General features: G+C 41.0%; 1 protein-coding gene and 1 pseudogene across 1 annotated transcript; one reads left to right on the top strand and one right to left on the bottom strand.

The window, feature by feature from the left end:
• The first annotated feature begins 10703 nt into the window (after window positions 1–10703).
• LOC100759009 (solute carrier family 22 member 19-like) lies at window positions 10704–41761 on the top strand. The gene is given in 12 exon segments (XM_027408382.2): window positions 10704–10766; window positions 10768–11106; window positions 13459–13562; window positions 13879–13964; window positions 13967–14032; window positions 14135–14312; window positions 17638–17764; window positions 20664–20779; window positions 26764–26975; window positions 29911–30019; window positions 40683–40886; window positions 41701–41761. Coding segments are annotated over 12 exon segments (1665 nt in total).
• On the bottom strand, window positions 36850–40241 carry LOC118238629 (annotated as a pseudogene).
• Window positions 41762–70351: the final 28590 nt, after the last annotated feature.

Genomic DNA, 70351 nt, shown 5'->3' on the forward strand with positions numbered 1-70351 from the left:
GCTCTGGATGATAGAAGAGCTATAGAAGAGAGAGCAAAAATTCAGAAAAAAACCATAAAGTTAGTATTTTGGCAAACTTCTATAAATGAGCAAGAACAAAATTAAAAGTACAAATAAATGACATTGTCATTGATAGTTTGGTAGACACAGGTGTGAATGTAACAATAATTTCACCAGAAATTTGGCATCCAAATTGGTCTCTTCAGGAGGTAAATGTTCAGCTTTTGTGGATTGGAATTTTATCTAAGGTAAAATAGAGAATGAGATAGGTCAAATGTATAGGACCAGAAGGACAGAGAGTAAAAGTCAAACCATGTGTTGCTAACATACCAATGAATCTGTGGGTATGTTATAGTGGTATATTATTTATGATCTAATAAAGCCATTGGAGATCAGTTTGCAAAGCCAGCCACACTAGTTAGCTATAGAAACAATGCAATGGTGGCACAACCTTTATTCCCAGGACTCAGGATTAAGAGGTAGATGGATCTCTGTTAGTTCAATGTCACCAAATGCTGCACAAGACTGAATTGAATCAGTCTAAAAGAGTAACAGAGCTCACACCTTTAATCCTAGGACTCATGAGAGGTATTTAAGACAAAAACAGGCTCTCAGAACTGGCATTCATTCGCCAGCCACACTGAAGATAGGAAGGCATAGAGTCTAGCCACATCGAGGAGAGCATAACAACCTGAGTGAATATGAGTTGGGAGCAGTTTGAGGAGTGCCACTTTGGTCTGAGCTGAGGCATAGGTAAGAGCTAGTGGCTGGCTGCTTTGCTTTTCTGATCTTCAGCTTGAAGCTTGAACCCAAATGTCTGTCTCTGGGCCATTTACAGGACATGATTTGTTACAGCAATGAAATACCCAGATTAACATTCATCCCCAATCTTAGAAAAAGAACATAAATTAACGTATGTTTCTGAGAAAAATATTAGAAGGTATTTTAAAGAACAGACCATTCAGATTGAACAAGAACAGGGACCAACAGCTGTTCATCTTTGAAAGGCACCAACGTTTAAAGTGATTGACAGATAAACCTGTATAGGTTGCGCAATGGCCTTTAATAATAGAGCAACTGCAGGCTTTAGAACAGCTGGTACAGGAGCAACTAAATGCTCAGCATGTTGAAGAATTAACCAGCCCTGGAATTCTTCTGTATTTGTTGTTAAACAGAAATTTGGAAAATGGAGAATGGTAACAGATCTAAGAACTGTTAATAAGGTGGTTCCGCCAATGAGCTCTCTATAGTGTAGTACAACTAATGAAAACCTAGAGAAAGATATTGGGGTTAAAGTTGAAGATCAGAGAAGCAAAGCAGCCAGGCACTAGTTCTTACTCTACCAAGGATGAAATAGAGATCCTGTCTTCCCTGTGACTGAAAACTGCATCTCACATGAGACCCTTTGCTTCTTCCTTATGTACCTTTCTAGTACTGGGATTAAAGGCATGAGCTCTGTTTCTCTTTTAGACTGATTCACTTTTTTAAAAAATACTTTATTTATTATGTATACAACATTCTGCTTCCATGTATATCTGCACACCAGAAGAGGGTACCAGATCTCATAATGGATGGTTGTGAGCCACCATGTGGTTGCTGGGAATTAAACTCAGGACTTCTGGAAGAGCAGTCAGTGCTCTTAAGCTCTGAGCCATCTCTCCAGCCCCCTGATTCACTTTTATGTAACTGCCTGGGTGGCCTTGAACTCACAGAGATCCACCTGCCTTTGTCTCCAAGTTCTAGGATTAAAGTTGTGTGCCACCACTGCTCAGCTTCTATGGCTAACTAAGTATGGCTAGCTTTGCATTATGATCTCCAGGAATGCTTTAATAAATCATAAACAATATGTTACCATACTACAGTCTGGAATTCCTTTTCTTTCGCTATTGCCTAAAGGATAGCCTCTTATAGTTATTGATTTAAAATATTGTTCCTTCACTATAACTTTACAAGAGAAAGAAAGAGACAAATTTGCATTCACAGTGCCTACTGATAATAATTCTAAGCCTTCTAAAAGAGATCAATGAATGGCTCTCCAATAGGGAATGTTAAATAGCCCCACCTTGTGCCAATATTTTGTATGGCAGTCATTGGACATAGTGATATATTGCTTATGTTTTATTAAAGCTTACCTGAGGATTCAGAAAGCAAAGTCAGCCACAAGCCATAGAAGCAGGTACACACCTTTAATCCCAGCAGCCAGAGATTAGGAGGTGGTGGTACATACCTTTAATCCTAGGACTCAGGATTAAGAGATAGGTGGATCTCTGTGAGTCCAAGGCCACCCAGATCTACACAAGATTGAATCAGTCTAAATAGAATTACAATTCACACCTTTAATCCCAGGACTCATGGAAGATATATAAGTCAGTATCAGAATTTGTAGATACTTTAGGAAGAATGTTTTAAGAAGTAAAGAAAATTTTACCTTGCTCTCATTTATTATATATAGTGTTCTTCCTGCATATATGCCTATACACCAGAAGAGGGCAACAGATCTCATTATAGATGGTTGTGAGTTACCATGTGGTTGCTAGGAATTGAACTCAGGACCTCTGTAAGAGCAATCAGTGCTCTTAACCTCTGATCCATCTCTTCAGCCCCCCCCCCACTAACTCTTTGTATTGTTTTCTTTGTTTCTACTTTATTGATTTCAGCCCTGAATTTTATTATTTCCAGCTGTCTGCGCCTCCTGGATGAGTTTGCTTCTTTTTGTTCTAGAGTTTTCAGTTGTTCTGTTAATTCACTAGTGTAGGATCTCTCCAGCTTTTTTTATGTAGGGATTTAGTGCTATGAACTTGTAGAATTTTTTTAATGGCATGTGTTCCACTAAATATAATATTAAGTATTAAGTATGACAACTAAATAAACTGTGCACAGATTCTACTCCGAGAATTCATGTGAGAGCTTGTACAGTGATATTCAGGATCTCATAAATGCTTAAAGGGCTTCAAATTATTTCAGTATATATCCAAATTAGAAACTTCCTCATCATTAGAGTGGGAACAACAGAACACATCTCATATGGCAGTAAAAGGTGGAGATGGGCATGGGGAGTTAAGGAAGAGGAGAAGTTAGGTGAAGGTGTTATCAACACTCAGAATATATTTTAAAAGCCCTGTGTTTTAAGTCTATTAAAAACATAAGTTTTAAACAGTGCTATTGAAGGGACCAGCTTCCCTTTCGGCAGCCATAACAGCCGAACACGTGCTTGCCATAAACTTGCCTTGGTCACTTAGAGGTCAGATGCCTGCCTCGTGACAAGGAACCAATCAGAAGTTAGCTGGTGGCGCTATGCTTTACGACCCTGGGTGTGCTTTACGGACAAGCGCACAGCAATGACGCACAAAGTATAGCAACCACCCTGGGAGGGCCTGTGGGCCATAACAACCAGTTGACCAATCAACACAGGGCAAACCCTCCAAGCCTGGAGGCACACCAATCCTGAACCTGTGCATACCCCTAGACACTCCCCTTATGCTGCCCTATAAAGATCTGTGCACAGTGGCTTCCAACTGTCTTTGCTAGCCATCCGCCATGGTGGGTGGGTCAAAGACCCGAGCTAACATGGGGTTAGCTCGTTAAACTACAATATAGCCTCATGCAATTTGCATCAAGCTTTCGCCTCCATTCTGTGACTGGGGTGGCCGCGGTCCTGGGCTAAGATTCTGAAAGCCTGGGCTTTCCGAGGGTCTTACACTATCACAGATACTGTCAAATTGGTTCTGAATGCTCTTTTGCCTTCCTTATCATAAACCATGAGCACATAAGGCCCTAGGAGACAAACTTTACTAATTTTCCACATATTGGATGGAATCAGGCAGAAATTGACTGTGAGAAGAGCTCCATAAATGATTTAGGAAAAGGAGGCAGAAGATGCCATGAGAACCATAAAAAGAGGAGCCCTCTCTGATTTAGAACTACCAGCAAATCCTATGGTCACTAAGGATGTTACCCTTGAGCATAAATTATAATACAGAAAAGTCTACACATGGAGTTTGTACATTATTAGCATCTTCCATCAATTATGGGACATAATAAATAGAACATTTGTAAATACACTGATGGTTTACTCTGCTTTTAAAATTTTGATTTAATTTAATAGTGTTATTTTCTAACAGTTTTGAAATTTTAATACATGAGTACTCTATTATACTACATTTGTACCCCGTCTTCTCCCTCATCCAATTCATGGCTTCTCCCTGTCGCCGGGTCCTGGGCAACCTGGCCCTTTTCCTGCTCCTGACTGCTTTCCTTCTCCCACCCCAGTGGTTTCTCCTCAGCACCCGCCTCTCACTGCTTGCCAGCCCTCTCCTGGGCCTGGACCTTCTCCTTAGGGAACCTTTCCTGGTCTCGGGGCCTCTCTAATCTTCGGGTTTTCTCCCTGCCCGGGGATCGCTTTTCTCCTGGCCCCTGGATCTGTCTTTGATAGGTGGTCACTCCTCACTGACAGCTCAAAGTCTGTCAGAGTTTGCATGGCTACATTGTGCATGCGTGTATGCGTTAAGTGGCTACATAAGGACTCTGCATGCAGAGGCCACTTGTAGCTGGGCCAAGGGCAGCTCCATGACTGCAGTTTCAAGGGCCTCAACTGTTAAGCCTAGTTCTAAACCACTCCCTTTCCCTTTTTTAAACAAGCGCCTCACCCTCCTGTTCTTTTTCTTTCCATTTCTGCTCCTGATTGATCGGTTAACACTTACCTCTGCCTTCTCTCCCTTTCCCAATAAACTCCATGTGGGTTTGTTGAGTTTGGTGGTTTGGGTTTCATCGCCCGAAGCTGCAGCAACGAACAAGTCATCCCTTTCCTTCTCACATTCGTGATGTCTTTTTTAAAAGTTAATTTTTATTTAAATTAAAAACAATCTTATTTTACATACCAATCCCAGTTCCCTCTCCCTACCACCCTCCCCCACCAGCCCCCCCCATTCACTCCTCAGAGAGGGTGAGACCTCCCATGGGGGATTATCAAAGGCTGTTACATCATTTGGGGCAGGACCTGCCCCCCCCCCATGTATCTAGGCTGAGAGAGTATCCCTCCTTAGGGGAGTGGGCTCCCATTCTTGCCCTAGGGATAAATACTGGTTCCACTGCCAGAGGCTCCATATACTACCCAGGCCCCCCCAACTGACACACACATTCAGGGGGCCTTGTTTGGTCCCATGCTGGTTTCCCAGCTGTCAGACTGGGGTCCATGAGCTCCTGCTTGTTCAGGTCAGCTGTTCTTGTGGGTTTCTCCAGCATGGTCTTGACCCCTTTGCTCATCACTCCTCCCTCTCTACATCTGGATTCTAGGAGTTCAGCTTAGTGTTTAGCTGTGGGTATCTGCTTCTGCTTCCAACAGCTACTGGATGAAGGCTCTATGGTGGCATTTAAGGTAGTCATCAATCTCATTATCGGAGAAGGGCATTTAAGGTAGCATCTCGAGTATTGCTTAGATTCTTAGTTGGGGTCATCCTTGTGGATTCCTGGACATTTCCCTAGTGCCAGATTTCTCGTTAAAACCGTAATGGCGCTCTCTATTAAGGTGTCTCTTTCCTTGCTCCTCCTTGTCTATTCTTTCCTTGACTCAATTTTCCTGATCCCTCGTGTTCTACTTCCTGATCCCCTCTCTCCCTTTCTCTTTCTCTGACCTCCCCCCTCCACCTGTGCTCCCAATTTGCTCAGGAGATCTTGTCCCTTTCCCCTTCTCTGGGGGTCATGATGCCTTATTATTATTTTTTTTTTTTTAGTTTTTTTCGAGACAGATAGACAAATAGATAGTCAGACAAATGATTTAGACAGATGACCATGTATACACATATACACACATACTATCAGAACATGATCAGAAGAACAGTGCATGGTGAAAAATGACTTGTGGAACTGTGAGAGTAACTTCAGAAAAAAAAAAAAGGTGCATTTTGTTCTCTGAATTGTTCTTGGATATGATTTTATGCCTCCTGTGTTAAACATTTACATTTCAGTTTATAAGACATGTTTATTCTTGTTGGATATCAGAACACAGCTATAGAACACAATCTGGTTAGAGTATCCTGAATATGGACATGGCTTCTGCCTTGCTTTCTTGCTTTCACAGATATAATCTATTGCACATGCCAGGCATTTGTGTTTAAATTGATCTGTCCTGAGAAAATTCTTGGAAAGAGCTTGGTTAAAATTTAGTATGTGCCTTCTGTTGTTTATTTACATGTTTTTCTGAACTCAAAAAACCTTCCTTGGATCATTGCATTCTTTGTTACATTCATGTGTAAAGCACCCTGGAACTGAAGTGAGGTTGTTTTCAGTGTTAGACTGTAGCCCACCACATTGTTTCAGGCCCTCAGATCCCAGGCTCAGCAGACATCTGAATACTGAAAGGCCAGCACACACAGAAGTTACCAGGTCTACTCAGGGCTGAAGATATGTGTATCTTCAGGGGTGACCTCCCAAAGATTCATCCTTGGAGAAGCCTGATTCTCCCTCTCTCATCAGCCATTGACTGCTACCACTCTGCATCTAGAGCTCAGCTCTGGGATGGCTTACTACATTCATGCTAAAGTGTGAAGTGGTGTTCTCATTACATAGGTGTTGAGTATGCAGCTATATTGTTGAGATATCATGGGCACAGCCTCCCTATCATATGTAGAAGTCACTATCCCACAGCAGATACCCTCATCCTCTGGCTATTATAATTTTCCTTCCCTCTTCCATGATGTTCCCTGAGCTTTCTGTTTAGGGGCTGTGTTGTACATGTATCTATTGTCAAGGTAAGAATATTAAGAAACTTATTTATCAATTCCAGCAATAGAATCAGAGATATCAACACTACATGCTTTCTATCATGTGCAGGCCTTACATTTAACTGGCATGTATGTGTGTACTTTTGTGGCTGTTGGTAAAGGCTCTGAGAATAAAAAGGAGATCATTATAGGAGGAAGAAATGTCTCAGGGTGGAGAGGGTAGCCATATATATTGACATGAGGAAGGAGACCAGCTGAAGGGGCAATGGGACGATGGCAAAGGGAAACCAAACAAAAACATCTTTCAAAATGGTATTATGAAGTCCTGGATTTTGTATGCTAATTTAAAGACCAACATACACAAAAAAAGGTAAGAAAATGCCCTTTATTCATTCTTCAGTTGTGGGGCATCTCGTTTGTTTCTAGTTTCTGGCTATTATGAATAAAGCTGCTATGAACACAGTTGAGTAAGTGTCCTTGTGGTAGGATGGAGCATCCTCTGGGTGTAAGTTCAAGAAAAAACAAACAAACAATGAAATGATTCCTAGTGATTTCTTCTATATTAATAAACTGGTGCCTTGTTCAGTCATCATGAGAGGGGCTACCTCCTGCAGCAGATGGGAGCAGGAGCAGATACCCACAGCCAGACATTATGCAGAGAGAGAGAGGAGAGAGTCAAAATTGGAGGTCTCCACAGGGTCCCTCCCCTAGGAGATAGGGGAACCCCATGGAGGGGGAAGAAAGATTGTGGGAGTAAAAGGGGATGGAGGACACTAGGAGAACATGCCCCACCAAACTAAGCAGGACTCACATGGCTCACAGAGTCTGAAGCAGCAAGCATGGGGCCTGCAGGGATCTTCACCAGGTGCTCTGCATGTAATGTATGGTTGCTAGCTTGGTGTTTTTGTGGGACTCCTAACAATGGGAGCACGTGCACCTCTGAATCTTTTGTCTGATCTTGGAATTTCTCCCTCCTATTTGGTTGCCTTGCCCTGCCTCAATATGAGGTTTTTGCCTTGTCTTATTGTATCTTGTCATGGGCTCTTAGAGGACTGCTCTTTTCTGAGGAGGAATCTGGAACAAAGGAGAGGTGGGTGAGGGGAACTAGAAGGAGTGGAAGGAGGGGAATCTGTGGTCAGGGTGTATTGTATGAGAAAAGAATCTCTTTTCAATAAAAATGTCCTGTTGATAAAAGAAAAAACAATAGAGACAAAGAACAGAGTCAGAACTGTAAAAAGGAATAGGAATGACCACAATCCTTTCTATACTTCTACTACATTTTAGAATTTAAATGTAGTTAACAAACTGGTAAAAATACTAAAAAATACTATCTCCTGAGGATCTTACCTCCACATAGTTCTAAACTTTTGCACCAGATGTTCAATAATAGTGCATTTTAGAAACAGGTAATATGGCCAAAATTGAACTTTGACCTACTTGGTATCATGTCATGACCCAGCTTGTCTCAGCTTTAACCCACGACAGCCATGAGGTTCGACCTGAGTGGGGGTGTGTGGACCTGGAAGCTACCAGCAACCCAACGGCAATAAAGATCAAACACAGGCGTCTTGTCATCTTCAGAGAGCTCTCAGTTCCATGTCGTAGAACTAGAGTCATTTCTTTATTAGCCATCTTTTCTGGTGTTTCTTAACCGTCCTGCCAATACCACGAGGGAATCATCCTCTTTGTCCCTCTCTGCTCTGGCCACTCGCCCCTTAACTCCTAACCTTCTGTCCTCACAAGTTACTCACACCTCTCTCTCCTCCACCCAGGTGCTTAGGCACATACAGATGCAAATAAGAGGCATATTTCCTTGAGGCCATGGTAAACAGTAGTAGCCTTACTGACATTAACAATACAATAGTGGGCCGGAGCTTTCCAGTGCTCCATGTTTAGTGAGACCCAAGGCTGAATCTCAAAATATTCCATAGCAGAAATACTTTGGTCCCCCACAGTATCATAATTGTTGTATCCTTTTTTTCTTCTGCAAGCACAGTTGAATGTGTTGAGAAAAGTTTGTTCTGACCCTGACAGTGAATCTTCAGTTATCTACCTGATCATGATGGGGAATAGCTCATTTACATGCACAAAAATACCAGTAGATGACAGAAGAAATTGTTCATTCTGATATTGTCATAACCATACACAGTCTGAATTCCTGGAGAAAGGAAGACCAGGGCCAGTGCTCAGTCTGAGGTAGAGGAATTTGTACTCTTCATTTCCCAAATGAGAAAATATAGAGTGGAGAAGCTGCACAGAGGTAGACTTCTTTAATGGCTCGTGAAATGAGAAAGGTGATCTACTTGCATGCATTGCTTCATGGTGATTGAAGCCTCTCAACAAATAACACCTTGCATCGCTGATATTTGCCCCGAAAGTGAAGACTGTAGAAAGTGTTTTCATCTTTCTACCAAGTGCCTCAGCTATTTATTCTTCATGGTGACTCTAGGGCTGCTATAAGGAAATCACTAAGGACTATAATTTCACTCAAATATTCTGACATTTAAGACCATAGCTGATGTGCAACATTAGAGAAGTGTATCACAAAAAGAAAAACAGAAACCTAAAGTGTTATGCAAGCTGGGCATTGGTTTTGTTTGAAATAATTTCTCAAGACTCAAGAATAAGGACTGTTGCTAGGAACAATGTCAGAGTTAGGAAGTGATCTCAGAAGTTTGCACATAGTAATTTATATTATTAAAATTGTTCATGTGTGTTTGATCCCCTGGAGGGTGCCTTGAAGTAAAGTAAAGCAGAACTTTCATCACTGCTGAAATTCATGAGTGTAGGGCCCATCACTGTGGGCTCTTTATGAAGCGTACTATATAGTTCTTGTGAGAATAATCCTGGGACTTTCCACCTCACCACAACTGCACCTTAACGACAGCTACCAGGAACTTCTGGTCCTCGTAAGAACTGAAAAATAGCCCTGGGCTGGCATCTGGTGCCCCTCACATTCACCATCCCAGTCTGACCAACTTATTCTGTGCACAAACTATGTCAGAGCCTGAGAAGCCCCCTCCTCTTCTTCAGACCCTTTATTCCCAAAGAAGAGAGGCTGTACTCTGCTATGCACCCTAGTAAGTGCAGACTCCTCTGCTGAGAACAGATTCTGGTCTCTTTCCTGATTTGCTTCTGTACTCTGCACCCAAATTCTAACAGTCCCTAATTTCAGCAAAGCTTGGTGATGAACTCGGTTCCCCTTCTGTTTGCACACATGCATTTAACTCAAATTAGTTTTAGCAGTCCAAATGTTAAATTCTTTTTCACTTCTGTGTACTTCAACATAAACACTGTTGATTTTCTTGAGAGAATGGCCCAAACCAGGGCTGCATTTCTTTTATTTAATTAAATTTTATTTGATTTAACAATGCTCCTGAGCAAATTGGGAACATGGGGGGAGGGGAGAAGGAAGTAGGAGAAAGAGGAAGGGAGAAGAGGAGGGGGGGAAGGAGAACATGAGGGATCAAGAAGATTGAGTCCAAGGATGAACAGAGGAGAGCAAGAAAAGGGATACCTTAACAGAGGGGGCCATTATAGGTTTAAAGAGAAATCTGGCACTTGAGAAATGTCCAGAGATCCACAAGGATGGCCCCAACTAAGAATCTAAGCAATAGTGGAGAGGGTACCTTAAATGCCCTTAACTTTGATTTAATTTCAGAGAGTTTGCCCTCTGTTTTCCAGAGCTGACCGTGGGGTGTTACATAAATTCCTAAGAAGCAAATGTTTAACAGACAAGATTACAGAAGATATTAGAAGAACTTTTTTTTGGATAATTTGTAGAAGACAGGTCCTTTTCTAATGGCAACAACACTACAGATCACAGTTCTGTGACTCTGCTGTTACAAGAGGAGAGGCATATAAGACGATCTCAAGATCAACCCTATTTAGTTTGTTTCTATTAAACGGAACTTTATTTAGAGGTTTATACTTACCTTAGTATAAGCAGTTCTGCTTCCCATTGGAAACAGTCATTCAGCCTCAATGGCCTTTCAGGGACTCTTGAATTCAGTCAAAAGCATGGGGAGATTCCAGATCCTTCAGATGGGTTTTCCTTCTGATCTGCAATAGCATTGTGTTTCCTCACAATTATTTGGAGAACTTTACTGCAGCCATCCCTGGTCACTGCTGCTGGGTCCCCATCCTTGACAATGACACTGTCTCTGACAATGACAGTGGGATCCTGAGCCAAGATGACCTCCTGAGGATCTCCATCCCACTGGACTCCAACCTGAGGCCAGACAAGTGTCGTCGCTTTGTCCAACCACAGTGGCATCTCCTTCATCTGAATGGCACCTTCTCCAATGTGACAGAGCCAGACACAGAGCCCTGTGTTGACGGCTGGGTGTATGACAGGAGCACCCTCATCTCCACCACTGTAACTGAGGTAAGTGACTTCAAAAATACCACTCCCTCAATGAATTCATTGCAACAGTTCAGCAAATAATGTATATGCTCTTGCTTATTCATTGCCTTCTTAAATGCAAGAATCATATTCAATAATTCTAATGACTTCCAATATGAATGGAGGTTTATGTTTCTGATCCTTTCATTCAAGGCATGACCTCAGGTTAAGAAGCAGCAGGTAACAACAGGACCATTTAGCAAAATAACACCCGTAGAGGCCTATCTCCTTCCAAGCCATGGGCTTCTAACTGGTTTTACAATATCATAATTTTCTTCCTCTGTAGCAAGATATAAATCCAATCACAAATGGTTGCTTATTTTATATCACTTACATCACTACTTCAACTATGGCCATTTTGTCTTGCAGATTGGTATTGTAGCATGAGGGTCAAGCACTTGGCAAGGCCATTGATATCTTTTGTCTACCTGCACTCTGTATAGAAACATCTACCACTGTGAAAAACAGCCATTAAGGAGAGTTTTCAGTCTGGTTTGACAGTGATCTCTATGTCCTGCAAAAAAAAAGTGTTGTAATGATAACTCTTTCTGACAGCTGCCTGAGCCCCACTGCCACACTAGGGTCCCCAAACAACACACAGAGTCTTATGTTAGTTACAATGCTGCTGGCCAATGACTAGGATTTCTCATTTGCTAGTTCTGTCCTAAGTATCAACCATAACCATAATCTATATATTTTATAAAGACTTATCGAGGACGCCAGCGGCATGCATCCTCTCTTCACGGGCTCACATGGCGACTCTCCTCTTTACTACATTTCACAGAATCCTCCTTCTCTCCTAGTCCCACCTAACTTGCTTCCCTGTTGGTCAACAGTGCTTTATTTATCAACCAATAAGACAAACATATACACAGAAGGACCTCCCCCATGAGTGTGTGGGCTCTTCAATAGTAGGGTCTTAACATTTAGTTATCTAAAAGCAATGGTAACAGCCTGAGTTGTTTTGGAGGCCGGTGGGGCTTCCCTGACAAATAATTTGTACAATGTTATTACACATGCCTGGCACTAGGATTTCTGCTTAATAGCCCAGAACTTCGGAGATCGGTGTTGTCTACCCATATATTGTATCTTCTTTCAAATTCCTTCTTTTAAATTGTATTTTGAAAATGGCTTACTCAACAACAAATTTCCATGGGGCTTTCAGTACATCCTTCAGGGAGGTGCTGGAGAAAGGGATTGAGCAAGGAATGGGAAGGAGGGAATGATGCAATTATATTTATTTTTGAAATTTTAATAACAATAAAAAGAAGTTGAAAGAGGGGGAAACATCCTTATAAGTGAACTCAATGACAAAGTGGTTACTTACACAAAGACCAGAACAAGGTCAAATCAATCAAAATTCCAGCATAGATGAGAACAGAGCACAGGAGGACCCACTCCTAACTGAGGATGTATTGGGAGCTGATGGTAGCTTTTATTTTTATTTTAGGGGTATAGCTAATCCTAGGTTGTCTGCACTCTAATGTACATATGGGCAACATTAACCAAACAGCAGAATATGAGAAAAAGGAAAAAGACATGAGGTTTGGAGAAGTGTGTATTCAGGCATCTTGGAGGGAGCTGTGCGGGATATAAAGGTTGTATATTAATATAGTGTTTTGTATACATGTATGAGATTTCTAAGAATGAAGTAAATGATAATAAGAAATATATGTAAAAGAATTAATTATTGTGTATAAATTTAGTTTAAGTAAAGTGTCCATGTATTGTGACAAGTCAGCATTATTCAGCTTTGGTTTAAACTTGTACAAAGCCACAGTGATGAGTAGAAATGGAGGCCCACGACAGAGTGTATCTGCAGCACTCGTGAGGCTCAAAATTCAGTACTGGGCACTGCAAAAACTCCCATCAGTTCTCATTCTTTTATAGACCAGAATGTGGGTAATGGCTAGTATTCTACCCATGTGTGGGCCCTGAGTTCCATCAACTGTATTGGCAAAAGTATAAAAGTAAATAGGTAAAACAAACAGTGATCAGGATCTAGCTGAGCTCTACGCAGAGAGGAGTCATGGAGGAGGCTGTGCACTGACACATAGGGTCCAGAGAAAACAATATAAGGATCATGAATTATTGCATTCTAGGGCCAAATTTGAGAACTTAGCATAGTTTGCAAGTCACTAGTATAACCTACATAATTCCAGTAAGACTAGTGGGGACAGATTTACTAAAGCTTTGATTGGATGACAGGAATCAGGTAATAGTGAACAAGGAAGCTGGGGAGGAAGATGAGTTCAGTAGAATTGGAAGCTCATGTCGAAGAATTTTGAACAAATTACACTGACAGGCTGTCATACTGGTTTCCTTCTCTTCCAGTGGGACCTGGTGTGTGGATCTCAGGCACTGGATTCTGTGGCTAAATTTATATTCACCATTGGAACTCTGGTAGGGAATTCCTTAGGTGGCTATTTAACAGACAGGTGAGTATCTGTGCCTTGCAGCTCTCTCTACACTGAGTATTTTCATCAGCTGTAACTCATTCACTCTTTGATCCTAGAGATCATTAAACACAAACAGAATTTTCAGTTAGTATTTAAAAGTCTGTGTGTTGTGTTGATACAGAACTAACATCTTATTAGACATGAAAGAGGTTCAAAAATTAAGAGACGATGTGGCAGGCATGGACTAGAAAGATGACAAAAGTTAACCACAGGGAAATAGACAGAATTCTTACTGACTGTTATTTGTAACAACAACTGCATTGTTTCTCTGATGGAACCTTTGTCTTTTCCCCAGGTTTGGAAGGAAGTTAATCTTCACATATGCTTTACTGCTAATGGCCATCAGTGAGACTTGTGCAGCTTTGGTTCCTACCTTCTTCATCTCTGCTCAGTTCGCTTTCTGGCTGCGGCTTGTAGCTTACTCATATTCACAAATAGTGTTTTGCTAAGTAAGTCAGAGATTTTGATGGATATTCTATGAGTTTTTGTTTTATAGAGGTATGCTTCCCACCTTTGTTTAGGAGTTGAGATTTGATTTTCTTTCCTTTCAGTGGTAGAATGGACAAGCCCTAAATTTCAAGCCTTGGTGATAATACTGGTATCATGTGCTCATGGTTTTGGAAGCCTAATAGTGTCAGGACTGGCATTTGCATTTCAAAACTGGCACCACCTCCAGATGGCAATGTCTGTGCCACTGTTTTTCTTCATTATACCCACAAGGTAGGAGGAGTGCCTCCTCCTCCTCCTCCTCCTCCCCCTCCTCCTCCTCCTTCTTCTTCTTCTTCTTCTGGAGGAATATAGGGATTTTAAAATAATTTTTATTTAAACTAAAAAACAATCTTATTTTACATATCAACCCCAGTTCCCTCTTCCTCCTCCTCCCATGGCCCCCACAACCCGCCCATCCCACCCCCATCTACTCCCCATGGGGGAATCATCAAAATCTGTCATACAATTTGGGGCAGGACCAAGGCCCTCCTGCCGTGTATCTAGGCTGAGAGAGTATCCCTCCTTAGGGAATGGATTCCAAAAGCCCATTCATGCACTAGGGTTCTACTGCCAGAGGTGCCATAGTCTGCTCAGGCCTCCCAGCTGACACCCACATTCAGGGAGCCTGGTTTGATCTTATCCTGGTTCCCTAGCTGTCAGTCTGGGGTCCTTGAGCTCCCACTTGCTCAAGTCAGCTTTTCTGTGTGTTTCCTCAGCATGGTCTTGATGTAGATCTCTGCTTCTGCTTCCAACAGCTGATGGATGAAGGCTCTAGGATGGCATTTAAGGCAGCCATCAATTTTATTACCGAAGAAGGGCATTTAAGGTAGCCTCTCCATTATTGCTTAGATTCTTGGTTGGGGTCATCCTTGTGGATTCCTGGACATTTGCCTAGTGTCAGATTTCTCTGTAAACCTATAATGGCTCCCTCTATTAAGGTATCTCTTTTCTTGCTCTCCTCTATTCTTCCCTCGACTCGATCTTCCTGATCCCTCATATTCTCCTACCCCCTCCTCTCCTCCTCTTTCTTCTACCCCCCTCCCCCTCCCCCTCCCCCTGTGCTCCCAATTTGTTCAGGAGATCTTGTCCCTTTCCCCTTCTCTTAGGGTCCTCCTTGTTTCCTAGCTTCTCTGGGGTTATGTTAATCCTTTGCTCTATGTCTAATATCCACTTATGAGTGAGTACCTACCATGTTTGTATTTCTGTGTCTGGGTTACCTCACTCAGGATGGTTTCTTCTAGTTCCATCCATTTGCATGAGAATTTCAAGATTTCATTGTTTTTTGTTTGTTTGTTTGTTTTGTTTTTTTTTCTGCTGAGTAGTACTCCATTGTGTAAATGTACCACATTTTCTTTATCCATTCTTCAGTTGAGAGGCATCTAGGATGCTTCCTGTAGGGAGCCGTCCCTGCATTCTCCATTACAATGATGGCGCCTGCATCCGGCAGGCACTGAATGTAAACAAGATTATTGCGCAGGCGCTGGGTAATTTTCCATTCCTTGATCTCTGCCTATTCCGTGGCGTCATATGGCCTGATGAGCTGCAGCCAATCATAGGGTGACACGTCCCAGGCGGCGGCTGCCAGCCTTTATTAGGGGACGGGATTCTTGGCTCGGGGTCTCCGCTCTGGTAAGCTTATGCTCTCCTCTCAAGACGCATTAAAAGCTTTACTTCAGAAGGATCCGAATGTCCTGTGTCGTTCTTGCTGGCGAGGCGATTGCGAGGGACAGCTTCCAGATTCTGGCTATTACAAATAATGCTGATATGAACATTGTTGAATAGATGTCCTTGTGGTATTGAAAGACCCCTGCCCCTTAGCCCTTTCTTTCTCAAGTTTGTCTCCTCCTCCTCCTGTCGGCGGCTTCCCTGATCCCCACCCCCGGCGGCCTTCACTTCTCCCGCCACCCGCCGCACGCCCGGCCCGAGAACGAGCACCAGGTGGGCCGGCACGAGAACGAACACCAAGTGAGCCGGCCTGGAGCCCTGCCCCTGAGCCCCCGCCCGATGAGAAACACTCCGTCCCAAGGTCTCCGCCCCCAAGGTCAGCCATCTGGATGCGAAGGGGGGGAATTGAGTCTGTTGTACCAGACACCAGACCTTGAGAATATGCTGATCTGGAATGGCTCTGTGTCTCATTTGAACCATCCAATAGAAATGATTCTGTATTTCGCCTCATTTGAAAGACTCTGTGTTTCACCTCATTTGAATAACTCTGTACTTCGCCTCATTTGAATAACCCTGTATAGCGCCTCATTTACATTGACCAATGGGAATAGCTCTGTACAATGCCTCATTAGAATTATCCAATAGAATCCCTGTTTCTAGCTTGCGCCTTTTTCCCTATATGAGGACCCCTTTCCCTTGGCTCGGCGCGCTTGACCTCACAGAAGCTAAGTCGCCCGGGTACCCGTATCTCCAATAAAGCCTCTTGCGGTTTTGCATCCAAGCTCGTGGTCTCGCTGATTCCTGGGTGCGGGTCTCCTTCTACGAAAGTACCTCTTCGGGGGTCTTTCAGTATGAATGTACATCCTTTGGGTGTATGCCTAAGAGTGTATTGCTGGATCTTGAGGTAGACTGATTTCCATTTTCCTGAGAAACCACCATACTGATTTCCAAAGTGGCTGTACAAGTTGCACTCCCACCAGCAGTGGAGGAGTGGTCCCCTTTCTCCACATCCTCTCCAGCATAAACTGTCATTGGTGTTTTTGATTTTAGCCATTCTGACAGGTGTAAGACGGTATCTCAGCATTGTTTTGATTTTCATTTCTCTGATGGCTAAGGATGTCGAGCATTTTCTTAAGTGTCTTTCAGCCATTTTAGATTCCTCTATTGAGAATTCTCTATTTAGTTCTGTACCCCACTTTTTAATTGGACTTTTTGGTGTTTTGGTGACTAGCTTCTTGAGTTCTTTGTATATTTTGGAAATCAGCCCTCTGTTAGATGTGGGGTTGGTGAAGATCTTTTCCCATTCTGTGGGCTGCCATTTTATCTTGTTGACTGTTTCCTTTGCCTTATAGAAGCTTGTCAGTTTCAGGAGGTCCCATTTATTAATTGTCTATCTCAGTGTCTGTGCTACTGGTGTTATGTTCAGGAAGTGGTCTCCTGTACCAATTCATTCAAGGGTACTTCCCACTTTCTCTTCTAGGAGGTTCAGTGTGGCTGGATTTATGTTGAGGTCGTTGATCCATTTGGACTTAAGTTTTGTGCATGGCCTTAGATATGGATCTATCAGCAATAGTCTGCTTGTCAGAATCCAGTTGTGCCAGCACCATTTGTTGAAGATGATTTCTTTTTTCCAGTGTACAATTTTAGTTTCTTTGTCATTGGCATTAAATTCGGTATCCATATGAGGACAGACCAATGTGGTTAGATATCTACATTCAAGAAGTGCTGGTGCACTCTGTGACTGAATCATTTCCTGTTTTCCTACGCAATGTACCTCATGACTCAAGATCATACACCTTTGTCATAATGGAATGACAGAAGGGTATTAATTAACCTATTCAAGAATAAAATTTAGTATTGAAAATGACCCCTTGAGAATTTGTGACCATGTCTTTTTGAGTATATGGCTGTCAGAATCAGCTCGGTGGCTGATTGTGAATAACAAACCCCAGAAGGGCTTAAAGGAACTTAGAAAAGTTGCTAGCAAGAATGGAATAAAGAACTCTGAAGATGTCCTAACCATGGAGGTGAGCATAATGCAAGCTGGTTGTGACATAAAGGAAATATAAGCCTGACATATGTATCAGTTAGTGCTCAGGATAAAATGTGCCATCATTAAATCATTGCGTGCACTTCTTTCATTCAAAAAGGACTTTGTGAAAAAAGAACATCTTCGATGATGTCTTTTACTTTTAACCTTTTTTAAGGGATATATGTGTTATACATAATGGATTAAGCCTGAAAACTTAAACATGCATATAATGTATTGTTTCATTTATACCTCCCCATTACATTATTATACCCGATGATTCTCATATTCTTCAAAGCTAGTTCTATCAATATTCAGGTCCCCTAGTCTCTCTTTTTGTAGCTTCTTTTTGTGATCTAATATGTTTAATTGAGATTATTTACAGAAGCATGTTGAGGATTTACCTACAGGAACATGGGCAAGTTACATGTGGGTACACAAGTCAAGAAATGTCTATCTCTTCCTTAGCAACCATTACCAGCCCATGTAGCCTCAGGAGAGAGTATGGTTTTATGAGTACCTGCACACAATCAAGGGCTAATTAAAAATAGGTTGTCAAATGGAGATGGGTTTCATGAGGTCTTCCAAAGATGGTATATTGAATGGTATAACTTTGGTCAGGTATCATGCATGTAATCACAGCTAATGATAGTTAAAAGAGTGCAATACCAATGGCCTATCTGTAAGATAGTTTCACACATTTTCAACCAAGTCTTCTCAACCTTTCATCCTGTCCTTCCCATTTTCCATGATATTTCTGTAGCTTTGAAAAAAGGATGATAGAAATATTTCACTTAGAAATGATAAATGAATAGTCACTTATTCTCATTACTTCTACCTGTTTTGAGTCTATAATGACTGACGCCCACTAAATACAAGTTCTTTTATTAAGGCTGAAATGAGCACTAACCTATAGCCATGAACAAAAGTATTTAAAGACTACTTAATTCCTTTCATGTCCACAAGATTCCATTATGAGCTGCAGATGCCAGACGTGGATCTGCAGTATGTAATGTTTTCCATTCTGGGTTTCAGTCTTGCATTGGTTCAGTCATTTGTTATATCCCCTCTCTTCTCTTTTGAAATGGGAATATTTATTCTGTTTCTTAGTGTGCTGGAAGTACATCAATTAGTTCATTATATAAAGGCTTGAGTTATGGAAAGAAAGGCTCTGTTGGCATATTTTATTGATTTTCAAAGTAAAGCAGAATTGGGCAGGTCATTGAGAAAAAAGAGACTCCTTTGAGTTTTAGATGTGACTTGGAATTTGGACTTTCAAATGATTTGTATTTCTCCATAGACTCATTTTCTATCAATCATGGAGACAAGAGGTGGAAGGCTATGGTTGAAAGGTTACGTGTTTGGGTGTCAAGTTGACAAGAATTACAGCTATGATGGTTAATTTTGGTTGTCAGCCTAACAAGATCCTCTAGGAGAAAACCTCCAGACACATGAGGGATGTCTCAGTTTAGGTCAGCCCATGGCCATCCCTCTGTGGGATTATCTTGATTACATTAATTGAGGAGGAAACAGTCATCCTAAAAGAAAGAAAAGCCATCCCTGAGCTTGAGTCTTAGAGCACAGAAACAGGAACCTAGCTCAGCACAGGCATTCATCACCCCCTGTTCTTCACCGAATCACATTTAGTGATATGGTGCAGTCATGAAATTTCCTCTGACAAATAAATTAGTGGACTTCTTTGACTTTAGCCTCACTCAAATTTTCAGAACATGGCCAGAATACTGCCAGAATTTGGTGTTGGTGCTGGTATTGGTAGTGGTGTTCCTCAAAAGAAAAAGCTGAATGTCCATCTCCCAAATTCTCAATGAAGTGTCCATTCCCAACTGAAATCTCATGGAGAAGCCCTTCACTGTTCAGATTTGTATCAGCTTTTCAGTATACTGAACTCCCACAAGAACCATTGTCTCTATCCTGCCTTTGAAAACTCACCCACAATCCACCACTAAATCACAACACATGGTCTACACAATGGTTGGATTTGTCAGACCAACAGCATATTTGGCAGCAATTTGTTTTGTTGGCTACTTTTGCTTTGCTGTCATCAAGATTACTGTTACCAAGATTCATAACAGAAACAACAAAATGGAATAAAATTGATTTTGACTCACAGATTTACAACGTTCAGTTAATCATAGTAAAGAGGCATGGCAATACTGATGCAGGGGTTTGTGATAAAAACTTGTCACATCATGGTGGACCAAGAATCATATCCATAAACAAATGCCACATACTACCTTCAAAGCCCCAGATGAGCTACAGAAGAAAGTAAGGTAAGCTTTATCTCCTAAGAGCTCCTCAGCCTCTGAAACATACAACCAACCAGGCAAACAACATTTCAAGAGTGAACTGCATATTCTTTCAAAAACCAGGACTCCAAAATGGATATAAGAAATTAATATTCTGAGTCTATTTTTACACCGGTGGAGGGAATGACTAAACAATGGAGCACTGATTAAAAAGATGAGATAAAAAGTAATAAAGAAAACACACATACATGCAAGGACAAACATATCAGAGAACCATACTACATTGCCATATCATTCAAATTTATTCTAGTATGAATGGAGCTTAGGAACAGAATCTAAATAACTGTTTACTTCATGTCAACATTCTATAGCCACCTATTGTTGAAAAGGTCCGTTCTCTCTAGAAACAGCACAAGAACTTCAATTCCTTGGTTCATACTTCTTACTGTATGAGTATTAGACTTTCTGTGTCTGTGTTCATCACAAAACAGAACTAGTAGATACTGGTCTGGTATCTGTGTTTCATGAGACAGAACTAGGAGATACTGGTCTGGTATCTGTGAGTGCCCAGTATGCATCAAAGTGCTCATCATTTTGTGAAACTAAAGTTTCTTGGTGCTGTTACTGAAGGTTGTGAGAGCCACCATGAGGGAAGAGGTGGAGGCGGCACGAATGAAACCTACTCTGTGTGACTTGTTCCCCACACCCAAGTTGAGAAGACGCATGTTTCTCCTGTGCCTTTTGAGGTAGGCTTTCCTTGGTGTCTATTAAAACAGTAAAGAGGCTGGGAGGTGGTGGCACATGACTTTAATCCCAGAACTTGGGAGGCAGAAGCAGAAGAATTAATGAGTTCATGGCCAGCTGGGTCTACAGAGCAAGTTCCATGATGGCCAGTGATATACAGAGAATCTCTGTCTCAAATAACAACAACAACAACAACAAAAGTACCCTATAGGCCAGGCAGTGGTGGTGCACGCCTTTGATGCCAGCTCTGTGAGTTCGAGACCAACCTGGTATACAAGAGCTGGTTCCAGGACAGGCTCCAAAGCTAAACAGAGAAACCCTGTCTTGGAAAAACAGAAACAAACAAAAAATGTACACTATAGAAATGTATTTTCTCATTAGCAGAGTTGGGGATAAAAAAATGAAAGATTTCTGTATCTTGAGGTATTTTAAGGGTTTTCAATATATAAACATAGAACAAATTCTACAGTGTGAGGTAATTTTAGAGCACCCTGGCAGGTTCATCAATACAGACTCATGATGAACTTTTATCTGACTATTTCTCTGTTGCCATTTCAAAGGAGATAAAATTTGAGATATAAATTACATGAGTATATATAAATCTCAACAAATAATATACAAAGGTAAAGTTATAACCACAACTTGAAGAAATATCAGGTGGTGGCATGGGAGGAACCAGTCCACTTGCAAATGAAAACTTAGTTTACCCCAAGGGAATCTCACTAGGGAAACAAACCACGCTTAAGGGTAGGCCCCCTTCCTGGCAGTATATGGCCATCACAAGATGAGCTCAATGGCATCTTTGGATCATATTTTGTCAAATAATGTTGTGTTAGGGCTCTCAAAAAATCTTACAGGTCATTTATATGGACATTATAGCTTCCAATACTGTGTTTTAAGGGATTCCTGGATGTTTGAACATTTGTAATTTTGAATCTATATCTGTTTCTTGTGCTTTCCTCTTTCAGTCTTTTTTTCTGGTTGTTTGTTCTTCTTATTCAGACTTGTTTTGGTTTATCTTACCTTAGTTAATTATTCCTTAGATGCCTATTTGTTTCCTAATGAGAGACAGAATGGGTGTGGATCTTCATGAGAGAGAAGGAGGGGACCTCTGGGAGGAGTAGGGTAAGGGGAACTTAAATCAGAATATATTGTATGAGAAAATTATATTTTCTTTTTTATTTAAGAGTCAGGAGGGCATCAGTGAATACTGGACCACCCATATTTATTGTGCACAATCTTTTTATACTCCCATCAAAAGAGGGGGAGAAAGCAAACTACAAAGAACAAGCAAGCAAAATTACTTTCTCAATACCCCAAGCATCAAGTAACTACATCCTGAGTTAAGTATTCTATTGTTCAGGCAGGACATGAAGCAACCATATCCTACACCAAGCATCCTGTTGAGTTCATACCCTTAGGCCAGACATCCTTGTTGTTTCAACTTGGAAGAGCAAAAGCAGGCAAAAACTCTCTGACCTTAAGTCAAAATGGAAAGGAGTGAATTATGTGGGTTCCCACAATTCCTCCTTTTTTTATTATTTTTATAGCACCTGAGCTTCTGTCACAGGATAAACAACTGTGTCTGTCTTAGGTTGTCTTTCTCAACCTGTGGGAGAGAAAGTCTGGGGAGAGAATTCCTTCTGTGCTCAAATCTTTTCTTTTAGGTATTCAAGTGGCTTCATGAAGCCTGCCCACATTCTGGAGGACCAAAGCTGTCAAGTTCTAAGTGATATATGATCTAAGGTGTGGCCTCTGTTGAGCATCTAAATAAAACCAAATAGATGAAGTTTTCTGGGGAGACAATATTTTTTATGTGAACAATTAAAAAAAAAGTCTCTAAGCTGACAATTTTGTTCTTCATCCAATATTGTATAGTATGCTAGGTATTTAGATTATCCATTGCCAGTTCATATTCACTTTTATTCTTCAGAGTCTAGCATCTTACCTTAGTCATTCAGTCAAGTACTAATCAGTAGATTTGATGGCATTGTAGAGGCATTTTTTTAATTTAACTTTTATTTAAATTAAAAACTATCTTATTTTACATACCAATCCTAGTTCCCTCTCCCTCCTGTCCTCCCATGTCCCCCACCAACCCCCTCATCCCATCCCCCATCCACTCCCCAGGGAGGGTGAGGCCTCCCATGGGGGATCGTCAAAGTCTGTCACATCATTAGGACAGAACCTAGGCCTTCCCCCATGTATCTAGGCTGAGAAAGTATCCCTCCATAGAGAATGGGCTCCCATCCCTGCCCTAGGGATAAATACTGGTTTCACTGCCAGAGGCCCCATACACTGCCCAAGGTCCCCAACTGACATGCACATTCAGGGGGACTGGTTCAATATTCAGGTTTCCTAGCTGCCATTCTGGGGTCCCTGAGCTCCCACTTGTTGAAGTCAGTTGTTTCTGTGGGTTTCCCCAGTGTGGTCTTGACCCCTTTGCTCATCACTCTTCCCTCTCTGTAACTGGATTCCAGGAGTTCTGCTCAGTGCTTAGCTGTGAATCTCTGCTTCTGCTTCCATCAGCTACTCGATGAAGGGTTTATGATTGCATTTAAGTTAGTCATCAATCTCATTATAGGGGAAGGACATTTAAGCCTCTCCACAATTGCTTAGATTCTTAGTTAGGGTCATCCTTGGACATTTCCCTAGTGCCAGATTTCTCATTAAGTCCGTAAAGGTTCCCTCTATTAAGGTATCATTTTCCTTGCTTTCCTTCTCTGTTCTTCCCCCAACTTGACCTTCCTCTGATCCCTTATGTTCTACTCCCTCCTCCCCTTCTCTCCTCTTCTTTCTCCCCTTCCATCCCCCTCCCCCATGCTCCCAATTTACTCAGGAGATCTTGTCCCTTTCCCCTTCTTGAGGGATCCATGTATATCTCCCTTAAGGTCCTCCTTGTTTCCTAGCTTCTATAGGGTTGTGGATTATAGGCTGGTTATCCTTTGCTCTATGTCTAATATCCACTTATGAGTGAGTATATACCATGTTTGTATTTGTGTGTCTGGGTTACCTCACTCAGGATGGTTTCTTCTAGTTCCATCCCTTTATCTGTGAATTTCACGATTTCATTGCTTTTTGTTCCTGCTGAGTAGTACTCCATTATATAAATACACCACATTTTCTTTATCCATTCTTCAGTTGAGGGGCTTCTAGTTCCTTTGTTTCTTTCTTAAGTTTCTGTCTGATAGTCCTGTCCAGTGGTGAGAGTGGGGTGTTGAAGTCTCCCACTATATGTGTGTGGGGTTTTATGTGTGATTTAAGTTTTAGTGTAATGTTTCTTTTAAGAATGTGAGTTTCTTTGTATTTGGGGCATAGATGTTCAGAATTGAGACTGCATCTTGATGGATTTTTCCTGTGGCAAGTATGAAATGATCTTCTTCATCTCATTTGATTAATTTTAGTTTGAAGTCTAATTTGTTAGATATTAGGATAGCTACACCAGCTTGTTTTGTGGGTCCATTTGATTGGAAAATCTTTTCCCAACCCTTTACTCTGAGGTAATGTCTGTCTTTGAAGTTGAGGTGTGTTTCTTGTATGCAGCAGAAGGATGGATTCTGTCTTCATATCTATTCTGTTAGCCTGTGTCTTTTTATAGGTGAATTAAGACCATTTATATTAAGAGACATTAATGACCATTGATTGTTGATTTCTGTTATTTTTGAATTTGTTGTCCCCCCCTTTTTGCTTTTGGTAATGTGGGATTGCCTATGTTTTTGTGAGTGTAGTTAACTTCCTTATGTTGGAGTTTTCCTTCTAGTACTTTCTGTGGGGCTGGATTAGTGGATATGTATTATTTAAATCTGGTTTTGTCATGGAATATCTTGTTTTCCCCATCTATAGTGATTGAAAGCTTTGTTTTCTGGGCTAGCATCCATGATCTCTTAGTGTTTTAAAAATATCTGTCTAGGATCTTCTGGCCTTCAGAGTTTCCTTGGAGAAGTCAGGTGTAATTCTGATAGGTTTGCCTTTATACGTTACTTGGCCTTTGTCCTTTGCAGCTCTTAATATTCTTTCTTTATTCTGTGTGTTTGGGGTTTTGGTTATTATGTGGTGAGGGGGCTTTTTTGTGGTCCACTCTATTTGGTGTTCTGTAAGCTTCTTGTACTTTCATTGGCATGTCTTTCTGTCTTTCTTTAGGTTGGGAAAGTTTTCCTTTATGATTTTTGTTGAACATGTTTTCTGCACCTTTGAGGTGGGTTTCTTCACCTTCTTCTATACCTATTATTCTTAGGTTTGGCCTTTTCATGGTGTCCCATATTTCCTGGATATTTTGTGTTAGGGATTTGTTGGACTCAAGATTTTTTTGGGTCGGTAAATCTATTTCTCCTAGTGTATCTTCAACACCTGAGATTCTCTCTTCCATCTCTTGTATTCTGTTGGTTATGCTTGCATCTGTTGTTCCTGCTCATTTACCCAGCTTTTCTAATTCCATAGTTCCCTCAGTTTGTGTTTTCTTTCCTGTCTCTATTTCAGTTTTCAGATCTTGACCTGTTTGAATTGTTTACTTCATCTGTCTGATTGTTTTTTCTTGGCTTTTCTTGCTTTCTTTAAGAGATTTGTTCATTTCTTGCATCTTTTGGTTTGTTTTTCTTTCATTTCTTTAAGGGATTTTCTCATATCCTCTTTGAAGGCCTCTATCATTTTTCTGAAGTTGTTTTTAAGGTCATTATCTTCTGCTTCATCTGCATTTAGGATATTCAGGTCTTGCTGGTGTAGAGTCCCTAGACTCTGGTGACATCATATTGTTTTTTCTGTTGTTGAATGTGTTTTTATATTGTCATCTTCTCATCCATTCTTCCAGCGGGTGCAGGTGGGGTTTCTTCCTCTCCTCCAATGGGTCTCATAATGGGTGCAGGTGTGTCTGAGACACTCCCTTTCTTGGTGGTTGGAGGTGGGACTAGCACAGTGATGTCAGTAGACTGTGGATTTCTTGGATCAATAGGGCTTTCTTTAAGAGATTTGTTGATTTCTTACATTTTTTTTGGTTTGTATTTTCCTCCATTTCTTCCATTTTTTGTCTTTTCTTCCATTTCTTTAAGAGAGTTTCTCATTTCCTCTTAAGGGCCTCTATCATCTTCATATAGTTATTTTTAAGGTTGTTTTCTCTTGCTTCATCTGCGTTGCTGGTGTAGAATCTCTAGACTCTGGTGGTGTCATATCACTCCTTATGTTGTTGAATGTGTTCTTATACTGCTGTGTACCCAGCTCTTTCTCCAGTGGGTGCAGGTGGGGCTTGTGATTCAGGGAATCTCTTTTCCTCCAATTGGTGTAGGTGGGGCTGTGGCTTAGGTGGTTGATCTTCCTCGCCCAGTGGGGACAAGGCCAAGGTTCCAGTGGTGGGGTGGAAGATACAGTGCTGCATGGTTTGGGGTGTGAAGAGGGTGCCCCCAGGTCTCTGGGCTTTCTCTCCATGTGGGGGCAGGGTCAAGGCTCCAATGATGGCAGATGCAGTACTGAATGATTTGGGGCTATCCCCGGGTCTCTGGGGATTCAGTTAGCTGGAGAGATGGCTCAGCCATTAAAGGCTAGGCTCACAACCAAAACTTATATTTTCAATGAAAAAAATAGGCTATTAAGCTGCAGGTTGTAAAGATGCATCGGTGGGCCTGGGAGAAGTTACAAGGAAGAATTAGGGAGGAATGTCATCAAAATACATTGTATGTATTTTTCAACGAACTAATAATATTTTTAAAATTACAAAAGTTATAACCTTCATTAAGATTAACTTAGAAAAAACTCTAGAAAGCTGATTTGAACTATCATGCATTCCACAATCCTCTACCTCTCCTTCAAAATAAAAAAAAAATAACATGTCATATCAGGATGCAGTGATATCAGGTTGATTTTTAATTATTATTCAAGTAAATATTCCAAAATGCAGATATGCCATTATGCTTTAACAACTAAAACTATCTCTTGGATATTCTTGCTTATACATGAAATATAAGTAATATGATTTGACAATCCACTTTGTTTCTTTTAGAGTTACATCAAATATCCCTTTGCTTGGCTTCTCTCTCCATCTCCACCACCTGACTACGAATGTCATCCTACTGCGATGTGTCTCTGGAGCAATGACCATCCTAGCCTCTGCTGGAAGCTTTTTATTGAATCACATTGGTCGTAGGATATATCTACTATTTCTCTGTTTCCTGTTCGGAATCTTCATCCTGGCCATAGTGTTTGTCCCACAAGGTGAATAACAAGCTTAGCCTGAGATAGAAAAAAAATCCTATATCTTTCCTCAGTGTTTTTTCTGGTCCTACTTATGAGAAAAGAATATGTCCGGAGAATTTTTTGTAACCAGACATTTAGAAACATTCATCCACTCACATACTAAGGGAAGAGTAAAAATCAGTAAGTTTTGGTTTAAATAAGTCTAGTTCATTCAAGAAATATTTGGAACATGGCGCCATTTATTCCCAAGTTTCTGTAGATCAATAATGGATCACTGCTCAATTACATTTTTTTTTTTTGAATGGAGTAGACTGTGCGCTCTGGAGGAGACACACAAGCACATTTATTACATGCAATCAACACAATTGTTCAGCCACTCATGGTAGGGGATCTCTGTGGGGATCTGTCTCAAGCTCCAGTAATCCCAGAGAGGAATTCATCCATCTAGCACACTAGGTTTTCATATCTCCATACCAAGCAGAATCCTTCCCCAACTTATTCCAGCAAAGGCAATGTCTGCTCTCCAGGTCATAGACACTGGGTTGAAAACATTTACAGCAGAGAATTGTCACAAAAGGAACTGCTTTGGGCTGTCTTTTGGACCTGACTATATCCAGGAGCTCAGGACAAAGTTGGTCAAATCTGAGTACAAGTAGTAGGCCCCTATTGTCATAGCACTCCAGAGGGGCAGGGTACAGCTCCTGGGACAGCTTGCTTAGCCTGTCTGTGAGGTGAAGCAGCTTCTTCAGGACAGGAAGAGAGAGCTTATTACCATAGAAATGGATCTTGAGGAACTGGGAGAATTGACTCAGGGCAGGCATGAAAGTATGAAATTCAGAATCCTCCAGCCAGTATTTCTCCAATTCCAGAGTTTGCAAGGTGTCTTTGACTCTTTCAAGGGGAATTCCAAGTGGTCTAACCCAATCAAGTAAAAGTAAGGAACTCAGAGACAGATGTTTGAACTCAGAAAGGTCCATGCACTGGAGCAGGTAATCCAAGTCTGACTGTGAGATGGGGCAGGAAGTGATGGACAGGGTCTCCAAGGGCTTCTCCAGATACCGTATTCCAATATTTCTTCTCCCCTGAGTTGGGGCATGACTCTATTGGCTGCCTGTGTTTCAGGATCCCATGAGAGCAGTGACCTTCATAGTTTGCAGTGCATATGCTCCCAAAAGTCACAGTGTACAGCAGTCAAATCCAACAATCTGACTTTCCCCGTCTTGTCTGTATGTTTGAGGCCGTGGGTTCAATCTCTAGCAATTGCTGCGATGATGATGATGATGATGATGATGATAAACTTGAAACATGGAATCTGTGATGGCTATTCTAGGTTGTGAACTTGACTGCCTCCGGAATAAACTACAATCCAGAAATGGAGGGTACACCTCTGATCCAGGTCTTGAATCTGGAAGACACCGACTTTTTTGTTGTTGGTTTTATGAGACAGGGTTTCTCTGTGTAGCTTTGGAGCCTATCCTGGCACTTGCTCTGGAGACCAGGCTGGCCTTAAACTCCACTCAATTACATTTTTAATTAAAATATAATTACATCATTTTCTGGGTCCTCATCTCTCCAATCCCTCTGAAGATTCTGTACCTGTCTTGTTCCACCCCAATAATATTTTCATAGCTGTCATGTAGGTTTTAGCTCTTATAATTCTGAACCAGTTCTGACCAAAATACACTGTCAGCTCCTCTGTCCCACTGAGTCTTATTGCTTTACCTTTAGTGACAATGTATTTCTCAAGCTATATGAACACAGTTGTGACTCTTGAGTCACTACAAGTGCAACCCTCATTGGACTGCTTCTTTTGAAGTACAAATCAAGGGCAAGGAAATAGGAGTGCACTAGGAAGCAGGACTGCCAGACATAACTTTTTGGATGAAGTGGATGATTTCAAGGAGTACTGTCCCCTGGAAGTTCCCATCTTTGTTGAAACCCAGGACTGTGGTGTGTTTTAAACTCACAACTCTTCAATATCAGCAGCAACATCCATTTCCTGCCTCTCCTCAAAGCACCTTCCAGTGTTGGAAGTGTTCATGAGACTATTCTCACTGAAAAGGAAACAGCTCTATGAAAAGACCGATGAGCATCCTAGAAATCCTTATTATTTTTCTAATTATTTACCTATTTTTATTTTATGTGCATTTGTGTTTTGTTTACATGTATGCCTGTGTGAGGGTATCAGGTCCTCTGGAATGATAGTTACATTTGTAAGCCGTTATCTGGGTGCTAGGAATTGAACCCATGTCCTTTGGAAGAATAATTGGTGCTCTTAAATCCTGAAATGCCTCTCCAGTCCCAAAGTCCTTATTCTTGAATCTTGAGATACTACTTCAAATCAAGCCAATCTCCAGCTTGCTCATGTCTGTCCTTCAAGGATAGTCTTCCCTCATATTGCACACTGAACAAATAAACAACTCTTGTAAATACGTGGAGTCACTCAAAATGCAAGTGTCATGAGAAATGCGACTTCTATTCTTCTAAATTTTGTTGTATTTTAATAACATTTACTTTTGTTTTTGACAAAACATACGAGTGTAGATAGAATGAACTCTGGTCATGTTCACCCTCCATCACCCTTAACCATGTCACATTTCTTCTGAATATTTGAATGAGTACACAGTCCTCAGTAATTTCCCCCATGGCACTCCTACAGTCTGTTGGAAGGACAGTGAGATCCTGGGTAGAAAAGCTGAAAGCCAATGAGTGTCTCTTAGACTAAAGGAGATCACTACTTCTGAAGTTATGTCAGAGATGTCAGGTGTGTGAATACAGTGGAGTTGATTCTCCACAGACGAGTGCATGCAGATAGGTCACCTTTCTTAAATTATCAGTCAATGAGGACTTATACCTCTGTGCCGTTTCCCTACTCCGTATTCCCCACTTGGGAAGTGAAAAGTAAATTCTTTTATCTCAGAATGATCACTGTCCCTGATTTTCCTCTCCACAGAAATGCAGACTCTCCATTTGGTTTTTATGACACTGGCGGGAGCAAATTCTATGATGATTGTTAGCTGTAATAACCTATACTCAAATGAGCTTCTACCCACCGTGATCAGGTACGTGACTTGATTCGAACACCTGGGTAGGTATCAACAGCGATCAATTATAATGATGCAAGTATGGACCAAGTTTATTGGAAGTTTGCTTTTTGTGTGATAGATTAAGTCCAGCTGTGAATCGCCTGTACACACTAATAAATATACACAAAATTATGTGAATATTTGGAGCCACCCAAAACATAAGTGCTATGAGAGTAGAACTTCAGTTCTTTTAATTTATAACTGGGTTTTATGACATTTAATTTTGTTTTAGCAATCTCATGCAGATATACTGCATGTACTGTGGTTGTGTTCACCCTCTATCAATCACTCTGATCTATAACAATAAATCTTTACACCAGGCCACTCAAGTCCTGCTGCCATGTAGGCGCTTCCTGCATGTGTGTATGCGTGTGTGTGCATGTGTGTATGTGTGTGTGTATGTGTATGTGTGTGTGTGCATGTGTGTGTGTGTGTGTATGTGTGTGTGTGCATGTATGTGTGTGTGCATGCGTGCATGTGTATAAGTGTGTGCGTGTGTGTGCATGTGTGTGCACGCGCGCGTGTGTGTGTGTATGTGTGTGCGTGTATGTGCATGTGTGTATGTGTGTGTGTATATGTATATGTGTGTGTGTAAGTGTGTGTGTGTGTGTGTGCATGTGTGTATGTGTGTGTGTCTGTGTGTGTGTATGTGTGCAGGCACAGACACTTGTGTGTGGATACATACACCTGCATGTGCTTGTGTACCTGCTCATGTAAGTAATGGATTTCACCATAACATTTTCACAAATATTTTTCATCCCTTTGTTCCCTCTTCTGCTAGCTCTTCTTCATGCCAGTAGCCCACCTCATCATTTCATATCAATGTACACTACCAATCTTCCCTTCTGCTAAATTTTAACATTATAAATTTTATAATAAGAAATCTTTGCAAATCAAAAAATGTCACACACAAAATTTTTTGCCATTTTTTATTGTTAATGATCTGTAAATTTTTCCCCACTCTCCTTTTCTTCTTTCGTCTTCCTCCCTCCCTCCCCCCTGCCTCTCCATGCTCCCAATTTACTCAGGAGATCTTGTCTTTTTCCCCTTCATAGATGGATCCATGTATGTATTTTTGTTACCTAGGTTCTCTGGGGTTGTGGCCTGTAGGCTTGTTTTTTCCTTTATGTCTAATATACACTGTGAGTGACTACATATTATATTTGTCTTTCTGTGTCTGGGGTTACCTCACTCAGGATGGCTTTTTCTAGTTTCATCCATTTGCCTGCAAATTTCAAGATGTCATTGTTTTTGTTTTTTGTTTTTTGTTTTTGTTTTTTACCACTGAGTAGTACTCCATTGTGTACATGTAACACGTTTTCCTTATCCATTCTTTGGTTGAAGGGCATCTAGGTTGTTTAAAGGTTCTGACTACTAAGAATAATGCTGCTATGAACATAATTGAGCAAGTATCCTTGTGGTGTGAGTGTGCATCCTTTGGGTATATGCCCAAGAGGGATATTGCTGGGTCTTGAGGTAGATTGATTGCCAATATTGAGAAACTGCCATACTGATTTCCAAAATGGCTGTGTCACACACCAAAATTAGCCAGACCCCAAATATATAGATTTCAATGAATAATTGGTAAGAATAACAACTTTGAAGCTATAGAAAGTCACAATCAATTTAGACTTTCACTATCAAATATGTTTTTTGTATTCATCCACCACCAAAAGTCAAAAAAGTCCATGACCCATTTAAACTTACAAAATGTTTACCTTTATATCCTCTTTTATATTTCCTGTCCATTACAAGAATTCATTTCTTCTGCGTTTCCCAATACTTCACCTTTCTTGCTCTCTTTTCTACTTGTTATACTGTGCACACATGTTTATTTATCTTCAGATAGATACATATTATTGACTAGAGTCTAGAAATGAGGGATAGCTTGTAGCTTTAACTTTCAGAGTTGTGAGACCTAATTATTATACATTCTAAGTCCATCCATTTTCCTATAAATTATATAATTTCATTTTTCCTGAGAGCAGATTAGCATTCCATTTTTTGTATATGTACACAAATCACATTTTCAGTATCCAATCAACTGTTGGTGAATGGCTAGTTTCATTCACAGTTTTTGCTATCATAAGTGTGGCAGCAATAAGCATGGGGTGCAAATATTTCAACAACAGAATACGGAGGTCTCTGGATATATGTCTAAAAGTACAATTGGTAGGTTCTTTGGTAGTTATATTTTTAATTTTTTTTGTGAAATCTCCAAAATGACTCTCAATGGCTGTATTAATTTGCATCATACCCACAGTGAATTAGTGATATACTCTCTTTGCAGTTTCTTGAACATTTGTTATCATACTCTTTTTTAATTAATTATTATTCAAATTAAAAACAACCTCATTTTACATACCAATCCCAGTTCCCTCTCCCTCCCATCCTTTCATTCTCCCCATTCCACCCTCCATCAGGGAGGGTGAGGCCTCCCATGGGGGGATCATAAAGTCTGTCACATCATTTGGGACAGGACCTAGGTGCTCCCCCATGTGTCTAGGCTGAGAGAGTATCCCTCCATAGGGAATGGGCTTCCAAAGCCAGTTCATGCACAAGGGATAAATACTGTTCCACCACCAAAGGCTCCATATACTGTCCAAGTCCCCCAACTGACATCCACGTTTAGGGGGCCTCTTTGGGTCCTATGCTGGTTCCCTAGCTGTCAGTCTGGGGTCCATGAGCTCCCACTTGCTCAGGTCAGCTGTTTCTGTGGGTTTCCCCAACATGGTCTTGACCCCTTTATTCATCACTCCACCCTCTCTACAACTGGATTCCAGGAGTTTTGCTCAGTGCTTAGCTGTGAATCTCTGCTTCTGCTTCCATCAGCTACTGGATGAGGGCTCTATTATGGCATATAAAATAGTCATCAATCTCATTATGGGGGAAGGCATTTAAGGTAGCCTCTCCACTATTGCTTAGATTCTTAGTTGGGGTCATCCTTGTGATCCCTGGAGCTTTCCCTGGTGTCAGATTTCTCGTTAAGCCCATAATGACTCCCTCTATTAATCTATCTCTTCCCTTGCTGTCTGTCAGGTTTCTTGATGATAGCCGTTCTGACCAAGGTAAGGTGATGTCTCAAACTAGATTAAATTTGTTTTTCCTAGACTTCTAGGGATATTGAACATTTCTTAAAAGCCACTTGTATTTCTGTCTTGGTTTGTTTTTCAAAAACTATTAGGTTTATTTGCTCATTTGTTGATGAAGTTTTATTAGTTTCTGCAATTTGAAAATTCTGGATAGAAACCCTTTGACTGTAGTGTAGCTAGTAAAGCTTTCTTCAAAATTGCAGGCTATTTCTTCTGAGGATCATTTCCTTTGCTGTGCAAAACCTTTTTCTTTTCCCATAAGTCCCATCTCTTGATACCTGGGATTCGTTTCTGTACCATTGGTGTTCTATTGTGAAAGTTTGGCCTACCTAATATCTTAAATGGTATTCCTGAAGTTTTTTCTAGACATTTCATCATTTAGATATTAAGCAAAGGGTGTTTAAGAGATTTTGAATTGAGCTTTGCACAAAGTGAAACATAAGAATAACATCTTTCTTCTGCAGGTAAGAATCTAGTCTTGCCAGCACCATTTGTTGAACGGATTATCTTTTTTCCAATGTTTATTTTTTCTTTCCTTATCAAAATTAATTTGTTTTTAGCAGAGTTTTCTCATTTATTTCTGGATCATCTATTCTATTCCACTGGTCATATCTGTCTATTTTTATGTCATTCCCAGGCTGTCTTTTTTCACATAGCTTTTATAGTGTGATTTGAGGTTGAGTATTGGAATACCCCCAGCATTGTTCTTACCCTTTTATTGTATAATTTTTCTAAACATGTGAAATATAACATTAGATTCTTATAGGTATTAAATTTATGCTGTAAATTAATATCCATTCCACAATGTTAATTCTACTAGTTCAGGAATATGGAATACCAATTGTGTAAGATTCACAGAGCCCCAGACTGACCGAAGGATCCAACACCTCCGATGCAAATGCACAGGTTTCTTTTTACTGTTCAAACTGTCCAGCTTGGATCTCACTCCATGGTAGGGAAATGAGATGCCAACAAGCCATAAAGAGAAGCTTTTAAAGGGGAAGACCATAAGGTTGAAGGCCACAAATTTCAGAGTTTCCATGGTTACTTAAAGTCATGCAAAGTACAGAGTAAGGCGGTAACTATATATTTCAGCAAGATACATTTGAGTAAGATAAGACAGGGCACAGGGTTGCAGGGTTACAGAGTCACAGGGTCTGTCAGTTATCCCCTGGGCCAAGGGGTCTTTACAACCTATGACCAGAAATTAGCAGACATAGGAATGTTGATCCAAGTTGAGAGAAGGGCTCAGGTGTCAGCCACAGCATTCCCAGTCATTAAAAGTTCCCTTTTCAGGGCCTGAGTTTTTAAACTTTTATTAATTTTAATTTTTGGTCCTTTACAATCATCTAGCTTCTTTATTTCCTTCAATAACCAGTTTTCATTGAAGAGGTCATTCACCTCTTTGGTTAGATATATTCCTAGATACTTCTTTGGTGGGATATTTTACCTAGTTTCTTTCACTAAGAGTAGACTGATGATACAGATGAAGGCTACTGTTTTTCTTATAATGATTTTGTATTCTGAAATGTCACCATAAGTATTTAGAAGTTCCGCCAGGCGTTGGTGGCGCACGCTTTTAATCCCAGCACTCGGGAGGCAGAGGCAGGCAGATCTCTGTGAGTTCGAGGCCAGCCTGGTCTCCAGAGCGAGTGCCAGGATAGGCTCCAAAGCTACACAGAGAAACCCTGTCTCGAAAAAACAAAACAAAACAAAAAAAGAGAAGTATTTAGTAGGTCCAAGAGTTTTCTTGTTATGATAAATCTTTCTGCCAAAGCCGCCCGAGTTCTACCGCCTCATGTGCGCTTTTCGCCAGCTGCCTGCCTGAGTCAGAGCCCAAATTAATACACAGAAACCTGTATTAGATACAATGCTGCTTGGCCAATGACTAGGATTCTCATCTGTTAGCTCAGTCTTAATTATCATAAATCCATATATTTTATAAGACTTATCTTATTGGACACCTTCCATTGGTGTCCCTCCTTGCCGGTGGATCACATTGTGCTGGAGGATGCAAAGGGCAAAAGGGACACTTCCAGCTGGGCGTTGGTGGCGCACGCCTTTAATCCCAGCACTCGGGAGGCAGAGGCACATGGATCTCTGTGAGTTCGAGACCAGCCTGGTCTACAAGAGCTAGCTCCAGGACAGCCTCCAAAGCCACAGAGAAACCCTGTCTCGAAAAACAAAAAAAAAAAAACAACAAAAAAGGAACCCTTCCTGTTTCTCCTTGCTTAAATATGAGTCTCCTTGCTATGTCACTTCCTGCCTAGATCACCACTTCTCTACTACATTTTCCAGAATCCTCTTTGACTCCTAGTCCTGTCTAACTTGCTGTCTCATTGGCCAAACAGTATTTTATTTATCATCCAGTAAGACAAACACATACACAGAAGCACTTCCCCCATCATTTTCTAGTAAAGTCAATAAGATCATTTTTCCCCCTCTCTCTAAAAAGAATCCAGCCAGTTTATTGAAAGAAATCCCAATTTAAATGACCATCATGGGCATAGTAAATGCTGTGGTTATCAGTCTTCAGGAATATAGTTATTTTTATACCCTAGAAATACATATGTATTTTTTTTCTAGAAAGCCTGGTTTTAATCTATTAATACTATACCTTAAATGTGTTGAAAAACTGTTTCAAGTGATACTGGAATATACAAAATATTTGCAAAGCTCTCTTTGAACACAAGACCTTACGGAAAAGTAGTCTTTCATGGGTGTACAAAGAATGCGGAGAACCACCAATGAGTTGTAAAAGTATCGAAAACTCACCACTTCAAGATGCATATTCTTAAAAATTAATACAAACATTGAAAAAATGATGATAATAAAGAATCTATACAATCAAAATGACTAAAACATAATTTAAAAATAAAAATAGTAAAGCCAATTAGAAATGCGCCCACTTTGGTTGTCTTTATCAAAAGCAAAAATGATAAAAAAAAGAAAAAAGAAAAAGAAGCAGCAAACTTCCGGTGTTCCTTGATACTCAGAGAGGACATTCATTTCCATTTCAAAATAAAACATATATAAAAAATTGAATCACGCTTATTATGAGGAAAACTGTAAATGCGCCCAATAAAAGCCAGAAAGGTCAGATCCTATGTTTCATGCCTTGTTCTAATAACTCCCTTCAGTGTGGGTTAGCATAAGTTACATTTTCTAACCAGACAATCCTCATGAAAATGACTGCTATATTCGTCTCTATGTAAGGTATTCTTTTTAGTAGTTTTCAGTACAAAGACTAACTGATGCTGGGAGCACCCTGTGTCTTTAAGGCAGTACCAGGGAATCAATGCATTTATAACGTGTGAAGGGCTTGGATGTCTTTTCCACTTTTTTCTTCATCGTCATCTTCTTTGTTTTCTTCTTTTGGTTGCTTTACATTCATGTAATTTAACTTTACATGTTAATTTCCAGGGAGGTCACATACAGACAAAGCTCACACCAAGTTTAGTTTTCCCCGGAATGAAAACGGACAGACACTTCTCTGAAGCAAATGTCTCCTGCTCAGAAAGCTCACACTTCGAGAAATCAGTTCACAGATACTGCACGCTGATGGTACAATACTTTGGAGGACTTTTTAGTTGTAAAATAGAATATACAAGTCTGGCTCACAAAATTCTAAAAATAAAATATATCCTGGGCTACTGATAAAGCACGGAAAATTCATATTATAGGAAAATTATCAAAAAAACCTCTTCAGGTAAATTATGAAGTCTCCCGAAGAAGAGAGGAAGCAGTTTCTGCTGCACTCATACTGCTCCTCCGGCTGCTTGTTTTAGAAGCTCCTGGGGACACTGATGATAGCAGTGGATCAGTGACGCCAACAGGAGAGAGGGCATCCTCCATCAGGATGCCTTCCAAGTTGGAGCCCATCTTCCTGGGGATGCTATAGGCGGGGTTGTTCTCCGGCATAGTGCGGAGGTTGTTGGTGAAGGTGATGGTACCGTCTGTGAGATCCAGCGTTGTTGTACACGTCAGGTCTGTCTGGTGCTACACAAGTTCCTGGCTGCAGTTCTCAAGAACTGGTTCTTGTTTGACGATCCGGCTCACCAGATCAGGGGAGCAGAGGCCGGTGGATGGGATAAAGGAAAGTCCATGTGCTCTAGCCTGCATCTCAAGCTCCTGTACTCTGAGCAGCAGATGTCGGTTAGCGTGTTCCAGCTTCTTCTGTCTTTTTTCAAGATCCTTTGCACGCTGCTGTTCCCGTTGCAACTTTCGGATGTAGTCCACGGAGGCCTTTAGAATGGTTCCTTTGTTCCACCGCATGTCCGGATCATTTGACTTGGGAATCAAAGTACCTAGTTCTTTAATGTGGTCATTTATGTTAAATCTTCTTCTCCGTTCAATCAAGTTGTGATTGTCCTTTTTTTTGCCTCTCTTTAGCCAATGCTCTTGCTTCAGACTCTGTGGGGAAAATACACGCTGTGAGCTCCCTTTTTATGTTGGGAAGGGAAGGTTGGCTGGACAAGAGTTGCTGATGGTGAGGCCCGGGGGGGAGGGGGGTGGCAGGCCCTGGTTGCTGTATAGGTCGATCAAGTTTCCGGAGACAGGTAACGTGTTTGCCATTTGCAAGGCCTGATACATCAAGCCCAAGATTTCTTCATTATAACTTGATTCCAGACTGATGATGTCATCAATTACATCATCCATCTGCATGCACGAGAGTGTGTGTTCATATCTGGGCACTCACTCTCTGCCCTGCTCTGCTCTTCAAACTTATAGAATGCCTCTTTTTCACAGTTGGAGTTAAGAGTGAGCATAGCCATGGGGCTGTTGGGTGCGCTGCTCCCCGGCACTGGTGGCATGGCGTGGTCGCCAGGCTGGTTTGGACATGGCGAGCTCAGGACTTGGCTGGCATGTTTATTTGCTAAAGTGGTAGAAAGGTACTGCTTTACCTGGTGCCTCTGGGCTTGCTGTATGTAGTACTTCGTGGGGTTTTCCAGGTGGGTCTGCACCTGCCGCCACTCTCAAGGAGAAACTCCAATAAGACCTTTTAAGTAAAGAATCATGTCAACTGCAAATAGGGACAGTTTGACTTCTTCCCTTCCTGCTGTCATCTTTTTTTGTGTGCTTCTGTTGATCTGTCTAATTGCTATAGCTAAAACATCAAGCACTATATCAAGTAAGAGGGGAAAGAGCGTGCAATCTTGTCTCCTTCCTGATTTTAGATGTACTGCTCTCAGTTTTTCTCCATTTAATTATTTTATATAGCCTTTATTTTATTTTTATATTTTTATTTTTAGAAACAATCTTATTTTACATATCAATCCCAGCTCCCTCTCCCTCTCATCCTCCCATGTCCCCCACCAACCCCCCATCCCATCCCCATCCACTCCCCAGGGAGAGTGAGGCCTCCCATGGGGGAAATATTAAGGTCTGTCATACCATTTGGGGCAGGACCAAGGCACTCCCCTATGTGTCTAGTCTGAAAGAATATCCCTCCATAGGGAATGGGCTTGCAAAGCCAGTTCATGCACAAGGGATAAATACTGGTTCCACCACCAGAGGCCCCATAGACTGCCCAGGCCTCCTAACTGACACCTACATGCAGGGGGCCTGGCTCAGTCCTATGTTGGTTTCCCAGCTGTCAGTCTGGGGTCCATGAGCTCCCACTTGCTCAGGTCAGCTGTTTCTGTGAGTTTCTCCAGCATGGTCTTGACCCCTTTGCTCATCACTCCACCCTCTCTACAACTGGATTCTAGGAGTTTGGCTCAGTTTTTATCTGTGGATCTCTGCTTCTGCTTCTATCAGCCACTGGATGAAGGCTCTAGGATGACATTTAAGGTAGTCATCAATCTCAATATAGAGGAAGTGTATTTAAGGTAGCCTCTTCACTATTGCTTAGATTGTTAGTTGGGGTCATCCTTGTGATCTCTGGATGTTTCCCTGGTGCCATACTTCTCTTTAAACCTATAATTATGGTATCCCTCTATTATGGTATCTCTTTTCTTGCTCTCCTCTATTCTTCCCCCAACTCAATCTTCCTGATCCTTCATGTTCTCCTTCCCCCTCCTCTTCCTCCTCCCTCCCTCCCCCCTCCACTTGTGCTCCCAATTTGTTCAGGAGATCTTGTCTCTTTCCTCTTCTCTGGGGGACCATGTATGTTTCTCTTAGGGTCCTCATTGTTGCCTAGCTTCTCTGGTGATATGAATTGTAGGCTGGTAGTCCTTTGCTCTATGTCTAATATCCATATGAGGTTAAGTACATACCATCTTTGTCTTTCTGTGACTGGATTACCTCACTCAGGATGGTTTCTTCTAGTTCCATCCATTTGCCTTGAGAATTTCAAGATTTCATTGTTTTTGTTGTTGTTGTTTTCTGCTGAGTAGTACTCCATTGTATAAATGTGCCACATTTTCCTTATCCATTCTTCAGGTGAGGGCATCTAGGTTGCTTCCAGGTTCTGGCTATTACAAATAATGCTGCTATGAACATAGTTGAACAGAAGTCCTTGTATGAATTTGCATCCTTTGGGTGTATGCCTAAGAGTGGAATTTCTGGGTCTTGAGATAGACCAATTCCCATTTTCCTGAGAAATCACCACACTGATTTCCAAAGTGGCTGTTGAAGTTTGCACTCCCACCAGCAGTGGAGGAGTGTTCCCCTTTGTCCACATCCTCTTCAGCATAAACTGTCAGTGTTTTTTATTTTAGCCATTCTGCCAGGTGTAAGATGGTATCTCAGAGTTGTTTTGATTTGCATTTCCCTGATGGCTAAGGATATAGAGCAATTCCTTAAGTGACTTTTGGCTGTTTGAGATTCATCTCTTGAGAATTCTCTATTAGGTCTGTACCTCATTTTTTAATCAGATTATTTGGTATTTTGGTGTCTATTTTCTTGAGGGTTTTTTGTATATTTTGGAGATCAGCACTCTGAAATATGTGGGATTAGTGAAGATCTTTTCCCATTCTGTAGGCTGCTGGTTTGTCTTATTGACAGTGTCCTTTGCCTTATAGAAGCTTCCCTGTTTCAGGTAATCCCATTTATTCATTGTTGATCTCGGTGTCTGTGCTACTGGAGGCCTGGCATGAGGTCATCTATCGCCCTACAGAAATATAGAACCTCTTCTCCTTTAGGAATTTTCTTGCCTCTTTCATGTTGACCTTCCTAGTTTCATACCCTATACCCATAACACACACACACACACACACACACACACACACACACACACACACACACACACACACACACACACAGAGAGAGAGAGAGAGAAGAGATAGAGAGAGAGAGAGAGAGAGAGAGAGAGAGAGAGAGAGAGAGAGCCCCATAAATGCTAAAATCTAAGAACGTCACATAAGAGTAAATGTGGCATTTATCTTTCTGAGTAGGGGTTATGTTATACGTGGCTTTATACTTTGAGTTTGTCAAAAACTACTATCAAATAAAACAGAAATTTCCAAAGCAAAGTAAGTTACCAACATCCATAAGTTAAAATGTACTGCACTTTGACTCTCATGATTAATGCAAGATGCTAAGTCACAAGTACAATGAGCTCAAGTTTGCCCAATTTTTATATGAATTATGTTTTATGCTTCAAGGGCAAGAGCAGTCGGAGTCATTGGACTTACTGCTAATATGGGGGCATCCCTGTCTCCCATTTTAATAACCCTCACCATGTACTCTACCTCCTTACCCTGGATCATCTATGGAGTACTCTCCATAACTAGTGGCCTTATTTGTCTTTTCCTTCCTGAGACCAAGAATAAGCCTCTGCCCGACTCCATCCATGATGTGGAAAATGAGTGAGTAATACCTCTACCTCTTGCTTAGGGGAACTTGTGTGTCAATGGTCTATAATGTAGAATGCAAAATATGATTCAGACCATCTCTCTTCCAAGCAGTCAGACATCTAGACTTTTTCCCATTTGGTCATTGCATTTGCCATATGAGTCTTTCCTATATACCTTTATAAAGGAGATTCAAATGGGCTTTGATTTCTCTAGACACAAAGACAAGCCCTATGAGGATGCACTAGATTTTTTGATAAATAGATAAAATTATGCCTTCTGCCCAATAGTTCTTTGTTATAAGACACATGAAGTGTATGTGTTAATGTGTTACATGTCAACTCTTATACTCACAACTTTGTTCCATTTTGAGGATTCTGTAAATTAACTAGGACCTGGGATGGAAGCCAAGTGCCAGTGAGATTCCTGTCTCTTCCTTCCACAGTACTGAGAGGTTAGGAAACTCAGACCATCTCAGTTTTACAAAGGATGAAACGTTCACATAGAAAAGATAACATAGTCAATAATGAGATCATGGAACAGAAAAGAATGGGGATGATATTTAAATTTTGATATATTTCCTGTATTAGTTTATCTTCAAACCTCCTTGGAGAATGCTATGACCACCAAAATATAAGCATCAAAGTAGACTCACAGAGGAGTTGGTTTTTAGTGCTTCAGATTTGCTCAAATCCTTTAGTAGGAATCTTAGATTTTACAAAAGCTGATGAGTGAAGGATAAGTTTGCTCTTATGAATTCAAGTGATGCTTTTATTCTCTGTTCCCTTTCAGGTTCATTTACATGTTGATGGTATTTGTTGTGTTCTAGGTTGAAAGGTTCAAGACAAACAAAGGAAGAAGTTGCCATCATCAAAGTGACACGGTTTTAAGGAACCCTAGGAATTGGGTGGGGTATAGGTGGGGCAACCAAACTAAAGATAATGGGAAGGAGAACTGCAAGGTCAGGAGTCACCAGTCGGACACAGAGGGAGCAGGAGTTGAATATGCCATGCTAATAAAGGTACCACCATGTAGAATAGCATAAATAAGGAATATGGGTTAACTTGAAATGTAAGAGCTAATTAATATTAAGCCTGAGCTATTAGCCAATCATTTACAATTAAAAAAATGTGTCCTTATTTTGAATGCTATTTAAATGGTAATAATTTTAACGTAAATTACATGTCCCTTAATCAATTTAGAAGTCTTAAAAGAATAAAGAATTCTATTTTTTCTAAGAACATTGTAAAAATGGCAATGTTTTGGTCTGAGAAATAAATCATGTTTGATTTAAAAAAAAAAAAAACATGTCACACAAAATGTTGTATTCCAGGATAATTTCCCTCTGCTCCAATACCTTCCATTTCCACTGAAGTAAACAGAGTCAGACGTCCTGGCAATCATTCTTGATCTATCCATGGGTACAGACAACAGATGTCAGAAGGAAATGTAGGACTTTGAGTTTGTCAGAAAACTGGGGATATAGTAGAAAAGGGGACACAGGCATAAAAGGGTAGCACCCCTAAGTCTATGCCTGCCCCACTCCCAAGAGGGTGTAGGGCCTCTGACAACAGAAAGACAGAGGACAGAACTGACTGTAAGTGGACACTCATATGGGACCAAGAATGGCCAAGGAAGTGTGGGTGCTGTGGGGAATGGGAGTCTCCATCAGAAGGGATTGTGGTGGCTACAGAGGAAGATGGAGAGGAAGTAAGAGGTATAGATCCTTGGTTGGGAGACCACTAATGACTGTTTTTAATTCCTAGGGGATTACAGGTCTGTAATCTGATTGTTTATCTGATCATGGTTTATCTGATCATGGTTTAATTTTGGTATGTGAAATCAAGAAATTAATCCATTTCTTTTAGGTTTTTCAAATGAGTGGAGTATAGGTTTCTGAATTATGACCTCATGATTGTCTGGATTTCCTCAGTGTCTGTTGTTATATCCCCTGTTTCCTTTCAGATTTCGTTAATTTGGACATTCTCTCTACCTTTTAGTTCGTTTGGATAAGGGCTTGTCTATCTTATCGATTTTCTCAGAGAAGCAACTCTTTGTTTCAGTGATTCTTTGTATATGTCTCTTTGTTGCTATTTTATTGATTTCAACTCTCAGTTTGATTATTTCCAGCCATCTAAACCTCTTGGGTGTCTTTGCTTCATTTTGTTCTAGAGATTTCAGGTGTTCTGTTAAGTCATTAGTATGAAATTTCTCCAAATTCTTTATGAAGGCACTCAGTGCTATGAACTTTCCTCTCAGTACTGCTTTCAGGAGTTTGGGTACATTTTGCATTCATTTTCATTAAATTCTAGGGAGCCTTTAATTTCTTTATTTCTTTCTTGACCCTGTGGTAATTAAATGAGAGTTGTTCAGTTTCCATGAGTTTGTAGGTGTGACGGCTGCGCCATGAGCAAGTCCAAGGTATTGCTTTTGCTAAGAGAATGTGTGTGTGTGCCTGTCTTTTATTTCAGGGAGGGAGCAGCCTTATATACAGACTTACAGCACAGTGGACAAACCCCAGGTGTAAGAGCTCGTGTTTTTGATGGCAGTGGGGCAAGGCCCGGGCTGTAATCCAGGACTAGAAAACAAGATGCATCTGTGGTTATCAACACGCTATGGGGACTGGGGCCCAACATCTCTCCCAATATGTAGGCTCTCTGTAGTTTGCATTGTTGTTGACCTCCAACTTTAATCCATGATAATCTGATAAGATACAGGAAGTTATTGCAAATTTTTTGTATATGTTAAGACTTGCTTTGTGACTGAGTATGTGGACAATTTTGGAGAAGATTCCAAGAGGTGCTGATGAGAAGGTATATTCTTTGGTGTTTGGATGAAGCACTAGGTAGATATCTATTAGGTACATTTGAGATCTAATATCTGTTTGTTCTGTTATTTTTCTGTTTAGTTTAGATGACTCGTCCATTGGTGTGAGTGGGGTGGATAGATATTTATTAAATTTCACTTTGTCATGAAATAACTTGTTTTCACCATCATATGTCTTTAACATATATTGAAGGGATAATATTTTGGATTTTGAAATTTGTTGTTAGAAGGAAGCTTATGTGACTTGGTGAAGTAGAAAGTGAATGGAATCTACCCAGAAGTATTGCAAATGAAGAGATGACCGCATGTAAGGCCTTGCACAGTTCCCGACTTTTGGGGACAAGTGAGAATTCAAGTGAGAGCAGGTGACCCCAGGGGTGGTTTTATATGGATGGAAACTTCCTATCCCAGAGTGGAAAGGGTAAAATATGTATTTTGCAGACAAAAAGACAAAGCAAACTAAAGGAACAATGGGCATACAGAGGGTGCTACTAAGCAGTGCAGTCTGAGAAACTTGGTCAAAGGCCAGTGATAGCTCTCTCATTAAATCTCAGTGCAAGATCAGCCAAATACCCCTCTCCAGAAACAAACCAAACCAAACCAACTAACCAACCAACCAAACAACAACCCCAAAAAACAACAACAACAACAACAACAACAACAAAACACTAGCAAAACCAAAAGAATCAATTAAATATCCCCCTTGGTAAAACTTGCCTGTTGTGTCTTCAATCACTTTCAATGTTGTCTGGCTATTTGTTCAAACAAAACTGAAACCAGATCTCTCTTGAGAGCAGAACTAGAAAATCTCATCCCTCTGTATGCCTGTCCCAGTTAAACACGGGGACTGCTGGAGACATATTCTTTCCAGTCTAGAAGAGGCCTCCCCCGAAAAGGCTTACCCTTCTGGTCCAGAAGAAGGCTCCCCACAGGGCTTGTCTTCCTCAACTGGAACCGAACTGAACTTAGTACTGACTTACCTCCTAGGAGTGTCACAAGGACCCAATCTGTTTCGTTGTATGGGAACATTGAAGTCATTCCAGACTGCTCTAGACTTAGTGAGAAGAGCAGAATGCTGTAAGGTTTGTCAGGGGTATTTCTGCTGAAACCCTCTCTCTGGCTAGAAAGGCTGAGTTCTTCAAGGCATGGGGATCTCACTGGTGGCCTCCAAATAAAATGACCCAAGGGAGATAGCAACAGACAGCCATGCTAATAAAGTTCAGTAAAATAATCTTTTAATACATGTCCGCAAAGCTGAAGGGTATGTCATTTTTGAAGACAAAAATGTTCTCAGTTTCTGACCCCCTAGGAAAAGACCATAGATTCATTATAACTATAATTATAATAATGTATTGATTACTACTAACAGGACAGGAATCTCTGAGCCACATTTGAGATTGCCGTGAGCACGGGGCTGAGGGAAGGATTTTAAAGGCAAAAATCACAAGAAGACCTTGAGTAACAGCACCGGAAAAGCAAGAAGTGTTTGATCTGCCAAGGTTACAAATGAAGGCGAAATGAAGGTCTGAAAACCAGGTTACAGAAGCCAAAAAAGCATCTAGTCATAACAATAATTAGATGGTTATAGCTGTACAGTTTTGGGGTGGGGGTGCATAAATTCAAGGTTACTGGGAACTTATCTTCCAGGGACTGGAGTCTGAAACAAACGGCTAATGGGTACCAAGCTATCATAAATGGAAGGATTTTGTTGTGTTATGGTGTCAACTCCAGGAACTAGCACCACCGAGATGTTTCAAGGCAAACATTTGTTTATGGCCGAGGCAAATTTCCAGTCTCCCATGGTAGTGAATTAAAAATGGCAGTCAACCAAAGTCAGGGAACCACTTTATAGCAAGCAAGCACATTAAAAGTGGAATTTTGCAGTAATTTTTGTGATCATGGGAAAGGTACACATTATAGGTTTGCGGTCAGACAGTTAACGTACCATGAAGGATTTTATGACAAATTGATTCTCAAGACAATGGAAACAATTTGCAATGTGTAATTCACAATGTCATCGAGGAATAACAAATCAAAAAGCTGAGCATCAGTTTAACCTGTGGCTCCTGGGAAGATGACAGCAGACACCATAGAGAACAATACAGAAATACAGAAAACCTTAAAGGAGAAATGGAGTCAACTGTTCTTCAATGTTCCCCTCTCCTGTTAGAGAGATCACTAAATCCTTAGAGGTCATCAACTCCAATGGGAATAGGTCACAGGTGTCCATAATGTCTCCTCAGGACCATTAGTTTCATGGTACTGAGTCACTGATTTACAAATTTTATAATTGCATTCAGAACACATGACTCACAAGTGAGAGTGAGTCAAATAAGTAATTAGGGACCTACTAAGGTGTTAAGTGAGATACTTAACCACAGGGACCAGAAAAATAGGGACTCATACCAATTTTGACTGTTTGAATGTAATTGTTCTCTTTCCTTAATTTTTTGTTTAACTAGACTCAAGCTTTCTCTGACTATTCCCAAGTTATTGGCCCAAAAACATGTTCTCTGAGTGCCCCCTTTTGCATGAAGTCAGGAGGTCAAGTCACCATCTGTTCTGTGGTATGACCTCTGCCAGGGGGTCTAGAGAGAAGTCAGGTAGCTGATGAGCATTTTCAATTCAGATAGATCTTGATCCATACATTGACTCAAGAGCTTAAAGTTTTGACTATCATAGACAAGTGCAGCGGTTCCCTGTTTTACCGAGTCTGCTGTCCCCACCCCTATTACTAGGGGCACCAACAAGTTCAGTGAGAAAGTTCTAAAGGCGCTGCTCCGTCTCCTCCTGAATAGTAACATACTTGAGGAGTCAAATGAACTAGAATGCAGAAATCACAAGTCTTGGTAAGAATGAAGGAATCTAATGACCATCAGCTTAGTGGTACCCAGGCAAGAATTTTTATTTGGCCGAAGAATCTGTGGTACAAAAGCCAACAGCAATTAGCAGAAGCAGAAGGGCCAAAGGCCCTGTGATGGCTGACATCAGAGTTACTACTTAGAAAGAGCCTGGGAATAAGGAGGGTACTAGCCGTAAATATGAGGTCCCCCCTTTTTTTTTTGCAATTTTTTTTAGTACAGCCAGATTAAAATCCCAAATGGCTTGTATAGAAATAAGTTTTTCCTCAAAGGCTTTGTTTTTTATAAAACAAAGAGGTATTACATCTCTTTAAGGGAAAGTGCCCTATCATATTGTAAAATTCTTTCAGTTAATGAATATACCTGTTGACAAATCTGAGTCCACTTTTCTAGTATGTCAATTGGCATTACAGGTAGCCATTTTGTCCCTTATGTCCCCTTTTGACTTAGCATTTCACCCTGTTGTTGGGGGGGCAGGATTACTCTCTTCTGTGATGACTTCCAGCTGAACCTGGGGCATCATCAGGGCCCAGGGAGTCTGATAGGCTAGTCAAAGGATGGGCAATGGAGCATTTACCAGAAGCATCTTATTAGCTGATCCAGCTTAAGGGTCATAGAACAGTCACATTGGCTGAGTGGTTGACATCAGCTTCCAGCAAGTCCAGAGCTCAGCAGTCTACAGTTACACAAATGATCCCCAGATGGTGTCTGATGACACAATATGGACTAGGAGAAAAAGATAAAGTTTAGGAACTTAAAAGAAAAGCTTACATTTGAAACTTTCAGGTCCACAGCTGTAACATAACTAATAAAAACTCAGAGACAGATATTGGGGTTCAAACTGAAGATCAGAAAAGCAAAGCAACCCACAACTAGAGAGTTCTCACCTCTACCAAGGCCGGATGGTCCTGTCCTCAGGTGACTGCAAACTGTACACTCTCCACTCCTGTCTCCACCCACCTTCTTCTATTCTTCTCCAGTGCTGGGACTAAAGGTGTGCACACTGCCCATCATCTACAGCTGACTAGCGTGGCTTCTGGGACTAAAGGTGGCACACTGCCCATCATCTATGGCTGACTAGTGTGGCTTCTGGGACTAAAGGTGTGCGTAATGCCTGTAAGGACATGCACCTGGATGACCCCACCCCCAATGACAGGCGGGGCATGCAGAGGAAAACGTGCTACGTCATCACCACGTCACCTGCCACGCATCACGGCCTTCATGAGGACTCTGTGCATGCGTGAAACCTCAGTGCACATGTGCAGTCTTTCCTTTAAAAGGTCCGGCCTTCCCGCCCCCTTCTCTCTCTCTGTCTCCTCTTGGGTCGGCTGACAATCCAACCCCATACTTCCCCCTCTTCCTGTAAATAAACTCCACGTGGGTTGTTCATCCAAAGTTTCCTTTCTTGACACCCGCAGCTGCAGCATAAAAGAATAACATTGGTGCCCAACTCAGTTTAGGCTCTCTCCGTAAGCTCTCTCACAGCTTGCTGTTGGGATAGGCTTTCTCTGTAACCTCTCCTGCCAGGGGCACAGGACATTTCGGGGATCCTAAAATCTGAACTCATAACCCACTTTCCATCTCGGTTTTTCTTGGCACTTCCTCCTGCCTGCATCAGCCTGAGATGCTGGGACTCTGTACACTTCCACTAGCCACTTTCCCAACTAAGCATCTTTGGAACCCACTCATCTGCCTGTTCGATACAATCGGGTAAGACATCCCTTGAATTTCCTGAGGGTCAGGTTTGGGATCCCGCTCCAGGAGCGGTGGTGCATTTTTGCTTTTTCAGTTCGGACCACTGGGTCCTTTTCTGTTTCAGGACAGCTGTGTCCCCTTCGGGACCAGGACCATGGGCCGATGGGTATCCAGAGAGGAGCTTTTGCTGGTTTTTCCACTTGCCTCACCCATGGGGAATGCATAAGAAATCTTTCTGGTTGCAGCCAACAGGTGGGTAAACAGACAAAAAAAGTGGCTTATGGTCACCATTATCTTGGCCATGTGGTCTGACCTGGGGGCCACCATCTTGGCCATGTGACCTACCTGTAAGCATGCCCTCTCCAGCAGCCTGTGCCTGCAAACCTGGCTGCCAGATCTTTTTGTTTTTTATTTATTTATTTTTGTCTGTGATTTCTTCTTTCACGGCTCTGTTGCTCATGGCTTGTTTACAGAATACTGTGTCTTTCCAGGGCCCTATGTTTAAGTCTACTCTGTCCCTTTAAATCTCCTGTTGGTTTGCTACAATGTATAGATAAGAGATTACATTCTGGTTCCCCCTTTTACTCTTATCCAGTCCTGCTTGTCTCTGTACATGTAATTTAAATTTAACTTTATACTTATCTATATAATTCTATATGCAACTTAAACTGTTCTAAGTCTTATATTTCTAAATTGCTATGTATCTTTAAATGATGGTATACATCTAAAGTCATAAAGGTCTAATTTAACTAAGTATATACAACTTAAATTTAACTCATGTATCTTTAAATGATGATAAAAAGTTTAAAATCATAAAGGTCTATTTCAAATTAACAAAATATTTATACCATTCAGTTGATCCTGTAAGCAGTTTACAAAGGTACAGCTTTTTTATTAGAAAAAGGGATTTTTCTCTAACTAAAGGCAAATTTTCAACTGCTGAGATACTAAACAGACAGCCCTCAAATGCTCAGAGATCTAGAGAATATGGCATTTAAAATGTTTTGTTAAAAAGCTTTCTATAACAGAGACATAGGCCAGATACTGGTGCCACCCCATTTCTTCCAAGAAGACTGATAGGCACTAAAGAAACTTCATCTCGAGTCAGTGACAACACTGGTCACTGGGAAACCCTGCCCTTCACCTCAACTGCTACAAAATACTCCAGACCGTGGACAAGATGACAGTGGAATCGACTTTCCCCATGTTGCTTGGGCCAATGGTGGTCGAGTCTTCCTATAGTCTGGAATCCACAGGTCACATGCTATAAGCAAGAAGGCAGGTGTCCTGCAGCCCGATACTATGGATGGAGGACCTTGGGGATGGCCGTTCATACAGCCTGCTGGCAAGTCTCTGTTATTCTTTAATCATTGATTCAGGTAAAATCTTATCCTTCTCAAGAACTCTGATGTTTTTGTCGACTGGTAGTCTTGCCAGCTTAAAGCAAAACAGATTCCAGGAACAGGTATTTTAGGGTTTATCTATGTGAAGATAGGAAAGTGTAAGTTACGAAGGTGTGAGGATGGAAAGGTCTAACACGGTGAATAAATGCAAGTTATGAAGGTCTGAGAATGGAAGGTATAAAGGTCTGAGAATGGAAGGTCTAAGATGATAATGTAAAGTGTATGAATTAAAGTTATGAAGGTCTGAGGATAAAAAAGCTTAAGTGATGATAAAGTGAGTTGAGACATTAAAAAGAATGAAATATGTTCCGATATCTCTATTTCTCATGCTACTGTTCATAGTAAAGTTCTACAATGCCACTATAGGATCATAACTACAAGGTCAAGACTAAGATTTTCATTGTCCTGAAAATATCTGTCAATTTTAAAATGTTAATGCTTTCAGCCAAGTTGCTTCTAACAAAATATGCTGCTAATGTGTCTAATACTTATGTTTCCACAATCTCTAAGGATTCTTATAAGTTCCAGGGAGCTGAATTGGATCCAAACAAACAGGTCAGCTTCACTCCAGTTATTCAGTCTTTGCCTGGTCCCAGGACTCTCTTCCCTCATGTTGGGACTCCTCGGGAACCCCTCCTCCATCATACAATCTTCCCCTCAAGTGACAGGACCTAAGAAAATTTTTTTCTAAACTTAACCTTGTCCTCTGCTCTGCCAACATCTTGCCAGGTCTAAGAGGTGCCAGAGAGTTCTATACAGCCTGGACTGCGATGAAACAATCAGCTACCCCAAGACGTGGCAGCACCCCAACCTTCTCAGGTCCCCCAAAGATGGTCAACGTCCCCCACATCAGCAGGAAGCAGTCTTGAGAATTCGACACCCTTATTCCTTAATCTGCCATGTCTAACACCCCACCTTTTTTTTTTTTTAAATAATAAGTAAAGGTGGGATTGAAAGGTTCAGGCATTATGCTGGCCTGCCCCTGTTACCTGGCGGAAGAGGCAGTACCCTGGTCAGCCCAGGGTTCCATGGGAACTAAGTCTGCATGCAGGTGCAGAGGACCCCTGTAAAAGACAGATCCCTGCCCATTTACACTCTCTCTACTCTTCTCTGTCTGCTTCTGCTTCTCTTCCCTCTGCTTCTCTATGGCGACTGGCCATGGCAGTCAGCCATTAACCCTGTTTCTCTTCTCTCTTACTCTACTGTTTCCCTACTCTGCCGGGCCTGTAATAAACTGGTTAATATGTCTCATCTTGTGCCTTCCTTCTCTTCTTTGTTTCTAATTTAAACAAAAATTTAACACTGCTCATCGTCTATGGCTAACTAGTGTGGCTTCTGGGACTAAAGGTGTGGCCACCACTGCCAGTCTTGCCTATCTGACTAGTGTGGCTAGCTTTGTACTCTGATCTTCAGGCACGCTTTACTTATGAGATTATAAACAAAATATCACCACACATAGTAACTGGGGAAAGGTGGAGTCTCAAGACCAGGAGAGAGACAACATCCTTCGGAATAGCAAGGTGGAGAAACTTAGGCTGTACTTATCTGGAGTACATTTGAACTATAAAAGGTCGATCCAAATCTTATGACTTCCCTGACTCCCTGAAGCTTACATGAATTTTGGTTTACGAAAGGAGGTAAATTTTCTAGATATATTAGCATTAATCTGTACTGAAATCCACATTGTAGAAATAGCAGCTAACAGTGTCTGTAAAACAACTGGAAGAGATTTACACCTTGGAGTCATAGCAAAAGCTATGACTGTGAGTTAAAAAGCATGAACATTTATTTTTCTGTTCAGAGAGCTAGGTATATAGATTAAACAGAGATGTGTTTAGTCTAATAAAAAGCATCTTTAAGTCTGTATTTAGAAGACAACCGAAGGAAATTTAAAATCTTGAGCTTGTGACTGATAATAGCAATCTGTGTTCTACTAGCTTACAGAGCTCCACAGATCAATGCTAAAACTCTGAACTTCCGAGGTCTTAAGATACAATAGCATAGAGAAGAAGAAATATATGAAATATTTCTCATGTACCTTCTATGCTTACAAATTGCAGCCACACACTCCAAAACATCTTCTTACACCTTCACAATGCAAGCTTCGTGTCCTCAGAGCTCTGCAACTTGTGCCTACACACCTTAAGTCACTTTCTTTTTTTTTCCTTTTCTCTCTTTTTTTTTTTTCCCCCCCGAGACAGGGTTTCCCTGTGGCTTTGGAGGCTGTCCTGGAACTAGCTCTTGTAGACCAGGCTGGTCTCGACCTCACAGAGATCCTCTGCCTCTGCCTCCCGAGTGCTGGGACTAAAGGCATGTGCCACCAACGCCTGGCCTTAAGTCACTTTCTTATCACTAAGTAACTTTCACATACTCAGACCTTTATAACTGGCATTTACACAACTTTTTCTTTTCTTTTCTTTTCTCTCCTTTCTTTCTTTCTTCTTTTTGTTTTTTGTTTTTCAAGACAGGGTTTCTCTGTGTAGATTTGGAGCCTATCCTGGCACTTGCTCTGGGGACCAGGCTGGCCTTGAACTCACAAAGATCATCTGCCTCTGCCTCGAAAGTGCTGGGATTAAAGGCATGTGCTACCAACTCCTGGCCTCACACACCTTTTTCTACCCAATCATTCACCATGAGACACAGGTGGTTGATCACATTAAAGTGAGTTTTTTTTTTAAATGAAATAGTAATTAAGTTACATTAAAATCTGTTCTGTGAGTTTGTCTCTGTTTTTGGAGTCTGGTACCAAGGTTAACTGTGTCTATATCTAGTTGCAGCACTAGGAAAGTGAGGCCTGGGGCCTGATTTATCCATATGAGGAGAACTGAGAAGGCAGCTGAAGCATTGGTTGCTGCTGTTAAACTGGCAAAATTATGAGTAGCTTAATCTTTAAACACCGTCAGAGAGCTTAGAAGGAAAGATTTCACTCCGAGTGTGCAGAAGTGCAGAACAAGCAGCTTCTGGATCTGTTAAAACTGGCAGAGACTTACCAGCTTCCTGGACATTCACCCTAGGTTCTTCTGTGGTCATTGGGGACAGAAGTCCCAAGGCAGTATCAGTCTTCAGCTGCCAGATCCAGAAGATCTGACAGACTTTCCTATAGAGTGGTGGGGCTATCTTGTCTAGGCAAAGTGGGTAAATCAGCTTCCCAATGTCATGCTTGTCCACAGTCTGAACAGGGTCTTGGCAGCAGTCAAGGTGAAAGGCAGCTCTTTGCCCAGTGGCCAGCTTTGCCACATTTAAAGCAGATCCAGGTAGAAGTTCTGTGCCCATCCATCTTCTTTGGGAGAGATCAGTGATTCTGCCAGGAGCTGTTATACGTCCTTATCATGAAAAGCTTTTTTAGTAGACATTTTAAATGCCACATTATGCATACTTCTGAAGTGTTTGGGAACCCTTATCTATTAAGTACAACTGAACTAGAAAAACTTTGCTTGTTACAAGCTAAATAAAACTCTTTTTCCTGTAATTAGTTACACTAGCAATTATCATGACTATAAGTATAGTTCTGAACATATCAAAGTTTAATCATGTTTATCAGTTTCCAGTAAGTTAAGAGCTTGTATAAGGTTTTATAGCTTCATCCCTGCTAAGTTTAGCTTTAAAAAATAACAATTTCTGAATTGAAGCTCATTTAGTATCAAGACAAGACTTTTAACTTGTAAACTAAATCCACAAAGAGACTAGGAATTTTCCTGATCCTTTTATACTACACCATTACAGAATATAACCGTTTTTTTTTTATATGACTCGGTTTATCAAACTAGCTAAAGCTTAAACATGCTACAAAAAACAGGGAGGCTAGAAATACACGCTAAGCCTGAGTAGACCTTGGGCAAGAAGAGACATTCTCTAAGCCAGCAGTTGGCAGGCATTTCTAATGCTGTGACTTTTTAGCATAGCCTTTCATGTTGCAGTGACCTCCACCCACAAAATCAATCTCATTGCTGTTTCACAACTGTAATTTTGCCTCTGTTATGAATTTCTATGTAAATATTTGACATGCAGGTGAGCCTAAGCTACCCCCATAAAAATGAATTTCAATCCTCAAAGGATTCACAACCCAGAGGTTGAGAAGCTGCTCCAAGTGTTTGGCCATACTGCTTAAGGCCCTAATTTTTACCTTTTAAATTTATTTCTCAAGACAACATATTAACAAGGCATTATAATAAAACATCTTATTTATTTAAAATGTTCCATGACTCTATAAATTCAAATGTTTTTATGAACTATAAAAATTTCCATTTTTTTTCACTTAAATTTTCTGTAAAACTCCAAAATTTCCTTATTGAAAGACATTGCTGGCTGCAGTCTCCCCATGGCCTGGCAGCTTTATCTCAGTAGCTCAGCAATGTGCAGTTCCCTCCCTCCAGCAAAGCTTTCTACTCTCTACCTGCCCTTATCTGGAGAATGTCCCTGGGCCTGAGGACTGACTTTACCTTTCAGCTGTCTCTAAGTCAGATGCCTGATTCATCTTTATCTTGACCCTTGGCACAGATCCCTACTGAGAAGACTTGTGCTAGGGGCTCTGCTCTAGGACCCTGCTGCCATATACTAAGCCCTGTGATAGGAGTGTGCCACTTAATGCAAATTATGGTCTGTCCTCAGGCTCCCCAATCCAGTATATTCCTGATACTCTGAATAAAAATTGAGCTGAATCACTGAAGTCTATCTCCCAGAGATAGACTGTCTGTTTGTGCTCATGGGCCTACAAAGCTTTCTGTTCCCCATCTGCCTCTTTTCCCTCTCAATCTGGTGGCCAACAGGTTGAAGAGAAAAGAGGACCCTCACATTTCCTTTTTTTTTTTTTTTTTTTTTTTCAAGACAGGGTTTCTCTGTGTAGCTTTGGAGCCTGTCCTGGAACTCGCTCTGTAGACCAGGCTGGCCTCAAACTCACAGAGATCCATCTGCCTCTGCCTCCCAAGTGCTGGGATTAAAGGCGTGCACCACCAATGCCCGCCCCCGACATTTCCTAATAAAGAACTTTATCATTTCTCAACAGTGTGTTTCTGCAATATCTAAATAAAGTACCATTTTTATTTCAAGAATGAAGACAGAGCACAACAATAATTTGCAGAAGGCAAAACCTCTAACAGTAGAAATAATTTAATGTCTATAAAATCATTACCATCTGGGTTATTTTTGTTACAAAGTTTGGCACTACCAAGGTACATTCTTATATGTGAACACTTTGAAGCAAGATTTCTAATTGGTCTTATCAATAAAAACCCAGAGTCAGATATTAGGGCAAAAACTGAAAGATCAGAGAAGCAAAGTCACAGCCACAGTCATCTCTTACCTCCCTGAATCCTCAGACCAATAGGACCAAGAGAACTTGCCTCTGCCCTGTCTTATTACTTTCTCTCTCTGCCCAGCTTTATCAATTCATGTCTGCTCTCTGTACAGACCTCCAGACCTCTATAGTAACTAGTGGATAGCTCCACCTGTGCTTTTTTTTGTTTAGGCTATAACAAACACAGCTTGCCTGAAGATCAGAACGTAGAGCCAAGCCACTAGTTAGGCACAGAGTCTAGGCAGTGGTGGCACACATCTTTAATCCCAGCACTCTGGAGACAGAGGCAGACGAATCTCTGTGAGTTCAAGGCCACCCTGGGCTACACAAGACTGAATCTGTCTAAAAGAGAAACATCTCTCACAAAGGTGATCCTAACACTTGGGATCACACGCCTTTAATCCCAGCACTAAGGAGGTAGAGACAGGAACGATATGGTTGGGCAGAGAGAGGAATATAGGGCAGTCAGAATTCATAGAGACAGATGTAGTCTGAGGATTAGTAGAGATGCTCAGTCTGAGGAAGTCAGTCTGAGGAGTGCCTGTGGAGTTTGCTGCAGAGAGGCTGCAACAGAAAAATCTCAGGCTCACTCAGAGAGCTTGGGGGAAAGAAAAGGAAAATATAACAGGGTGGTAGAGACTCCATGGGAGCCCTAACCTGCAGCTCCAGCATGTGCCGGTGGCTGCCAAGTCACAAGCAAGTGGCTTTTTCAGGAATTCATGCCCCCAAATTGGATGCCAGATGAAGCACAATCCTAATTGCTCTTATCAATAAATACCTGGAGTCAGATATGGAGGTAAATACTGAAAGAACAGAGAAGCAAAGGAGCAGCCACAGTCACCTCTTACCTCTCTGAATCCTCAGAACAAAAGGGCCGAGGTCCTGCCTCCACCCTGCCTCACCACTTCCTGTCTCCACCCTGCCTCATCACTTCCTGTCTCCTGTCAGTATAGACCTCCAGATCTCTATAGATCCTCTGATCTCCAGGCAAGCTTTACTTGTCAGAACACAAAATATCATGCAACAAGCATGGATGGGTAACATTAAACAAGTATTGTTTTAAAATCCAATCTTTCATAAACCTTGTTTTTAAGACAGGATGAAAGTTATCATATAAAAATCTTATCCCAATTTAAATATTTTTGCAGACTGGTTGTCTCCTTAGGTGGTCTGTCTCACTTGGTTGACCTAAGTCAAGATGGAGGTGAAGGAACCAGCTTCCTTTTGGCAGCCATAACAGCCGAACACGTGCTTGCCATAACCTGCCTTGGTCACGTAGAGGTCAGATGCCTGTCTCGTGACAAGGAACCCATCAGAAGTTAGTCACTAGAAAGTCAGATGCCTGTCTCGTGACAAGGAGCCAATCGGAAGTTAGCTGGTGGCGCTATGCTTTACAACCCTGGGTGTGCTTTACGGACAAGAGCACGACAATGACGTAGAGAGCATAGCAACCACCCTGGGAGGGCCTATGGGCCATAACAACCAGTTGACCAATCAACACAGGGCAAGCCCTCCAAGCCTGGAGGCACACCAATCGTGAGCCTGTGCGTACCCCTAGACACTCCCCTTACGCTGCCCTATAAAGATCTATGCGCAGCGGCTTCAAGCCGTCTTTTCTAGCTGTCCGCCATGGTGGGTGGGTGAAAGACCCGAGCTAACATGGGGTTAGCTAGTTAAATTACAATAAAGCCTCGTGCAGTTTGCAGCAAGCTCTTGAATCCGCCTGGTGATTGGGGTGACCGAGAACGTGGCCTGGGACCCCGAATACTTGAGTTTTCGGGGGTCTAACAGAGGTGAAGTCACATGACATCTACCTTCTCCAACCTTAGCAAAGATAGCTGCCAACCACAAGGCTGCCCAAAGATGATGGTGAAGTCACATGACATCTGCCCTGTCCAACCCTGGCCAAGATGATGACCAGGCACATGGCTGCCTAACGATGGCAGAGACCTCGCATTGCTTATGTCCCAGAAGAGAATCATGCCACATGATTTCCTTAAGATTACTTATGAGCAGACTTTTAATTACCAACCCCCATGTTATGAGTTTTAAGTTAACTTGCTGTTACAGATATTACAGATTTTTAATCATACCCAATAAACTTATACACCAATAATATCTTTAGCTCTTCTGCTTTGTTTTTCCCTCTTTCAGCTCTGCACTCCAGACATAGGAACTTTAAAGCATGCATAGGTCTGAAAAAAAGATGAGTTATAACACAATTGCAGAGCCAACTTTTCAATGAAGTAGAACAGCATAAAACAACTTCAATACTATCTATATCAAAATGACATTTGAATCCCTATTACATTAGATCAAATGGCCAGAAAAGCCATAAGTAAATTCTGAATCTGGGCCGCTGGCAGTAGAAGAAACAGTAAGCTTACATATTCAAGGATGAGCAGAAATACAGCACAGAAAACAAAATTACACAGTGAGTTCACACATTCAAGGAAGACCAGTCAGAGCACATCATATATTCACACATACAAAACAGACAGACAAAACTAACCTTTTGGTGCAGTGGGAGGCTATAAGATCAGCGGCTGAGGGATCTCAAGAACTGCTGTAATAAGTAGCTATGGGGCATAGGGCTTGGGGGTAAGTTCTACAGCAGCACTGGCTGCAGCAGGGCTGCCTGGTGGGTATCACATGAGACTAAGGAATTTTCTTCGAAGCTGCCCATCTCCCCACAAGCCTGGCCCCTTGTACTCTTCAGCATACTGCCATCAAATCCCATATCCCAAGAACTCCACTGTTTTTGACCAGTCAGAATACATAAAGACAGGCACACCTACAAGGAACAGAATCAAAATGGCAACAAGACATTTAATAATTGTTGTCCACCAGTCTTACCAAGAAAAATTAGTTCAACCAAGTCCAATCTCCAAAATACACAGAATGAATATTGACATTGTGACCAGGTCTCTGGGAACGACTCTGGCTACAAACTAGGACAAATATGGTGTGCCCACATTCCTGTTTAGAACCTTCCTTCTAGCCCAGACCTGACCAGACACAGACAAAATAGACAGATGACTTTTACACTGCAACCTAGTGGAGACAGAAGACCATAGAGAGGAGGAAGACCAGGGGCTAAGTGAGAAACCTCTCTCAGTGGCCATCCCCTGGCATTTCCTACTCAGCAAGGTCACTCAGATTGGTGGAACTTCCCAATGTTATGGTGTCAAAAACCAGGAGCTAAGACAGATGTTGCAAAGTAAATGTCTATTTATGGCTGGGGCAAAATTTCAGTCTCCCATGGTAGGAAAATGAAAATAGCAATTGACAGAAGTAAAGCAAACAAGTAAGTGATTAAAAGTGGAAATTTGCAGTTGTATTTGTCATCATCGGAAGGGTACATGTAACCGCTTTATGGTCAGACAATTTACACACCAGGCAATATTTTATGGTTACTCAATTCTCAGAAAAACAGAATCCACAGGATTATTGCAAAAATCTCAAATTTGAACTTTAGCTTAAATTTAAGCTTTCAAAATGATTACATCATCCACCATGAACAATTAAAAAAAAACAAAATTTAAAAGAAAGATGGAGTCAGAGTCAGATGTTCCTTAACAGTTGTGATTGTTGCTTTTTTTTCCTCATATTTTTAAAGTTTTCTTTGCTATCACATTTCTCAAGGGCGCCAGATCACGTGAATCAAATCATTGATTCGTGTGTGTGTGTGTGTGTGTGTGTGTGTGTGTGTGTATGTGTGTGTCTGTGTGTGTGTGTGTGTGTGTGTGTGTGTGTGTGTGTGTGTGACACAGAGGCCTATTGTAACATTCAGAAGTTACAGAAGGAATGGACTCTGGTCCATTATATTCCCCACTGGCTGTAGGAGAATCAGATAGAGAATTTAATTTCAGGGCTCCTGGTATCTATATTGTTTAGATTAACATTTACAAATCACCACTGGGATGCATAGAGCAGTGGGCCAGAGAAACTAAGCACTTTCTTTTATCCAGGTAAAATGTGGCAATCATGATATAAGCATTCAATCAGATCCTGGCCCTTATCTCGAGTAATCTTTTTGTAAGTCTTTGTAACTCTCTGATCATAACAAATATTTGTAATAGTATAAGATTACTGGAGTCAGTCGAAAAAAGACAAAAGATGGTATTATTCACCCATATGTGGATTTTTAGACATGGAGCAGGGGATTGCCAGCCTACAATCCATACCAACAGAGAAGCTAGGAAACAAAGGAGGACCCTAAGAGAGAAACACATAGTCCCCCGGAGAAAGGGGAAAGAGACAAGATCTCCTGAGCAAAATTGGGAGCATGGGGAGAGGGGAGAGGGGAGAGGGAGCTGGGAGAATGAGAAGGGGAGAAGAGGGGTGAGGAGGACATAAGGGAGCAGGAAGGTTGAGTTAGAGGAAGAATAGAAGAGAACAAGATAAGCAATAAGAGGGAGACATTATAGGTTTAAAGAGAAATCAGGCACTAGGGAAATGTCCAGAGATCTACAAAGATGACACCCACTAACAATCTAAGCAACAGAGGAGAGGCTACCTTAAATGCCCTCACCTGATAATGAGACTAATGTCTGACTTATATGCCATCCTATAGCTTTCATTCAGCAACTGATGGAAGTAGAAGCAGACACCTGCAGCTAAACACTGAACTGAACTGGAATCCAGTTACAGAGAAGGAGGAGTGATGAGCAAAGGGGTCAAGACCAAGCTGGTGAAACTCACAGAAACAGCTGACCTGAACAAAGGGGAGCTCTTGGCCCCCAGACTGAGAGCTGGGAAATCAGCATAGAACTGATCCAGACCCCATGAATGTGGCTGTCAATAAGGAGGCCTCAGAAATCTATGGGGCCTCTTGTAGTAGTAGATCAGTACTTATCCCTAGCGTAGGAATGGACTTTGGGAGCCCATTTCACATAGAGTGACATTCCCTGAGCCTAGACACATGGGGAGGACCTAGACCCTATCCCAAAGGATACGACAGACTCTGAAGATCCCCCATGGAAGGCCCCACCCTCCCTGGGGAGCAGGAAGGGTATGGGATAGGTAGGGTGTTAGTGGGGGTGAGGGGTGGGGACAGGGGAGGAGAGGAGGGAGAGGGAACTGGGATTGACATGTAAAACAATCTTGTTTCTAATTTAAATAAGAAAATGGAGGGGGAAAAAGATCCTGGAGTCTAGCATAAGCTTTAGAGTGCTTATGGGCACCGTAGATAGTCATTTATCCCTTTTTAACAGTGACAGGAAAATGGTTCCTTTGGTAAAAGGGAACTAGTTTCCTTTAGAACTAGCATTGCAGCCCTTTGTTAAGGTGTGACATACTCCCTCTTGTCTGCTCCTATGGTGACATTAGGATGTCCTTTCTGGGGTCCAGGAAAGCTGAAGTGCCAGTCAAAGGCCAGAATGGGACAGCTTACATGTGGGTTTCAGGTTTGCCACCCGGGTTCTGTTAAGGCTACTGAAAGACAGGTAGCTTTGGAGCGGTCTGCAATACTGGTCTGAAGCTGATAGGAAATTTCCTCAGAAGCTTCTGGTTTACATTGGCTTCCAGATAGCCCAGGGCTTGCTAGTTTCAAAAGACCAACTAAGTCCAGTGTGTTTGGGGCAGTTTGTGGTCTGCAGTTGATTGTAAATCTCCTGGGACCAGTATAGACTAGAAACAGAAGAAGTAAAGAACTTAGGGAAATTTTTTTATTTGGGGGTATACACTTGAAACTTCCAGGAAGAAGAAGTCTCCAGACCAAGGGAGGAGAGAGCTCACCCTCAGGAAGAGACAACAGGTGGGGAAGCTTAGCCTATTGACTGAAATGACAGGAGAATTTATCCAGATAAATCCTTTTGACCCGTGACACATGGATCCAAGTTGAAATACCCTGGAGCTTATATGAATTTTTTTTGAGTTTTTTAAAAGAGATAAAAGTGGTAGAGCAATACTATAATCTATACTAAAATCCTCATTGTACAAAAAAAAAAAAACCCTGTAAGCAGCTGCAGTCACTTCATGCCATTGAGTCATACTAAAGCCTGTTCTTAGTGTCACCCCCACCCCCAGAATCTCAGGCCTCCAAAATCTTTTCCCAGGACTGTGGCCACCCCAATCACCATGAGGAGGCAGAAACTTGATGCAAACAGCAAGAGGCTTTAATGAAAGGTGGACGTTTGTACAAACGGGCTCTCCCAGCATGCAGGCTAGAGAGCAGCCCCGTCCCCCAGGCACAGGCATTTTTAAAGGCAAAAACCATACGCTTAGGGAGGGGCCTCGACTCTCTGTCCGTTGAATACGTGACCAGAGTCATGGGTTCCTAGGAGGCCTTTTGTCTTGAGGGGAGGCCTGGGAATCAGATAGCCTCCTGACCCACCAGTTGTAAAACCTGCAGCCCTCAGGATGTGCTAACTAATGGTAGCTATCTCTTTGTTTCATAGGGACCCTTAATTGTTAATTATTGACACATTGGCTGGTGGGGCAATCTGTTTCCTTCATGAGTCCCTTGGGGAGGGTGGCCATCTGGGAATTCTTGGTACCCAGTTATCTTATGGCCTTGTAAGGGAGTAATTGCTGGTGGCTGTTAAATTCCAGGCACTAAGTCATAGTAGTAGCCTTGGTCAGTTTCTGGGCTATTTTTCTTTGCTAATTTTTATGTCTTTCATTCCCTCCTTTTTCTTTTGCAAGGTTTTAATCTTAAAACCTCAGGGGACCTCAGTGTTCAGTATGGCTTGATACTGTTGAGTAAGGACGAGGGCCTGAGTGACGGATAGTCTCACATATGAACTGTAAGAGGGGACAGGGGCCTAATGTCAGGAGCAGGAGGAGTATGAACAGGGTCCCTATTCGAGTGGAAACTAGGGTGGTTGCTGACTCTCCAGCGCCCCCATCAGGGAATGAGAGATATTGTCATTTCCCCATGTAAGGGAGTTCCTTTTGACTTAGCATTTTAACCAGGGAAAATGGGCGACATGTCCTTTCCCATGCTACTTCCTGCTGACTTTGGGACGAAGTCAGGGACCCAAGAAAGCTGAAATGCTAGTCAAAAGCAAAAAAGGGAATTTAGCCAATAGGGAATCCATCAGGAGCTTCTGGTTGGCAGACTCTGTTGCAGATATAAGGGGTGTCCACATCAGCTGGACTGGTTCACATCCACAGCAAGTCTAGGGCTCGCAGTCTTTAGGAGGAGGCTGTAGTCAGCAACTGATATCCGTCTGCCAGGAGTGGAAATCTGTTGAGACATGTTTAAGCTGGGAACAGAAGTTAAAACTTATATATCTGATTGGAACTCTTAGGCCCGTATTTTTAGTGATCAAGGACAGGGGTTCCAAGACAAGGGAGAAAATCCCATCCTCAGGAACAAATAGATGGGATAACAAAAGTTGTACTTATCTGGAGTCCTTTTTACCTGTGAGAAGTGGATACAAGCTTTATGACTTTTGATCCTCTGAAGCTTATATGAACTTTATTACATAATAGGACATAAAAGTTCTATACATTTTACCATTACCAATCTGTATTGAAATCCACACTGCAGAAAAAGCAGATATTGGGTATCTTAAAACAGCAGGAATATACTTATACCTTTGAGTTCTAGAAAAAACTACAGATTTGGGTTAGAAGCTTGTACAATTTTCTTCTGTCCTTGGAGATGCAGGTAGAGATTGAACAGTGGTGCCTTAGATGGCAACCAAAATAAAGCTTAAAACCTTGTGACTGAACAGTTGGTAGCCACTGCTCTACCAGCTTATCAAAATTTTATTAACTATTAAGCTCTGTATTTTTATATTTTTAAACTATTTTATAGCATTAAGACTTATATGTCTTTATTTACTCAGATCCTTATTTAGGAGCTATGTCAAGGCTGACTGATGTTGCCAAGCTGACAAAGTTATAGATAGTCTAATCATTAATACTATCAGAGATCTGAGAAGGATAAATTCTGTGTAACTTTTGAATCCATTAAAAAATGACAGGGTCCAGTCCATATAAAGTTAGTCATACCCAAGTCTCAATTGTGTTGGGGGCAGAAGTAAATCTTTGCCAGGTCCATAAAGTGAGAGGTTTTTTTTCCTCTCTGTGGAAGAGGGACATGGAAAAGACTGACCTTATTTTGTCTAGGCAAAAGTGGTGCAATCAATTCTCCAGTGTCCTGTAGCCTGTTCACAGTCTGAGTCCGGTCCTGCCTGGCAGCAGGTGTAGCATCTGAGCATCATGCTCACTGGTCAGCGTTGTCACAATTCATGGAGCCTCATAATCTTCTTTAGAGACCTTGGGTCACTGTCAGGATCTGGAATTCTCTGTCTGATATTATAAGCCTTTTAGTTAGCACTTTAAATGCCATATTCTGCAGATCTCTGTAGTATTAGAAGTCTGCCTAGGTAAATCTGACAACTCTGTTTTCAGTTACTTGTATTAAGCTTAACCTTTGAAAACATATACAGGGGACTGAGTCAGGTTTATCTCTGCTATTAATCATTAGTACTTAGCTTGACCATAATCAACAAGCTTGTTTATTTATAAGGATGGCTAGTAACTTGTATTTCTTAACATCTTACAACAGGTTAGTACCTTTTATAAAACTAAGACTTTATATTGTCAGGTTTATCTTTAAAAATGTAATGCTTTAATCTCTATTACAATTTTTTTCTGTTATCAATGTAAACATCTGACATACAGGTGGTTCTAGGCTACCCATATAAAGGAGCTTTGTTTTTAACCTCCAAAGAATTGAGACCCTTGGGTTTAGAAGTTATTTTAAGCCCTTTGTTAAACTTAGGTCATTGCCTTACTGTACCATAAGAAATAAACAGCTTGATTTTTTGTTAGCATATGGAAGTTATGGCTGTGATCTTAATTTTTAGCTCTTTGATTTAAGCACAAACATTAACAATATAACATAAGCTTAAATATCTTATAACCTTATAAATTTGAACAATTAGAAATCTTTTAATGTATTTTTGTAATAATATCAAAAATGAAGCACCTTTGATGTGTTTAAAACCATTATCACCTGGGTGATTATTAAATTTATGTTGTCAATTCCCAGTGTTACTAGTTTTAACTTTTTAACTAATTTTAATTTTTGACAGATTTAACCATAAAACAGTTTTAACACCATCTTTACTAGAAAGACAACTGAATTCCTGTTAACCCAAATTTAATGACTAGAGCTCAGAGATAAATTCTGAGCTATGTCCATAAATGATTGGCTGTTGTTAGCATTAGACAGCAAAAATATTTAAACCATTTTTGTTTTAGCTTTATGCTTGTAACAAAATTTATTTTTATACCAGAAAACACAGATAGAACCTTTTAACAAGTATATATAATTGGGGGGGGCATAAACAAAACTTTAAACAGAATTAACCTGGTACGGTTAAAAAAAATTTAACCTAAATTACCATTATAAATTTAGTATTTGTAGATATGAGAGCCCATAGCAAACAGTTTACATTCTTCTCTGATACCTTTATGACTTTCTTTGACCCTCTTTAAATTTTTATTACCTTACTCTTTCTCTGATTCCCTCAGACATCCTTATCTTAGACAAACCTCTCTTTTTCTCTTTGTCTCTTTCTTTCTCCCTCTTATCAGTGACTCTCACTCAGGGGTGCCTGGCTGAAGTGAATGTTTTATCTTTTTATTTTTTTTTAAATCCTGAGTGTACCTTTCCCTGACCTCTCTGCACCCTCTTTTTTTATATATTATTTATTAGTTCAAGTTAGGGAACAAGCTTGTTTCCCATGTAAGTCCCTTCTCCTTCTCCCTCCACTCACCCCATCCCTCCTCCCCCACCCCAACCCCCACCCCATCCACCCACCACTCCCCAGGCAGGGTAGGGCCCTCAACAGGGGCTCTGCAAAGTCCACCAAATCTTCCTATGCTGGGCCTGGGCCCTTCCCCATGTGTCCAGGGCCAGAGTGTAACCCTTCATGTGGGATGGGCTCTCAAAGTCCCTTCTTGCACCAGGGAAAAATACTAATCCACTACCAGAAGCTCCCTGGAGTGCAGAGGCCTCCTTATTGACATCCATGTTCAGGGGTCTGGATCAGTCTTGTACTGGCCTCCCAGACAGCATCTGGGGTCCATGTGCTCTCCCTTGGTCAGGCCAACTGTTCCTGTGGGTTTCTCCAACCTGGTACAGACCCTTTTGCTCTTCATTCCTCCCTCTAGGATGGCATAAAGAGAAGTCATCAATCTCATTATAGGGGAAGGGCTTTTAGGCTATCCCCTCCACCATTGCCTGGATTGTCAGATCGTGTCATCCTTGTAGGTCTCTGGAGATCTCCCTAGTTCCAGATCTCTTCTCGGACCTATAGTGGCTCCCTCTGATATGGTATCTCTCATCCTGCTCTCTCTCCTCTATTCTTTACCCAACTCAATATTTCTGCCCCTCCATTTCCTCTCCTCTACTCCTCTTCTCTTGCTCTTATGTGGCAGCTCCCTCCCCCCTCCCCTCATGCTCCCAATTAGTTCAGGAGTTCATGCCACTTCCATTCCTGGGGACCATTTATCCCTTAGAGCCCTTCATGTTTCCTAGTTTCTTTGGTGGAGAGGATTATAGGCTGGTAATCCTTTGCTCTATGTCTAAAATTCATATATGAGTGAGTACATAACATGTTTGTCTTTTTGTGACTGGGTTACCTCACTCAGGATGGTTTCTTCTAGTTCCATCCATTTGCCTTTGAATTTCAAGATTCCATTGCTTTTTTCTGCTGAGTAGTACTCCATTGTATACATGTACCACATTTTCTCAATCCATTCTTCAGTTGAGGGGCATCTAGGTTGCTTCCAGGTTCTGGCTATTACAAACAAGGCTGCTATGAACATAGTTGAACATATGTCCTTGTTGTATGAACATGCACTATTTGGATCTATACCCAAGAGAGGAATGGCTGGATCTTGAGGTAGACTGATTCCCATTTTTCTGAGCAACCACCATACTGATTTCCAGAGTGGTCTTACAAGTTCACACTCCCACCAGCAATGGAGGAGTGTTCCTTTTTCTCCACATCCTCTCCAGCATAGATTGTCATTGGTATTTTTGATTTTAGCCATTCTGACAGGTGTGAGGTGGTATCTCAGAGTTGTTTTGAGTTGCATTTCTCTGATGGCCAATGATTTTGAGCACTTTCTTAAGTGTCTTTCAGCCATTTCAGATTCCTCTGTTGAGAATTCTCTATTTAGTTCTGCACCCCACTTTTTAATTTCATTGTTTGGTGTTTTGGTGGCTAGCTTCTTGAGCTCCTTATATATTTTGGAAATCAGTCTTCTGTCAGATGTGGAATCAGTGAAGATCTTTTCCCATTCTTTGGGCAGTCATTTTGTCTTACTGACTGTTGCCTTTGCCTTGCAAAAGCTTCTCAGTTTCAGGAGGTCCCATTTATTAACTGAAGACCTCAATGTCTGTGCTACTGACGTAATGTTCAGGAAGCAGTCCCCTGTGCCAATTTGTTCAAGGGTAATTCCCACTTTCTCTTCTAGAAGATTCAGTGTGACTGGATTTATGGTGAGATCTTTGATCCATTTGCACTTAAGTTTTGTGCATGGTGACAGGTATGGATCTATTTGCAATTTTCTGCATGTCCAAATCCAATTGTGGCAGCACTATTTGTTGAAGATGCTACCTTTTTTCCATTGTATAAATTTAGCACCTTTGTCAAAAATAAATTGTTTGTAGGTGCATTGGTCAATATCAGTGTTTTCAATTGATTCCATTGGTCTATCTGTCTATTTTTGTGCCAATACCAAGCTGTTTTCAGAACTATGGCTCTATAGTAGAGCTTGAAGTCAGGGATGGTGATGCCTCCAGAAGATCCTTTATTGTAAAGAGTTGTTTTGGCTACCCTGGGTTTTTTATTTTTCCATATAAAGTTGAGTATTGTTCTTTCAGTGTCTATGAAAAACTGTGTTGGGATTTTGATGGGGATTGCACTGAATCTCTAGGTTACTTTTGGCAGGAATGCCATTTTTACTATGTTAATTCTACCTATCCAAGAGCATGGGAGATCTTTCCATTTTCTGGTATCTTCTTTAATTTCTTTCTTTAAAGTCTCAAAGTTCTTATTGTACAGGTCTTTCACTTTTTTGTTTAGTGTTACCCCAAGATATTTTATGTTGCTAGTGGATGTTGTGAAAGGTGATGTTTCCCTGATTTCTTTCTCATTGGATTTATCATATGTATATAGTAGGGCTACTGGTTTTTTTTTAGTTAATTTTGTATCCTGCTACCTTGCTGAAGGTGTTTATCAGCCGTAGGAGTTCCCTGGTAGAGTTTTTCGGGTCACTAACGTAGACTATCATGTCATCTACAAATAGTGAAAGTTTGACTTCTTGCTTTCCAATTTGTATCACCTTAATCTCCTTTTGTTGTCTTATTGCTCTAGCCTGAACTTCAAGTACAATATTGAAGAGATATGGAGAGAGTGGACAGCCTTATCTTGTTCCTGATTTTAGAAGAAACGCTTTGAGTTTCTCTCCATTTAGTTTGATGTAGGTTATTGGCTTGGTGTATATTGCGTCTATCATGTTTAGATATGTTCCTGTTATTCCTGTTCTCTCCAAGATCTTTATCATGAAGGGATGTTGGATTTTGTCAAAGGCTTTTTCAGCATCTAGTGAGATGATCATGTGGTTTTTCTTTTTCAGTTTGTTTATATGGTGGATTACATTGATGGATTTTCTATGTTGAACCATCCTTGCATCCCTGGGATGAAGCCTACTTGATCATGGTGGATGATTTTTCTGATATGTTCTTGGATTCGGTTCGCCAATATTTTATTGAGGATTTTAGCATCCATGTTCATGAGAGATATTGGTCTGTAGTTCTGGTTCTTAGTCATATCTTTGTGTGGCTTGGGTATCAAAGTGATTGTAGCCTCGTAGAAAGAGTTTGGCAATATTCCATCTGCTTCTATTGTGCAGAACAGTTTGAGGAGTACTGGAATTAGCTCTTGTTTGAATTTCTGGTAGAATTCTGCAGTGAAGCCATCTGGCCCTGGGCTTTTTTTGGTTGGGAGGCTTTTGATGACTGCTTCTATTTCATTAGGAGTTATAGGTCCTATAACTATTTATCGATTTAAACTGTTTATCTGATCTTGGTTTATTTTTGGTAAGTGATATTTATCCAGAAAGCTATCCATTTCTGTTAGATTTTCCAATTTTGTGGAGTACAGGTTTTCAAAGTATAACCTGAAGATTCTCTGGATTTCCTCAGTGTCTGTTGTTATATCCCGGTTTTCATTTCTGATTTTGTTAATTAGCATGCTCTCTCTCTGCCTTTTGGTTAGTTTGGCTAGAGGTTTGTCTATCTTGTTGATCTTCTCAAAGAACCAACTCTTTGTTTCATTGATTCTTTGTGCTGTTTTCCTAGTTTCTACTTTGTTGATTTTGGATCTCAGGTTGATTATTTCCTGGCGTCTACTCCTCCTTGGTGAGTTTGCTTCTTTTTGCTCTAAAGGTTTCAGTTTTTTTGTCAGTTCTCTAATGTGACTTTCCTCCAGTATCTTCATGTGGGCACTTAGTGCTATGAACTTCCCTCTTAGCACTGCTTTCAGAGTGTCCCATAAGTTTGGGTATGTTGTGTCTACATTCTCATTAAATTCTAGGAAGTCTTTAATTTCTTTTTTTATTTCTTCCTCAACCCAGGAATGGTGCAATTGGGTGTTATTCATTTTCCACGAGTATGTAGGTTTTCTGCAATTTGTATTGCTGTTGAATTCTAGCTTTAATGCATGGTGGTCTGATAAGATACAGGGGGTTATTTCAATTCTTTTGTAACTGTGGAGGTTTGCTTTGCTGCCAACTATGTGGTCAATTTTTGAGAAGGTTCCATGTGGTGCTGAGAAGAAGGTATATTCTTTTGTGTTTGGATGGAATGTTCTATAGATATCTGTTAAACCCAGTTGGATCATAACTTCTGTCAGATCCTTTGAACTTCTGTCAGATCCTTCTTTGTTAAGTTTCTGTCTGGTGGTCCTGTCTAGTGGTATAAGGGGTGTTGAAGTCTCCTACTATAAGTGTGTGTGTTTTTATGTGTGGTTTGAGCTTTAGTAATGTTTCTTTTACAAATGTGGGTGCCTTCGTATTTGGGGCATAGATGTTCAGGATTGAGACTTCATCTTGATGGACTTTTCCTGTGATGAGTATGAAATGCCCTTCTTCATCTCTTTTGATTGATTTTAGTTTGAAGTCTAATTTGTTAGATATTAGGATTGCTACACCAGCTTGTTTCTTGAGCCCATTTGATTGGAAAATCTTTTCCCATCCTTTTACTCTGAGGTATCTCCTGTCTTTGAAGTTGAGGTATGTTTCCTGTAAACAGCAGAAGGATGGATTCTGTCTTCGTATCCATTCTGTTAGCCTATATCTTTTTATGGGTAAGTTAAGACCATTGACATTTAGGGGTATTAATGTCCATTGTTCGTTGGTTCTTGTTTGTTTTGGATTTATTGGTGGTGGTGTCATTGTGTGTGGATTTCGCCCTCCTGTTTCTTTTTGTGTTTTGTAAAATTAGATTATCTATTGCCTGTGTTTTTGTGAGTGTAGTTGTGTTCATTGGGTTGGAGTTTTCCTTCCAGAACCTTCTGTAGTGCTGGATTTGTGGATATGTATTGTTTAAATCTGTTTTTGTCGTGGAATATCTTGTTTTCTCCATCTATAGTGATTGAGAGTTTTGCTGGGTACAGTAGTCTGGGTTGACATCCATGCTCTCTTAGTGCTTGTAGGGTATCTATCCAAGACCTTCTGGCTTTCAGAGTTTCCATTGAGAAGTTGGGTATGATTCTGATTGGTTTGCCTTTATTTGCTACTTGGCCATTTTCCTTTGCTGCTCTTAATATTTTCTCTTTATTCTATAGATTTCATGTTTTGATTATTATGTGTCGGGGGGGACTTATTTTTGTGGTCCAGTCTGTTTGGTGTCCTGTAAGCTTCTTGTACTTTCATAGGCATATCCTTCCCTAGGTTGGGGAAGTTTTCTTCTCTGATTTTGTTGAATATGTTTTCTGTACCTTTGAACAGTGTTTCTTCACCTTCTTCTATACCTATTATTCTTAGGTTTGGTCTTTTCACGGTGTCCCATATTTCCTGGATATTTTGTGTTAGGGATTTGTTGGACTTGAGGTTTTCTTTCGTTGATGAATGTATATCCTCTAGTGAGTCTTCAATAGCTGAGATTCTCTCTTCCATCTCTTGAATTCTATTGGTTATACTCACATCTTTAGTTCCTGATTGTTTATCTAGCCTTTCCATTTCCAGCATTGCCTCATTCTGTGTTTTCTTTTTTGTGTCTATTTCAGCTTTCATGCTTTGAACTGTTTCAAGAACTTTCTTCACTTGTTTGGATGTTTTTTCTTGGGTTTTTTTTAGATTCTTTAAGAGATTTGTTTATTTCTTGAATTTTTTGGTTTGTCTTTTCCTCCATTTCGTGTAATTTTT

Source organism: Cricetulus griseus, chromosome 3 (genome assembly GCF_003668045.3).
Source record: "Cricetulus griseus strain 17A/GY chromosome 3, alternate assembly CriGri-PICRH-1.0, whole genome shotgun sequence".
In the NCBI taxonomy this organism is placed as follows: Eukaryota; Metazoa; Chordata; class Mammalia; order Rodentia; family Cricetidae; genus Cricetulus; species Cricetulus griseus.